Source organism: Ambystoma mexicanum, chromosome 13 (assembly GCF_040938575.1).
Source record: "Ambystoma mexicanum isolate Mex_15411 chromosome 13, UKY_AmexF1_1, whole genome shotgun sequence".
Taxonomy (NCBI): Eukaryota; Metazoa; Chordata; class Amphibia; order Caudata; family Ambystomatidae; genus Ambystoma; species Ambystoma mexicanum.
Window position 1 is genome coordinate 280,383,487 of NC_090938.1, and position 72,089 is coordinate 280,455,575.

Below are 72,089 nucleotides of genomic sequence, written 5' to 3' on the forward strand. Positions count from 1 at the left end.
CGCCAGGCCTATCACATGTGAAACTCCACGCGCACCACTGGAATACATGTACCTCGCTCGCGCCAGGCCTATTGCGTGTGAATCTCCACGCGCAACCCCGGAATACACGTACCCTGCTCGCAGCAGGGAAATCACTTGTGAAACTCCACGCGCACCCCCGGAATACACGTACCCCGCTCGTGCCAGGCCTATCACATGTGAAACTCCACACACACCCCCGGAATACATGTACCACTCGCGCCAGCGAAATCGCGTGTGAAACTCCACACGCACCCCGGAATACACGTACCCTGCCCGTGCCAGCAAAATCGTGTATAAAACTCCATACGCACCTGTGGAATACACGTACCCCGCTAACGCCAGGCCTATCGCGTGTGAAACTCCACGCTCACCCCGGGAATATGCGCAGGCAGCCCATCCACCCTCCTCATGCCCCGCAGGCAGCCCATCCACCATGACCCGCCAGCAGCCCATCACCCCAGACCATGCCCCACAGGCAGCCCATCCACCATGACCATGACCCGCAGGCAGCCCATCACCCCAGACCATGCCCCACAGGTAGCCCATCCACCATGACCCGCAGGCAGCCCATCACCCCAGACCATGCCCCACAGGCAGCCCATCCACCATGACCATGACCCGCAGGCAGCCCATCCACCCTCCCCATGCCCCACAGGCAGCCCATCCACCATGACCATGACCCGCAGGCAGCCCATCACCCCAGACCATGCCCCGCAGGCAGCCCATCACCCCAGACCATGGCCTGCAGGCAGCCCATCACCCCAGACCATGCCGACCCGCAGGCAGCCCATCACTGCTGGGCATGCCCCGCAGGCAGCCCATCACCCCAGACCATGCCCCGCACCAAGCCCATCACCCCAGACCATGGCCCGCAGGCAGCCCATCACCCCAGACCATGCTGACCCGCAGGCAGCCCATCACCCCTGGGCATGTCCCGCAGGCAACCCATCACCCCAATTCATGCCCCGCAGGCAGCCCATGACCGCAGTCCATGCCCCGCAGGCAGCCCATCACCCCAGTCCATGACCCACAGCAGCCTATCCACCCTCCCCATGCCCACAGGCAGCCCACACCACAGGGGGGACTTTTCCCACGCATTTTACCTGACGCGAGTGGGATACACGTATTTGGAGGGGTGTGCAGGGAGTTTTACACGCGGTTTTGCTGGCGTGAGCGGGGTACACGTATTTGGAGGGGTGCACATGCAGTTTTACATGCAATTTCGCTGGCGTGAGCGGAGTAAGTGTATTCCGAGGGGTGCACGAAGAGTTTTACATGCGATTTCGCTAGCGTGAGTGAGGTACGTGTATTCAGAGGGGTGCGCAGGAATCTTACACTCGATTTTGCTGTCACGAGCGGGGTACGCATATTCCGAGGGGTGCGCAGGGAGTTTTACACGCGATTTCACTGGCGCGAGCAGGCTACGCATATTCCGAGGGGTGTGCGGGGAGTTTTACACGCGATTTCACTGGCGCGAACGTGGTACGCATATTCGGAGGGGTGTGCAGGGAGTTTACACACGATTTTGCTGGCACAAGGATTTCTGCGATGTTTTTGGTGCACACGTCGGGGTTGGGGGCGTAACTGGCGCTGCTGCAGGGTTGCTGCACCACTCTGTGCCACGGCTGGTTATGGATGTAAGAATCCATGAATACGCTGTGCGTCAAAATGCATTTTGGTGAAGGCATCTGGCGCAAGCTGCCGCATGTGCACTCTGTGCGCCTGCCGCGTGCGCCACTTCTGCACTTGATTCCATTAATTACCTCCCATATTTGGTCTAAAAAATGAACTCCTTACTTAGAATGTTGCCTTTATAATTAGAGACATGAACCCAAACAAGATCTCACTAATGAGGAGCTCAATGGTGTTAAGATTTCTATATTTTAGTTTCTCATTGGGTAATATGTTGGGCTCTATGTTCTTAGATAGGCAAATATTTGTATGCAGAGGTTTCTGCCGAATATTTTCAGCCGAAAAACCACATTCTTTTTTTTTTTGCAGCCAAAATGTTTGGCAAAAAACTCCATGAAAAAAAGCCTGCTGATGTAACAACATTATACCAATATGCTAATCAGATTCCCCTTTCATAGGCTCCATGCCAAAATCATAGTGTGTACCTGTGCCCTGATCCATCAGTATCCTGATCTGCAGCACCCACTCTATTTAATCGCACAGACCAGGTTCAGATGTCACATGTGCCCTCTTGACAGCTGCAGTAACAGCTGCAGTAACAGCCAAGTTACTGCAGCGCTGTGGCTCTATTTAAGGTAGGTGCCCCAGTTCCATAATATTTTGATTATGAGTATCCCATGCTGCTGGCAGGGTAAACTCTTAAAATAAGCCAAGCCTGAGTTAACGACATTGTGCTTGGCACTGCTTATAATCATTCAGCCACATCCAATTGATGTCACACATGTCAGCTCCTGGGAGCCAGGTCAGCTGTGGAAGGTGATGTGTACTCTGGCCAGACAAGCTGGTCCTGCCAAGTTACAGGATAGGAATCAGAATGGCCATGTCTCTTCTTTGATCTCTTTGTGAGGTGGGTGATGCCCTCCCCAGAGATGGCCAACCAACAGGAAGCTGTCCTGGGCCCAGTAATCAAGGGAGCACACCCATTCAAAAGGAGCCACCTCACACCAGGGTGCTGCATACCTAAGATGCCTTTGATCCTATTGACAAGGGAAGGGGGCCGGGTTAGTGTAGACAGGGAGAGCTCTGTACCGGGAAGGTTCCAACATCTTGTTTCTCCCTGCCTCTCCTTCCAGTCCCCTCCACTTTTGCTAGCATGAAACACTTTTGGTGTGATGTCAGAAGGGCAAAGCCCACTTCTTTCAAGAAGGCACGTTATAAATGACATATCATATCATAACAGGGATTGGAACCCTAAAGCATGCTAGTTTTAGTCCAATCACCTGCAGACTTCTACATTTAAAGAAAGGTTCTCACACCACTTCTTTGAATCATGTTTTTCACTTCAACACTTGAAGGTTTTCGTAGGACCCTGTTTAGAGAACATTCCTTTCTAAAGTCCTCCAGTTGTGTGCTGAAGACAGGTGGTTCAAGGAGGCAAGATATGTCATCTAAATATTCCCAGGAACCATCAAGTTGAACTTGCTTCTGGAACAAGACCTGCCTCAGTGAGTCACAGCGGTGGACCCCTGCAGTTGTGAGCCATCCTCCACTGTGCTTGGAGCCTGAGAACAAGCCCCCATCATGTCCCTGAGTCACTGAAGTGAGACTCAGATCAACCTGAGGAGTGAACTGCTTCTCAAGCAAGACCAGTCTCTCTGCCAGCCACAGTGATACCCATGATCTCACTGTGTTGACTGTCCCCACCCTGTGTTTGGGAGCATGAGAAAAGGACTCATCTTTTACGTAAGCCCCTGGATTGGGATCCAAGAGCCAAGACAGCTGGCACTCTAGTGTTTTTGCCATTTAATGGCTTGAAGCAGTGTTTCAAGAACTGTCTGACACCTTCAAATCACCATGACCCTTGAGTGCTGCCTTGTGCACTCTCCCGATCTTTGAATCACTTGCAGAGGGCCAAGAAGTCTGGTTCAGCGCTGCACGAACACCAAGAACCACAAAAGGTCCTAGTGACTGCCAATGCCCCTATGGGTGACAGGAGGATAGCTCAGCGGCAACGTCCTCGCCTTGAAAACTAGACGACATGAAGCAACACAGGTTTGATCCTCGGGTACGTGCTTAGAAACATCTGGGTATTAAGCGCGTTATAAATACGCAACCAAATAAGACATATTCCTGTAACAGCGCCTCGATGCCCCCGGGCTGTGTGAGCACTTTAAAAATGCAAATAAATAAATACAAATAAATATGGTCCATTCTTGTTGCTTAGAGAATAACTAGGTAACTTGTATCCCTTTTGCACGTAAGAACATATCCTTTTAAAGAACATTGTGGTAATTACTTGCCTTACACCCCTGATTCATTACTCAGAGTGCTGCATTTTGCTATCTTTGCTTTTTGGGCTCTTTAATCAGGTCTGGGTTTTGTGCAATGTCTTTCTTGTTAGTTATTATTATACTGGGTGTGTTTAATTAAAGTACATATATTTTTCAATCAATATAACTTTTATTTTGCACAAAGCCATACAAGTAGAAACAACAGAGAAAATATAATTTCACAAATGTTACATTATAAAACATTATAGTACATGATCAATATACATAAGATGTTTTGTCACGTTATGTTTATATCCCACGCGGCTAGCACCCGTGGGCAGTCTCCAGTTGCTCACGTGTCTCTGCAAGAGAAGATGGCGTGGTATGTTAGTGAGGATAGGATGAAAGGATAGGTTCTGAACCAGGAGGAACTGTGTCTTTGTGCCTTGTTTTGTGTGTGGGAGTTGGTTTGACTCAATTCAAGGGGCCCGCCTGTTTTAACCGAAAGGGTAGGACTCATTGCTATGGATGTGTGGTAGTGTTTGTGTTGGCTGTGTGGGTCATATGAGGATTGGAGTAGAGTTGTAGTGGAGCGCACTGGTTAGTTGTATCCATAGGGAGAGTGTGGCAGGAGAGTGTGCTGCAGTCAGTGCAGTCTGTGTGAGTCTTCATGTTTAAATCTGCATCTCTTTCTTTTTACATTTTTGTATTAGTGTTTTCGTATTTTTGGCTCTGCAAAGGCAGACTGAGGTGAAATAAGCGCCTATCGGACGTCTAAGTTAAGCCTCCTAAACTACAGCAAATCATGTAAAATGTCTAAATCTGATTTCCTGAGAAGTACGACTTCTGGGGAGGATTCTAGTCCTAATGATTTTTACCATAAAATGGGCCTCAACACAAGTACTACAACTGCGGAAGGAATCACCTTCAGACCTTATAAATCTGGGAGAGGTAGAGTATATCCTCCATTGAGTGTGCTTCCGTCAGATAACTTAAAACCGACTGGCTCAGGGATGGACTGTGCTTCTTTTCTGTCTTTAAAAGAAAATGGGGTGTCAACTCCAGCTTATCACCTCTTAAGAGATACCCTAAATACAAATTTAAATTACACACTAACAGCTACCACAATGAAGAATACCATTTTGAACCACTTCCCTCTGGGGCCAACAAGTCAAGCTGATGAAATTGAGTTTGGGGTGGAAAATAATGAAAAGTCTAGCTTGCAAACTATGGAACCTCACAGAGTTCATAAGCGACACATTGATATCCTAGATGAAGACATCTTGGAAGTGGAGAATTGTATAACTGTAAACTCATTGTATGAGCTTAATGCAATTTCGGCTCTATTGGAGGACTCAAATATTCTTAAAAGTATTCAAACAAACTCCCCACAGAGAGTGGTGGATGCACCTTCAAAAGGCACCATATCAGGGTTAACTCAAGGGCAAGAACTGTGTGCTCCAACTATACTAGCGCTAAACCTTGTCCTGAGCTCTCTGGTGAAAGTTTTTGAAAATCTGTAACTAGAGGTGCAACAGCACACCTGGATTCTTTTGGAGATCACTAAAGACTTGGAAATGAATTAGTCAAATATGGTGGCTGTAAAATCAGCAGTTAACGAGTCAGCGGGGGAAATACTGTCTGAATATCGAGCAATCTCGAAGTCTGAAATGGACAAAATGAATACTCTCGTGGATCAGTGGACTGGAGTAAAGGAGGAATTAATCATACTGAACTCTAATCTTGGAGAAGACAGAAATGTGATTTTGTCAGGCAGGTTCCCTCGCTGCACACAATTGGCCCTACTCAATCCTGTGAACAGCCACATGGGTGATACTCCACTATCAGAATCAGTTTTGGAAGAGTATGTGCGATTGGCCAAAATGGTAGAGCAGGAAGATATTCCAGCAATAATCGCTGAATGTCCTACCCTTCACGAATCTCCAGCAGTGAATGGAAAGGGGGAGATATAGCGAAAAAAGCAGAATGGGAGAGCAAAAAAGTGTAGGAAAAGACTAAATGATAATACCTCATTAAAAGAATCTCACAAACCATCCAAACAAAAGAAAAATAATCAGAGTCTAGACACTAATCGATTTATTAAAAACCTGAAAGGCTTGCAGGCTGAAGAACTCAGGAAAAACAGAAAGAAGGGCCCCAAAGCAGATCGGGCAAAACATCTACCAACTATTGATACATTTAAGGAGAAAACTGCTGAAACTCCAACTACCCCAATAAAAATAACAAGGGTCACAGTGGGGATCCAAACAGAATTGATCCAACCACCTCGAAAGATAGCACCTATCTTCCTCACAACTAAACAAAAAGAAAAACTGAGGACCCCACCTTGAAAAATCACGCCAATCTTCTTGAGTGCCAAATAAAAAATGGAGAGGAAGACTGGCCAGACCAACGGGCCGACAAATGAGGAGAGAGTGAGTAATCGGCAAGTCGATCTGCAAAGGCACGCCCGAATGAACAAAATAAGATACTAGGTTGGGATAAACTGTCTCCTCAGAAGGAGATATATAGTGGTCCAAATTAAGACAATCAAAAAAGTGACCTAAATTCTTACCCAGCGTCAATGAGAAAGGATCATGGACAGACTCAAATAAATAAGAATCCCCAGGAGCACACCTTGGGATGGAAAATCTTCATGTCAAGAATAAGTCTGCCTAAGAATGGAATAACACCTCTAAATCGCTCAAAAATCATTTCAGAAATTAATTCTATTCCTGATTTAAAATTCTTCTCATCGTCAGATATAGATTGCTTGAGTTTCCCACACTTACCTAACACAAATATTGCGGAATTCATTCTCAAGTCAAGACTAGGATGGGAATCGATTTCGGGAACTAAAGAAGAATGAGCAAAGAAGGATATTCAGGTCTTAAGAGACTGCCCACAATTGGAGGAAACACCTCAACTAAACTATACAAATGAGAACTTTAGTCATGTTCAACGGAGGACTGAAACTGTTTTGCTACTTCTACTAATGTGTGGAAATGGTACCAGAAACTAACTCCCAAATATTTTGTAAATTGGGGGTACTGGAACAGAAACCCTAGTAACAGAGGCGATTCGGGTGTTATCCTGGAACAGAAGGGGCCATAACTCTTTCTGTGAGAACACCAAAAAGCGATGCAAATTTCAGAATTTGGATTCAACAGAAATGGCTATATGTGGGTTAACTTTATGCAAGAATGGAAGCAGTGGATGTTAAATCAAGGGAGATATTCCTTGTGCTCCAACTTGGAGGAGGAGCTAATCCTACTCGACTATTGACTACATCTTTGCTTCTAAATATCTTCTTGAGAGTTGTGTAAAATTTAACATCACGGATGGTAATTCTGATGATCATGACATGCTGGAATCTATTTTTAGCTTTGGTAATGACCATCACACATCCATCTATGCATAACAATTGTCGGTAAATAATGCAGGGAATCAAATAATAAGGTTTGATAGAGGGGGACAAACCCTTGTGACCAACTTAGATAATGCATTTAAGATCTTGACCGATGAACAACTGGAAAAATATTGTGAACCTAGCTGTTTCGTGGAATTCCTTTGGGATATTAATCCCCCCAGTAATCAAACTGCAAAGAAGCGAGTGATCCACAAACACTATTTTGATACGCAAATTCAAGAAAGGAAGAGACAGAAAAGACAGCAAAAGGCCTTGATTAAGAAAACAATAGATGTGGCAGAATATGAAGAAGAAATATGGAGAGTGGACAATATCTATAGAAATTGGATTAGATCTCACAGATCTATTATGCTACAAAGAGATGGGTAGGGAATGTTGACAGGTATCTGTTCGAAAAACTCTCGAAATTTCTGGACTATCGTAGATTCTGTGAATCCCTCGCCCAATATCTCCCAAAACATAATTATCCAGCAACATATCTGGATCGACCATTTTTCGAGAGTTTATGGGGCGGTAGATAGCCTGGAACCAAAATTAAAGATCAACTCAAACTGGGCATTGAACTATTCAAGTGAAGATATCTCAATTTTGATAAAGAAATCGTCTGCCTCAAGAGCCCTGGGCCAAAATGGTTTGAGTAAAGTAATACTGAAGAAGAATCCAACTTTATGGACAAGGGTTCTAAAAATCTTATCTAATAATATAATCAAATCCAAAGAAATCCCTGAGTCCTGGAGACACTCCATTATTATTCTGATCTATAAAAAAGGCGATCAACTGGCAGCATCCAACTATCGCCCTATCTCCCTATTAGATGTGGATGTAAAAATCTTTGCAGGTCTGGTACTAGGTAAGCTAGAAAAATTGGCTAAATCTAAAGAGATTATTAAAAAAAAAACAGACAAGGTTTATGAGGGGGTTATCTACCTCATTGAATGGTCTTATTTTGAGGTGCTGTAGCTCTGGGTCATCCGTAAAAGGAGGCCTACCTCTTTTTGAAGCCTGGGTTGACTTAACCCAGGACTTCGACACCATTAATAGACAGCGTCTATGGATGAAATTAAAAAATGGGGGCCTCCCAGAGAGTTTATTATCCATCATTATAGAATTACATCATAATTCCTCACTTAGAGTGAGAATGAATAAAGCGGGCAACTTGACTTGGCCGGTTCGTATTGAGAGAGTAGTGCGGCAAGGTTGCCTGACTGCTCCTTTTCTGTTTATTCTATACATGTCAGATCTGTCTGAGTGGCTTGAAGGGATTGGTTTAGGAAGCCTGAAAATCAACAGTACAAAGATTAATTGGTTGGTGTATGGTGACATTGTAGTGCTAGATTACACTCAAATTGGCCTAAAGCGTCTGTTGTCCACTTTAACAGATTATGCAATACAAAACGACTTAGAAATCAATCCAAATAAATCTAAAACAGTTGTTTTTAAACATCCAAATAGGATCTTAAAGCGATTTAATTGGCACATGGGTGAACAAATAGTCTCAGTGGCAGATGATATCACATATTCGGGTTCAGAGATTAAACCCTTCCCTACTAGAAAACAGCTTCTTTTGACTCTAGATCTAAAGGTATTTAATTTAGGCTCCCATATTAAGAGGATTTACCTGAAATGTTGTAGATGTTCCATTTTGCTGCTTATACAATTCTATATCGGCAAAGTAGTGCTGGTTATCCTTTTTGGTTTGGACTCAAACCTTCAGGCCTTTGAGATAGATTGGGATAAAATAGAGTCAAAAATCTGGAAACGAACATTAGCTCTACCAGATAGCGTTTCAATAACATGTGTTACATATGAATTGGGACTTGTATCTGGATGGGTGGATGGAATGGAAATGGAATGGAAATGGCTATGTATGTACAGACTAATTCTTGATCTTCCTGTGTTGTCTTTATATGAAGATGTGGCGACACTAATGAATAAAACTGATAATATCTTTTTGCGCACACTTCAATCAAAGTGCAATGAAATCTTAAGTGAATCAGATAGTACAGTTGACATACTAATCCAAAACCCTGTGAAAGTGAAAGTGTCCACCAAGACTATGGACTGGATTAGGACCATAGAAAAGATGAGATTAGCAAAAATATCTTGCTCATTTACACCTACTGACAAACCTAGATCCTTTCTACCAATTTACTTTGAAAAAATGTCATATTCAGGCACTGGAATGGAATTTCTGAGGTTCAGATTAAATATTCTTCCTACATTAGAGATTCTTCACATGAGGGATAAGGAGACATTTCCCACAGACATCTGTGATAAATGTGACGAAAAAAAAAACAATCAATTCGTCATTTACTCTCAGAGTGCTCAGGAACTTGGGATCGTAGAGTTGCAAGATTTTAAGGATTTGTACACGATGGCTGATCTGTAGATACTGTCACCTTTTGGGAAAGATTGGCTTCAGGAAATGACATCTTTCTTATGGCTGAAGTGGTCAATCTACTGAATGAGTTGAATCTGATTGTTATGTTATGTTAAGTAATTTGTAATGCGCACCTGGTACCCAAAGGCTGATGGGCGCAGACTAACAAACACAAAACAGAAACTACATATACATCAGAACTAAAAGCTGTCCATGGTTAATACTGACACGGCTCTAAGTGAAGAGCAGTGTTTTCAGCTTTTTTAAAAAAAAGTTCTGTTGAAACCAGGGTTCTTATGGGAGTAGGGAGGGCATTCCAGGCGGTAGGAGCCGCAACTTCAATGGACCCTTGTCTTGTCTTATTGGTCTTGTGCCGAGGAACAACAAGTATATTCGAGTTGTCTGATCTCAGTGACCTTCCCTTGTCTTTCACGATTATGACTTCCTTCAGATACGATGGCATTGGACCTACAATGCATTTTTGAGTTATCAGAAGGAGCCTGACTGAATTCTTGCTCCAACTGGTAACCAATGGAGGCTCTTTCTGGCCTGAGAGACGTGATCTCTTTTTCTCAGGCCCTTTACTACTCTTACTGCCCCATTTTGGATTACCTGAAGGCGATGAATCTCCGACTGCGGGATGCCCACCAAGAGACTACAACCATAGTCTAATTTAGAGCCAATAATGGCTCTAGCCAGAGTTTCTGAATTTTTTTCAGAAATAAATGGGCGAAGATGGCGGAAAAGTTTAAGAAAATAGGAGGCTGATAAGACAAGATTGTTCACCTGCGCCTTCATATTTAAGTGTCTATCCAGACAAACGCCCAGCGTCTTAACCTTGGACAGTGTATTAATAACACAATTGTCCAGGTTGATATTCTCATATTCCTCTCCTAATTTGTCCAATTTGCTTGGCGAGCCTACCAGAAGGAGCTCGGTTTTGGCACTATTCAGGGCCAACCCGTTAGCTACCATCCAATTTTGGATCTTCGCATAGATTCCATTAATGGAGGCTTCGTCCTTTTGATGTATTCCTGAGATAGGAAGGATGCATTGCGTGTCATCCGCGTAGTTTGCAAACACGATCCCTTCCTCTTCCAGCATCTGGAAGAAGGGGATCATGAATATGTTATAGAAACACAGAGACACACATGCTCCCTGTGGAACTCCATATAATAGGAGCACGGGATCGGCATCTCCTACTTCACTAGCAGCTCTGATTTGCATATCCTTTAGGAAGGATGATATCCATTGGATGGCCTCTTCAGAAAAAAAATGCATTCTCTTTTAACCTGGTGGACAGAATCGAATGGTCCTCCAGGTCAAAGGCTGCTGAGAGGTCCAGAATCATCAATAAGGCAATCTGACCCTTATCCATACCCTGAATAAGATGGGATTTAAGTGCGAGGAGCGCTGTTTCCGTGCCATGATTGGCACGGAACCCAGATTGATAATTATGTAGAATTTGGTTCTGTTCCTGGAATAAAGAGATCTGATTGTACGCCACCTGATCTAGTATCTTAAGGAGAAAGGCAGTATTGGTAATTGGAAAGAAAGCTGACTAAAAGAGTAATATCTTAAATAACCATCTACTTTCTCTGGAATGAACTTGTATTTTTTGACAAAATTGAATGTTAGATATCATTCTTTGGGTTCTTTATTTGGATTTGAATTATGCAGTTTTCTCGCTTAATTCTTCCTTTTTATTTTGTTTTTTGTTTTACTTGGGCAGCATTTTTCTTTTTCTTCTTTTAGTATTTTAAAATGATTTATATGATTGAAATTAGAGATTGGTTTTTATTTAATTAAGGCATCATTTTGTTGAATGTAGTAATATCTTTCATTATTCTTCTCTTATTCTTATGAGATTTTATGGTTTTGTTCTATGTGATGTGGAAAAAGTCAAGATTTTGTTTTTGACTTATGCAAAATAAATAATAATAAAAAAATAGGAGGTTCAGAGTCACAGATGACTGTCAGGTGTTTTATTGTATTGTGTTGATGTTCCTGTAGTGCCATTGGTTATGTAGGAGGAGCAGGAATGGGGAATTGGTTAGTACATCGGTAAGTTTGACAGTGTCTCTGAAGTGCATCTTTGGTTGTCACTTGATGGAACCTTCCCACATTCTTCATTGTGGTCCATTGATCCGCCCCACCTGCTCTCCAAGTATGGAGGCTGACTGCCCCTAAGGCTTTGAGGGCAGGGGTTGGTTGCACCCAGTGTCTCCCTAGTTCTTCGGCAGGGATTAGTCGGGGCAGTTACTTTTTGGCCTGTTGTACAGTGGATTGCTAAATAGGTGCACAGCTGGTATTATAGTAAATTTGAGGAGGTGGTGAACTACTGGGCTACTCTAGTTATGTGCTGAGTAATAGTTAGGGTAATGCTTCGATTTAATGTGTTACCTTTCTGGGCTTTCCTGAGTGCATGAATTGCGCGTGGGGTGTGTTTCCCTGAGTCTGTCTGGTTATTGGGCGGACTACTCCTCGCAGATCTCTCTAGTTGTACAGCATGACTGGGGGGTGGGGAAGGTGGGAGGTGGGGTATTCTGGTCCTCCTTGGTTTTGCCACTTTAATCTGTGTCCAAGTCCCTTGGTGTGTTTCTTTTGGTATGCGTTGTCCTTTAGCGCTTGTCATTGTCTGCTGAGTAACCAGGTATTTAGTCATTTCGTGAAGGTGATGCAGTCTTCTGTGGTTCTGATTCCTTTAGGCATGGTTCCATCGGTTAGCAATTAGGCATGAGAATGGTGTTTCTCTGAATTTCCTCTTTTCACATCGTTTTGTCTCTATGTGTAGGTTGTTGTTTCATTTTAGGTCCCTTCTTGGCTGGTAGTGGCAGATCTTGGCCTGGTGGAATTTGGCTCCTGGTCTGTGTAGGGATCTGTGGGCAATGCAGAGCGCTTTGAATATGATGCGTTTTTTTACTGGTAGCTAATGGAGGCTTCTCAAAGCTGGAGTGATGTGGTCTTGTCTGTTTAATATTAGGAGAATCATGGCTGCAGCGTTTTGGACCTATTGGAGTTTCTTGGTGAGTCTTTCTGGTATTCCTAGGTAGAGGCTGTTTGCATAGTCAATTCTTGTTTTTATCAAGAGGATAGAGATCTACCCCCCACCCACTCTCTGCTTGGAGAAGCGTCTGACCCTCAGAGAGTTAGAGGTAGCTAAGCAAAGGGCTCTAGAAGGAAGGTTTTTATGCAGAGTGAGTTGGATATAGTGAGGACCCCGGCTCCAGAATGCCTTGTGGATGATGCAGAGGGTCATTAACTTGATCCTTGCAGCCACCAGGATCCAGTGGAGAGATTTCAGGGCGGAAGAGATGCGATCCCTGGGATTGAAGCCAAGGATAAGTCTTGCAGTCCTGTTCTGGTTTAGTTATATGGGCGAAGAGTAGAGTAGAGGCAGATTGAGAAAGAGGCTATTGCAGTAGACCAGCCTTGAGAGAACCAGGGCTCTGGAGACAGTTCGCTTCTGGGGGAAGGTGAGAAAATGTAGAATAGGTTTTAGGAGGTGCACCTGGAAGTTGGTCTTCTTAGCAAGGATTGTGATGTGAGGAGAGAAGGAAAGAGTGGAGTCAAAGATGACACCAAGGTTTTTTGCTCACAGGAAGGCATGGGGAGAGGGCCCAAGGAGGGCAGCCAGAGTGAGAGAGGGAAAGCAGGAGCAGGGGTCCCAATGAGAAGCATCTCAGTCTTACTGGCATTAAGCCAGAGATCGTTCGAGGTGCACCAATCCTAAATCGCATATAGACAGTCAGGGATTAGCGAGGAAGGAGAGGAGGCTGAGGGAAGCCTGAAACAGACGTGAGTGTCATCTGCATAGCAATGTTAGAAGAAAAGTGGACAAGAGGGGCCAGATAGACATTGAAGAGCCAGGGTGAGAGGATAGAGCCTTAGGGGACACCACACGTGGAAAGAGAGGTGGTGGAGAGAAGGACCCAAGTTGGACTTGGGAGAGTCGGTCCAGGAGGAAGGAAGTCAGCCACACCTAGGCCTAATCCGTGATGCCCAGGTTTTCGCAAAGAGTCAATTGATCAGGGTCTAGTGATTAACCATATTAAAAGCAGAGGAGATGTCAAGGAGGACGAGGACAGAGGACGAGCTAGAATCAAGATTAGAGAGCAGATCTTCACAAGTGTTCAGGAGAGCAGTTTCCATGCCTCTGGCTGCTCTGAAGGCAGTCTGATGTTCATGGAGACAACTACCCGATTCAGTGTGCAGAATAAGCTGGGAGATGGCCAGCTTTTCCAGAACTTTGCCCAAGAAAGGTGTGATACAAATCTGGTGATAGTTTGCAGGACAGGTAGGATCAGCAGAAGGCTTTTTTAGGAGAGGGTTTACAAGGGAATCATTGCAGAGAGAGGGGAAAGATCCAGTGGAATAAGAGTGATTACAGAAATTGGCCAAGGCTGGAGCGAGGGTGGCAATGTGGTCCTTAATAGTTCTGGAAGAGCAGGTGAGCACCTGTTTGGATGACACTTTCATAGATCAGACTTGTCTCGAAACTTTGTCAGGTGTTGTCAGAGAGAAGGAGGGAAAAGGAAGCCAGAGGGAGAGATAGAGGGAGGCGATCTGTGATAGGGAGTGGAAGAGGAAAAGTATGTGCTGAGTTTTAGTGGTGACATGAGAAGCCAGAGCTGTACAGAGGGCCTGCGAGGGAACCAGAGAGGTGGAAACTGCAGTTGGATTTGCCAGCCTCTTGCAGATTTTAAAATGTTTAGCCATGTTGTTAGAGGACGCAGAGATGTGGGCTTCAATATGAACCCTCTTCTTGGAGAAGACAGAAAGTCTGTATTGCCCTTGGAGCAGGTGGCAGGCCAGTTTGTCAGAGGAAGCGCCCAAAGTCATCCACTTCCCCTCAGCCACCCTGCACTTGCGTTTAAGGGGGGCAAGGTTGGAGTCATACCAATAGTTGCACTTGGAGGTAGGCTTCAGACGGATTCTCATGACAGGGGCAAGGATGTCCAAGGTGTTCGAGATAGAAAGATGCAAGTTAGAGAGGGCTGTGTCAGAGTGGGAGTCAGTCACAGGAGTAGGATGAGCAGAGAAAGTTGAGGCAAAGGCAGCAACTGATGCTCGCTTCATGGGCCAAATGACTGAGAAGGAAGGTGGCAGTGATGGAGAGGGCTTTGTCTGGGGTACACAAAATGTTTTAGCTACGAGGAGAGCAGAAAGTGGTCAGTCCAAGAGAGAGAGGTTACAGAGGGGGATGTCTGCGGAGATGAGGACATCCAAGGTGTGGCCGGGAGAGTATGTCCGACCAGAGGGTAAAATGGAAAGGGAGACCCGTGGCAAATGTTGTGGAAGAGCTCAGTTGAGGGATTAGAAGCATCCAGGTGAATGTTGAGGTCTCTGAGGAGGAGAGTTGAGAGGTAGAGGCAAGAAGAGAAGAGGAGATCAGGAAAGATCAGTGCCACTCCACCTCTGGGCCAGTGGATTCGGGGCTCAGAGAGGATCTTGTAGCCATCAGGGAGGAGAGTGTCAAAACCTGTGACAGAGCTGGCAGTGAACCATGTCTCTGTGAGAGAGAGGACATCCAGGTCAAGGTCTTTGTGGAGGTGGCAGATGTCAGAGGAATGTTTGACAGCAGAGAGAATGTTGAGAATAGCAATGTGGAACAGGTTGCCACATTTGAAAGACTTCCGGCGTGGGATACAGTATTCCTAGGTTATTTACCATGTTGGAAGTCTTCAGTTGTGTTCCTAAGTCAGCTGGCCACTCCAGTTGTGGTTTGGTTGTGTTTCTTTCTGTGGGTGAGATCATTATTTCCGTTTTGGCCGGGCTTCAGGTTAAGGTTGTTCATTGTCATTCAGTTGTAGTTGTCTGAGAGAAAGTTGTTGATGCTGTTATTTGGTTCCTAGGTCGCGATCATCTTCACAATGAGTTGTGTGTCATCTCGATAGATGTAGGCAGTTAGTCTGTGGGTTCAAATGATTTTCATCAGGGGGACATGTAGATGTTGAAAATTGATTATAAAAACAGATAAGGTTAAACAATTGATTAAGACCCATGTTTACAGTTACATCTTAAAAAATCATGACCGCAATACTTAGCAGGCAGAACGAGGGAGAGAAGATACTCGCAGCCCTCACAGCTAAACTTTCCATTATAATACAATATTTGTCCCACAGAATATATGACATCACTGCCTTTATGCACATGAATCCTGTTTTACACTGTATGCCTCATTAACCAAGCACAATGAATACATTTGGCCACTCTATACATACTATATCTGCATCATCGGATCTTTTGCATAGATCTAGGGCATCAGAAATGGTACGTGTTCCTGCTGTTCTTAACAGAGGATTTAGATAGAGCACTCTCAAACCCTGTGTCTTGGGACAGAAGAACAGAAAGCGTGTAACTGTCTCTTCACAAATGCTACACAGGCCTGAGCTCCCTTCCCCACCCATGACAATGTGAACTTTGCCAACATAAGTGTGCCCAGTTGAAATTAATAAACAGGGTATAGGGGAATGGGCAGTTGGGGGGGGGTTATAACGGTTATAACATCCAGATATTTTTTAAACCAAAGTCCAATTCAGTCCTAAGGGACAACTCTTCAGGTTTCTACATGCTTCCACCATGCTCTCCCTGTAGTGTTCTATGCATAGGTTGCTTTTAATTCTGGTGGACATGCCTTTATTTATTTGCGTAGAGCATAGCCATATGTCCTGCTCATTCAGAGAAAACAGGCCTTTTTTTAACATGAGAAACCCAGGGCAAGTTCATGCTGCCCTCTAGACTCATCAGATGTGTTAAGACATTCCTGAAGGCCACGAGATATGGAGTCTGCCATAACCGTAGCCAATATACAATTGGTATTGTTGCAGCAATAACATCTATAGGGCACACATTAATTTCTAAATGCAATAAGGCATTAGGTGTACCCTGTGAAAGCAAAAGAAGACACTTTAAGGATGTGTTTTCTGAAGTGGCCAAAGACTTAGCATCAGCATATCTCCAAAGTTCTTCCCCTTAAGAGGCCAGCATCTGAGGCCTGTTTCATATGCAGATCCAGGGCTCATCTTATTGCTCCTCCCCCATGCCTATTAAAAAAAGCATGGGTCCCACCACTGTATTTTTCCAATGTAGCTGAAGACTTTGCCAACTGGCTTGTACAGTATCCGTTCCCATGAAAATGTATTCCAAGATAATCATATGAATTAACTTCTCCAAAATTTCACCATCAACCCTGATGTCCAGTTTCTGATGTTTTCCAAATTTGGGCTTGAAAACCAGGGTCTTGGTTTTGTCAGTATTCAAACTCAACTTTAGTTCCCCACAAAAGAGGTCAAAGATGATCTCAGCCCCTGTGGGATAGTGGACACAATCACAGTGTTGTCTGCAAAAAAGAGGGTGGATATTTATTTAAACCCAATTTGGGGGATCTTTGTCTTCCACAAGCAAGGTTTTAATGACCTCCTCTATGTATATACAGAACAAGAGAGGGGCCAAGACACAACCCTGTCTTACCCCTTTGGTAACATCAAATTTTGTGGTAACCCGTCCACCTAACCCCACTCAGACTACTGCCTCAATGTTCCTGTTCAATGATTGATCAATGGAAATTAAACATTGAGGCATATATATATTTTTTTTTAATTTGAATTTTTATTAATTTTTCTTTTTCAACAAGTGCCAAACAGTAAATGTCACTTTCACATTTCCATACATCATGTAATGCTTGTAATAACCTTGAAATGAACAGGAAGTGGAAAAAAAAGACAGCAATGAAGCTAACAATTGCATAAATGATCAACTGACACTTGTCCCCTGCCCCCCTCCCCCTCCCATTCACTCCCCCCGCCCTCCCCTAAAACCGCTCAAATGAAAATATAACTAAACCTAATGGAACAGAGTATAAGGTGCTTCCTTGTGCACCATTCAGGTTAAATATTTGTGCAAGGCTTGGATCACTTTTTTGTACCAATTCTTCTCTCTAGTGTGTGCTAACAGACCGCTAGGGGCGATTGTCTGTATAATCCTTGATGTTCACAGTGGCATGCTTTTATCACTTGGTCTTTCGGTGTCCCAGTATGTTGAGTAAAATTCAAGGAAGGGCAGCCATATCATATTTATGTTCCTTTTAGTTTCTTGGACAGCTGCTGTGAGACTTTCCATTTCGTAGATGGCATGCGCTTTGGTTACTCACTCACTTTTTGTGGGCAGGGAGGGGGATTTCCACTTTATCGTTAGGCAGACCCTTGCTGCCAGCATTTGATTGCGGGGCATGTGTGTGAGAGTAACATAGGAGTCTTCTTCATCTGATTCGACTCCGAACAGGACCGAAATTGGGGTTAGGTTTCTGGGTATCCCATCTATAGCTGTATCCACCCCAGAACCTCCTTCCAATACATCTGCACCTCCCGACAGTCCCACCACTGATGCCAGTAATCACATATTTTACCGCAACCTCTACAGCCGAGGGGAGATGTGCCGGGAAACATCTTGGAAAACCTTTGGTGGGTGTAGTGCCACCTAACAAGCAGACGTGCATTGTGCATTTTATATTGTACTGAAATCGATGACGCCCATACTGCTTTTTGAATGGCGTCCCAGACTTCTGGCTGATCTGCGAGTCCCAGCTTTGATTCCCACTTGGTTTCGGACTGGGGGCGTTTCAGGTGACTTTTCTTGAGCAGGGCTTTATACATCCGTGCAATAAGACCCTGCGTTGTTTGGGGGGTGCTGAGTATCTGCTCGAATGGAGTGAGGGGGCGTTTTAACAATGTGCCCCACCTAGCATCATTCAGGGTACTTTGCAGCTGTAAGTACAACATGGGGGTCACTTTGTTGCCTCTCATTGCTTCTCGTGTTTCTGCAAAAGTAATAAATATACCCTCCCTCCACATCTGACCCGCTCGTGTTAGACCCACTTCGAGCCACGGTTGGAAGTACTGCACTTCAGTTATGAGATTTCGGATGGGGGGGTAAATGAAACTAAGAGGAGAAGGCCATGTAGTAACCCCTTCATTGCCCTAGAAGGACGCCACAGGGACCACAGAACTTTCAGAATTGGGTACTCTCGTATTCTGAGGGTCATTGCCGATGGAGGGACCCACATCCATTCCCCCAAAGTGACCGGCGTAAAGATGTCATTTTCTATGGCCACCCATTGTTTGTCGGGGTTTTCCCAGAGGTGATCTGATAGGACTCGGAGCTGAGATGCCCTGTAATACTCCTCTAAATCTGGATATCCCATACCGCCTGATTCTTTGGGTTGAATCATCGTGGAGTATGGGATTCTGGGCTTCTTGTCGCCCCATAGGTATTTCAGGAGCGTGCGTTTGACGTCAGTCATAAACAACTCCGGGACGATTATGGGGAGGGATTGAAACAGAAATAGAAATCGCGGTAGGACATTCATTTTTATGGAGGTGAAACGGGCCGCCCAGGTCAATGGTAACTTGGTCTATCTGTGTACGTCTGCTTGGATAGCCTTCCTGTCATGGGGACTGTTATGTTGACACCTAAATATCTCACAGAGTGGGGTTGCACCAGGAATCCCCAGTCCATCTTTAATTGGTCCAGCGAGTCGGTGTTAGGCTTTAGGGGGACTGATATAGTTTTTTGTAGATTGGCTCGGAAGCCCGAGAGGGCCCCATATCGAAGTAATTCCTGGAATAAGGCAGGTATCGATTCTGTTGAATGGGTGAGGTATAATAAAATGTCGTCTGCAAACATGGCTAGTTTGTATTCCTTGCCCCCTCGCGGAATACCGTGAATCGAGGGGCTTGATCTTATGGCTTGGGCAAATGGTTCAATCACTAAGGCGTATATCAGGGGAGACAGCGGGCAACCCTGCCTTGTGCCTCGCGTGAGTGTAAATGATGATGAGGCGATTCCGTTGATTGATACTTTTGCTTTGGCTGTGTGATAGCGTGCTCCTGCCCCCTGGGTCCATGTGCTTCCTAGCCCAGCCCACTTCAATACTGCCCGCAGGAAAGGCCATTCAACACGGTCAAACGCCTTCTCAGCATCGATTGATAACAGAAGAGGGCCCTCTCCGGCCTCTCGAAGTGTCACCATGAGATCTAGGGTCTTCCTGATGTTATCTGCCCCTTGTCTCCCCCTTATGTACCCAACCTTATCAGAGTGAATCTGTTGGGCTAGGACTATGGCGAAACGTGCCGCCAAAATGCTAGAGTAAATTTTTGCATCAACATTTATGAGGGAAATTGGGCGATATGATGAGCATTCTAGGGGGTCTTTGCTTTCCTTGGGAATAACGACAATTGTGGATTCGGTGAATGATTTGGGAGCTTGACCCATTTTCAAGATTGAGTTAAATAATTTGGTGAGAAAGGGGGTTAGGGTGCTGCTGTTGGCTTTATAGAAGGCAGGTGTGTAGCCGCCTTGTCCCGGCGCTGAGCCTGCTTTTAGGTTGGAAATTTCTCCCTGTACTTCTAAGGTGGTAATTGGGTCATTTAGCACTCCAAGGTGTTCTTCCGATATTGACGGTCGAGGGAGAGCAGATAGATATCCCTCTATAGATGAGGAATGCTCATCCCCGTCCGTTGTGTACAGATCAGAGTAGAACCTTGCGAACCGGCACACTATTTCTTGCGGGCATGTGATTATCTTGTGGACTGCTCTATCTGCCCTTTGTTTCCTTAGACGATTTGCCAGCATTGTGTGGGCCTTGTCCTCTTTCTCAAAGAACTTCTGCTTAAGGTACTTAAGCTGGGTGAGCGCTTTGCCCTGCCATATGTCTCTCAATTCTCCCCTAAGCCCCTTACTTTGAGTTATCAGGTCTTCATTGTGGGTTGGGTGGTTCCTCAGGGTCCTCTCTAGGGAGGATATCTCTGATCTCAATTCTCCCTCTCTGAGTTGCCTGAACCTCTTCTTCGCTGCACCCTCTGCTATTAGGAGCCCCCTGATCGTAGCTTTTCCTGCCTCCCAGACTGTGTTAAGTGACATTCCGTCAACATCATTGATTTCCAAGTAACTGGCATTGACTTCTGCAAGAGTCTCTTTGAATATTGGGTCTCTACACAAGAAATCATTACAAATCCACCTGCGCTTGGGTCTGGGCAAAGGGCCTAAGTCTAGGTCCACTGTGCATAGGTCGTGGTCTGACCAAGCAACCACTTCTATGGTAGATCCCAGGATGGCGCTTTCCTCTTCGGCCCCCAGCAACAAATAATCTATTCTTGAGAAGGTTTGATGTGGGGAGAGAAAAAGGTAAAGGATCTACCCTCTGGATGTGCTATTTGCCAAGAGTCAATCAGATGGTGTTCTTTTAGCTGGCTCAGAAATCTATTACCTTGGAAATGGCTGGGGGGGTTGCTATTCCGCACCACTGAGTGCCAATCCTTTTCTCGTTCTGCTACCAAATTGAAATCCCCACCGCAAATCAGGGTACCCTCCCGCCATTCCTCTAAGAAGTCAAACAAATGGTTTGAGAAAGGTGGATTGGGCTTGGTTTGGGGCGTAAGCAGAACAGAGAGCTACCATGCGCGTTCTCAACCTGCCTTTTAAGGCTAAGAATCTGCCTTGTGCATCTCTGTGTACATGCTCTATTTGTAGACCCAAGGATTTTCTATACACGATTCCCATCCCCCTTTCTTCTGGGGGCCTGATGCCCACACTGTATTCCCCATATCTTTGCCCACAATTTTGCGCTCTTCCCCCTGGGTATACTTCGTCTCCTGAACAAATAATACATCTACCCTGGACTGCTTGAACTGTCGCGCCAACATGGATCTTTTTTGCAGTGAGTTGAGGCCCTTCACGTTTAGGGATCCGAAGACCACTCCGTAAGATCTAGCCATAATGATCAATTTGGATCTCTTGTCCTGCCCCACTTCTCCGCGGTCCGTAGAGGGGCATTACTTTCCACCCTTGTTGTAGAGTATTACCATGCTTTAGTGATCCCCACCTTTGCGAAGTGGTAAAGTGTATCAACCTTTCTGTTCTGTAGGATTGCTTGTTTCCCCCCTCACCCCATCCCTCCTCCCCCTACGAGATGCTACCAGGAGAATCTCTTTTATCAAAGAATGAGACGCCCTTAACAAAGAAGGGCCACGCTAATGGGGCCCCTCTCCAGTGCCATTGCATTGTTCAACATATATATTTTGCGGAAACAACTCATGCGATGTGCTTAGTGCTGCCGTCGCTTTCTATTGCATCACATCCTTAATTCCGATAAAACATTTAACCATTCACGTGGTGTGCCTAAACTGAAGCCGGTGTGCCATCGAGTGGCCTCGGGAGATACTGTGCCTGCGAGTTCAGTGTGTGTCTCTCAGGGAGTTTTTAGTTTCTTATATTTCCATTTAGATTGAGCTCGTCCGCGTCTTGGTGGTTTTGGTGCTGAATCGCGTATCGGGCCCATAGGCTCTCTCTGGGACTCAGAGTTCACGCCCACCCCTGATTTCTGTAAGTGCTTTAAGGCTCGTTCCACTTCCTCAATTGAAGTTAACCTGAACTCCTCACCGTCATACTCAAAGGAAAGTGAAAAAGGGTGCCCCCAGCGATAGCGCACTCCCATTTCTTGCAACCAACCCATGAGGGGTCGGCATCCTCTTCTTTTAGCCAGGCTCATTGCGGATAAATCTTGAAACAGTTTTACCTTTGAGCCCTCAAAGTCTATTGTGTCCTTGTTTCTTGCTTTCAATAAAATGTCTTGCCTCTGCGTATAATAGTGGCATTTTATGAGGACTGAGCGGGGGCCTCACGGTGGGCCGCCGGCTCTGTGCACCCTGTCAAATTACAATGCGGGGGGCTTTCACTGTCATACAGAGATAGAATTAGGGATTGAATTTTACCTTCCAGAGGTCGGGGTTTCCCCCTGTGCTTCTTCTAGGCCCATGATCCTTATGTTAGATCTCCGCTTCCGGTTTTCCAGGTCGTCCATCTTGGACTCCATATCCCTTTCTTTTTGCTCCAGGAGCCGAGCCTCATACTGCATAGTGGTGATGTTCCCGGATTGCTGAACACTTTCCAGGGCATCCAGCCGGTCCTCGACTTTGGCCATCTTCGACTGGAGGTCAGTAACAGTTTCTGTTAGACTTGTTTTAATTGACCTAATCTCTCCAAGAAGGAGGCGAATATCAGATTTTGTGGCACTGTCGAGATCGTTGCCTGGTATCTCCGAGGTGCTCTGTACTTCATTTTGTTCCAACGCCCCGTTCGTGTGGCTGAACTTACGCAGAGTTGCTAGGGTGCCTGGATCCAGCTTGCACACGGGTGGGGGGCAGGCGTCTGTCGTTACCTTGTGAGGAGTCACGTACCGGACAGCGATGGGCAGTTGGCTCAATTCAATGTAAACGGATTGCTTAAGGCTGTGGTAGCATAACCGGCGCCTTGCTCTTTGGAAGTCTGGGTGCACTCCTTCCCCCTATTTGGGTGTCTGCGCGTTCCGATATATGCCCTCAAAGTGGGATTCTGCCGTACGTGCGCGATCCCCTTCGGTACCACTGAAAGGGGGCTGGGGAGAGGGTGCTGCTGTGGTTTATGGCTCTCTTTGGATTGGTCTGCTGTGGGGGCAAGCATAGTAGTAAGGCAGTAGTTACCACCAATGTTTGTTTCAGGCCCCGGTGTAAAAATCTCATGCAAGCCCACACTTTTGCCTCTCTGATCCCCCACTAGATAAGAAGAAATGAAAGAGGCCCCTAGGTCACGTGACTTCCTGGACTCCTGTATTTCACTGCATGCTCTCAGCAGGTTGCTTTCCGTGTGCCTTTACTCATAAAAAATTGTCCATCTAAGTGCTGATTCCTCTGGTCCTATTTAGAGCGAGTTACTTGCTGTGGTTGCGGCCACTGGGATTTCTGCCGGGGGGCTCCTCTCTTATGCATGAGAGGGCCCGCGTCTCCAGCTGTAATCGGGCTTCGGCTCAGTAGGTGGGAGCTCGAGAGAGACCTTGTGCAGGCCGGAGGGGGAGGGGCAGGGGGGCTGCCGGCAATTCCTTTCATAACAGGGTTTATCTGATGCCCACGATCCCCGCTCCTTACCGAGAGCACCCGCGCACCTTTGCGGTGCAGCCACTGCGCTGCACTCGTCCCACGAGTCTGCCGCTGGTCCCAGCTCAAACGGGGCGGGACGTCTGCTCCGCGGCTCCGTTCACTTTAGGAGTCCGCCATCTTGGAGGCGGTGAAGCGGCTCTCGGTGTTCCCCGTTCCAGCTGTATTTCTGTCCAAAATAGCCCTCGATTTCACTCCAGACTCCGTCTATGTCATCTGGAGACGTCTACATTCAGTATTCTTCATTATGGATTACAATTGCTTTCCTTTTTTCCGTTGTATTCCTCGATTCGTGCCCACTGGAGAGGGAGACACTGGCTTAGGCTGCCGTCATGTCTGCACCCCCTGGTGGTCTCCCGAGGCATATTTATTTTGACCAACACTTGCCAGAGGAGATCCCGTGGGACACAGTCAAACGTTTCCCTAAGGTCCACAAAAGTGCCATACAATCTAATATTCTTTAGGACAGTGTACTTTGAATAGGGATAAAAAGGTAAAAGCTCTGACCCACAGTACCTTTACCACAATGAAAACCTACCTGAAGTGTGCTAATTATCTCATTTTCTGTAACCCAAGACTGAATGTGCTTTAGGACCACTTTAGCGAAAACTTTGCTTGAGCTACACAGCAAGGATTTAGGCTGATCATTTTCCAGATGCTCCTTTCCACCATTTTTAGTTTGGGATTTTAGGTGTTACTTTGCGACACCTATAAAGCCCAAACTATTGCATTCAAATACTGATTTGTATACATAGGGACAAGGGCTACTGAGAAGAGGCACACACAAATAATATTTGAGGAGAGATACATTCTTGTTTGGTCCTTGCCCATTGCTTTGCTACTCCCTATGGCTAGTTCCACCCCTTCCTGCCTTTCCCCGCCCACAAGTTCTCTGCATGGGAAGTCTTTGAGGTCAGAGCTCTTCCATGTTGGCGGCCATATCAGAGATGCACCTAATTGTTAGGTCATGAGGAAAATCCTTGATTCACCAAAACCAAATAATTTGTTTTGAAATGTAGGGCTTAAAAATAATGTTGGTTTTTCATTATGTGTTACGAGAACATTTTGCTCATATTTTGAAAACATTTAACTTTTTTTAAAAGAATCAGTATTCATGAAAACATGTTTCAGAATTGTAAGCTTTGACAGCTCCAAATGTGTTTGTGTTCATTATCAACATTTTGGTTTCTTTTGTAACTGACCCATAAGTCACAAACATTCCTTTCAGGACGACTGTTGCATTCACTGTTGAGCCCATGTAAACATCGTGCTGCACTGCCCTTGGTTACTCGTGGAATGGATGGTGGGTGTGTCGCAGGTCACTGTTGTGGGACTTCCAAGCTCACATGATGCCTCCTCCCCTCCAACCCACTGCATACATGGAGTAGGCTGCAGCAGTCTGCAGTCTCCAAAGTCTCCCCTGCAGGGCAACGCCCTTTCTCTTCCTCAGAAGAAAACAACAGCAGTAAGACCTGCAACTGTGCTCAGTGCTGCCTGAATCCGACCCTTCTACCAGTTGTTAAGAATTCAGACAGTTTAGCAGCCTCTGGACTATTCTGTCCTAAGTGGGCATTATTTATCACAGGGTTTCATTCGAATTGAGGCAATTCCCTTCTGAACAAGAGTACCAACAGCAACCCCATACATGTGTTTCAGCCTTGGTGGGCCTCATCAGTGAGGCCGAGCTGTGCCTCTCTGAGCACAGTGAGCAAGGAGTCGACGTCTGGATGACCCTAGGAAACATAGGGTGACTAAACCTAAGTCCCTTACGCAATCAGAAAATAGTCCATAGGCGCCCCTCTGCGAGAACGAACACGGCCCATTGACCTGTTCTTTGGGAAGGTACCCACTCGAGAATCCGCAGCCATGCTTTAGCATTTCGGTGCTGGACTGCCCATGTGGGTGGGACAAAGACTGATATGCAAATGGATATTTTCCATCTAGGCTACATCAGGTATACAGATAGGTAAGTGCATAGACTGGCAAAGCCACGCCTGATGGTACGGGGATACATTAGGTATACAGATAAGTAAGAGACAGAATCAGGTAAGTGCATAGACAGGCAAATGCACGCCTCATGGTACGAGAGGCTACATCAGGTATACAGATAAGTAAGAGACAAAATTAGGTAAGTGCATAGACTGGCAAAGCCACGCCTCATGGTACGGGGCTACATCAGGTATACTGACACACAAGGGCAGAGTCAGGTAGGTTGCACACAAGTTAGATACAAATTCAGCGCTCAGGGTCAGGTAGGATAAGATGCAGACATGTTGGGAAGCATATACATGCATATATATATGGCACGATAAGTGAGAATACACAGACTGGCGGGGCCTCATCTCATGGTACAGGGGGCAACTACAAGCGTGCAAACGAGTATAAGTGACAAAAATAGGTGTGAATACATGACAAAGTAGGCGGGCCATATGGCAAGATGGTCCCATTTGAGTGATGCATCGCCTGGTAAAGCCTAACCTTAAGGTGTGGGGGTCTACGTCAGGTGTACAATAGGTATTACAGTTGCAAGTCAGTTACATGTTAGGAAGTACAAGAGGTTGAGATACTCTAGCCCTCCCACCAGGCTAAACACTTTTCTGACATGACAGACCCATTGCAAAAGGAGGGTGCATTGTCCTGATAGTTACAGAATCCCTTTCAGCTAGACAAACACACTCACCACTACAAGAGAATGAAGATGCGTTGTCGGTGAAACTTTCCCTCTCACCTAACTTTACAATTGCTATACACATCATCTACTGGCCTCCAGGCCGACTACTTGATTTCCAATCAAATCTACTCCACTGCCTAGCAGATAACCTAAAAAACACCACAAAAGCCATCCTCCTAAGCGATTTTAACTTGGGCTTCAATGATCCTAAAGATAAAGCAAGCAAGTCCCTGGCCAAAGCACTCCAGGATATGGGCTTTCATCAAAGAGTCATGAACCCTACACACACCAAAGGACGTATTTTAGATTGGGTAGCTGAACACAACTGCGCTGCAGACATCAGCTCTAACAACCCCTGCCCCTGGACGGACCATCACCTTATACACTTGCACTTCACCACCCGTACTAACAACTCCAAATCCCACAGGCCCGCACCTTCAGCACTAGCCAGATGCTCACATCTCCTTACTAGAGACAGGATCCTTCCCTTCCTAGAAGTTCCAGAGAAGGAAAGCTAAAGGGAAGAAGCACTCAAATTCCTGGTTCACTAAACAGTTACTAGAACTATGTTCTCGCAAACGTATAGCTCTAACCAAATGGCAAGCCAACCCTCAGATTTCTTTGTTAGAGGCTTACAAAATACTTGCCTCACAAAATAAGTAGGCCATCACTCTAGCAAAATCAACAGCCTATAACGCAAGAATTTCAAATGCCAAATCTCAATCTTATTTTCAAGGAAATGGCCACCCTTGCCACAAGCACTCCAGAACTCATCAAAGATGAAGTTTGGTGCTCCAATGTCCAAACAGCCATGCTCAGTAAAATAAACCTCCTGCAGGACAAAAAAGACTCACATTTCAACGCTTTGACCAAAGCCAACCTTCCTAATGCAACTATCACTAACCCAGACAACAAAGACAAATCGTCTGAAGTTTTAGACATCATGAAACACATCAAACCCTCTATCTGCAAGGGTGATATCTGCCCGCCAACCTTATTAAAGACTGTGCAGAAACGTTTCTGACAGCCTTCATCAACTTTTTGTTTGCCTCTCGCATTGGCCCCTTGTGTTTCAAAGAGGCATGGGTTTGCCCTCTGCTGAAAAAAACATCCCTGGACCCGGAGTCACCTAAAAACTATAGACCCATCACTACTGTGCCATTTCTGCTAAAAAAATACTTGACTAAGTGGCATATCTACAAATCTAACATTTTCTTGAAGCCAATAGTATCCTTGGCAAAAGGCAATCAGGATTCCGTCCAGGTCACAGCACAGAGTTGGCCTTATTGATGTGAAGAACCTAAAAGGGGAAACTATGGATGAAGGCAAGTCAGCGCTGCTCCTTGATTTGTCTGCAGCATTTGATCTTGTTGATCACAAGAGTTTCTGCAGACATCTCAGGAATGCAGCCACAACCTGGAACAGTTCATTCCTAGAAAGGAGATTTATGAGAGTGTTCTCTGACCAGGCCTGCGCTTCACCTACTACTATCCACTGTGGAGTCCCACAAAGCTCCTGCACCTCACCCACATTATACAACCTGTTCACTTTACCACTCTTCAATGACTTGGACATTCACGGTATAGCTTACACAAACTATGCCGATGGCACTCAAGTCCTCCTTCCACTGTCGGGCTGCTATGAACAGGGCTCTATTACTCTCTGCAAAACGTATGCCCTCTTCCAGACCTGGATGGCGGCTAATGGTCTGCGTCTCAACAGGGATAAAACAGAAATCCTCTTGGTAGGCTCAAAGGAAATCCTCAACAAGCTGGACAGGCAGTATGTTGTGATGTCTTAAGTGTTGAGTGTAGTGACATCACTATTGGAAGTGGAATGTGTTTGCATGGGGTTCTGGGAAGGACCGTTAGAGTTGGTAGTTGAGAGTGCTGGATGGGTGTGGGGATTCCTGGTGTCTTTCTTCATATGTACTTGGTGTCTTCGTGTTCCCTACCATCCCGTGTGTTCCTAAGGTGTACAGGACTGGACATTAAAGAACATTAACTTACCTTACTTGTTGTACGACAAACGTTACTTCACTGGCAACGAGGATGGGATGATAGGTGGATGAGCTGGAACATCCAAGCTGCTGGGGGGGTGCAGCAGGTTAAAGACACTGCCCCAAACGTGTTTCCCCACACCCAGGAGGATATTTGTGGCCCAGTGAGGCGGTGCCATTTGTGTGAGCTGGTCCAGCATGCAGCTCAGGGATCTGAGAGTGGTTAGGGGACCAGGTCCCAGTGAGTTTTGGCGCTGTTTGGGTTGCCAATGGTACAGCTACCAGGAGAATTCTGCACAGCAGAGCAGATGTTTGTTTTCCTGCCGAGTTACTCTCCAGGTTGGGGTTGGACATGGAGAAAGGTTTGCCGGAGGAACGGACCGTGCCCCAATGCGGGACGTGGTTGGTGAGAGCGTTCTCGGTTCGGGGAGGTGTCATCCCGGAAAGCTGCACTCTGAATGCCCGGACCAGGACAATGAAGTGGGCAAGGTGCACACCGCATCCAGGTCGGAGGGGAAGAGAGGGAAGGCGCCTCTTTTTCCGGCTGGTTTTATGGCTGGGTGTTGCAGCGCCAACAGGGTCGGCAAGAGTATGTGTGTGCTCCAACCGTGGCACCAAGAAAGGAAGTCACCAATGACAGCAAACAGTGTGTGCAGTGAGCAGCATGCAAAGAAACTGTGTACTGGCCTGGGTGGAACTGTGTGGCTGCTGGTTCACGGGAAGTGCTTGCATCTTGGTTTCCTGGTATACTGGTGATGTCAGGGGCCAATGCAAGACTGAGACGCAGTCATGAGGACGGCAGTTGGTGCGCCTGCAGGTTGTGTCCTGCCCATGGCGCAATAGAAGTTGCCAAGCACGTGGCCATGAAGGGGTCATCAGAAGTTCACAGTAGTGGTAGCGAATCCCAGCTAGGCATTCGAAGAATGGAGTGTGTCGGCGAAAGTCCTGGAGGAGGACGGATCAGCTCAGAGAGCTGGACGAGGAATATGGGGAGTCCTGGACATGCCAAGGAGTGTCATGAGAGGATGGTGGAACCCCCGTTGAGGCAAGGTATGTTCTTGGCCCATGTTAGGTGTGTAGGATGTTATCCCGGGTTGGTGAGTAGTGGGTGATGTTGTTTGAGGCTGTTGTCCGTATTGCGTGGTGTGTTTTGTTGTGGCCTACGTTCCCTTATAGGTCCTTTTCAGTTTAGTGTGTAATGTTAAGGTGCAGGTAGCAGGTTTTCTTCTGAATTTAAATGGGGATGGCACTGTTTAAGTTTCTACAGTTTTTATAGTGTTTGTTGACATTGGAAATGTGATGGGGGTTTGGACATTTCCCGGGAGTGTTCGCAGAAGAAATGCAGAGATTTGCATCTTTCTATGAACATGAGGGTGCAGGGAAGGGGAGTTGATAGCTGGCTTGATGGGACATGCCAGTGTTGCTGACTACGGTTTTCCTGAAATGTACTAGACACAAAATAAACCTTACAGTAAACTTACCTTCTGACTCAGGTTGATGATTACTGCCAGAACCGCGTTACTTCATTTGGCGACGAGGATGTTTCTGCTGCGGAGAGTGCCGCGATAGGAGTCAGGACACCCCCCTCCATCATTTACATCCCATTCTGGAGGTGCCAGCATACCCTGAAACCAGGAAGTAGGTTCAGGGTACGTGCTTCAGCAGGCCGGGCGGTGCTGGAGCAAGGGGATTTCATTTTGCGGTGTTGAAGCCGGCGCTGTACGGAGCAGAGCCCAGTGGGCAGCACAGCAGCCGGTCCAGGCACAGCGGCCAAGTTGGGCGGCAGCTGTAATGGCCGCGGTGCACAGCACAAGGAGCCGTGCAGAGAGGATCGGGCAAGTGGGCAGTTCAGGAATGTGTGAGGCGGCGTTCCCCACTAGGGGTGGTGGTGACCCTGTCCGGGTTGTCAGCAGAGTTTAGCCAGCGCCTGGGTGGCGCTAGGTAAATAAGGAGGAGTTCAAGGCACAATGGGAGAATTTTGTTTGAGGTCGGGCCCGAGTGCTCGAGGGGCGGTCTGATGTGGTGCAGAGTTTCAGGAGTACGTTCTGCACTAATGGATGGCACCGAAGTGGGGGCCGTGCGGTACCAAGGACACCAGAGAGGCTGCTGGAGTGAGTGTTGGGGTGGAGATATTAGCCACGCGCAGCCGGTGATGAGTGTGATAACGTCGCCAGCTCCGGAGGAAGCATCCCAGCGTGATCAGCTGGAACGCGAAGTGGCTCTGGAACGTGGTGCACCCTCTACGGTTAAGGGTCAGAGTTGCGTTTACCTTCTGGTCCGGGAGGGGAGTGTCGCGGAAATGGACTGTGATAAGGTAACAGTCAAGACCGCAATGTCTGATGTGGCACTCGTGGGAAAATCAGCTGGAAAAGGGTGGAAGTTCCCAGTAACTGTTCATCCGGTAGATGTGAACTTCCGTTGGGATCACGTAAAGTGGACATTCCGGCAAACGTATTTCATCGCTCATGCGGATGTAAGCATCATAAAAATATAAGGAAAAACCTTGACAGGACAACCAGACCACCCCAAAATGCCAGTAGCCCCAGCGATACTCCACAACCATCCAACCTCACGCGGAATACGTCCCAAGCATACTTCAATCATTCACCAATCGCACAACAGCAATATACAGCGACGTGGAAAAAGGACATCCCCAATCACTACAAAAATCAACAACCGGCAACAACTGAGAACTAAAAACAACAAAACAAGCACTACTACCTGTCCCGAGCTGCAACCTTGGGACCTCAGGCCTGCCACAACCAAGCGTACCTGAGCATTTCAGTAATGCTCAACAAACTAACCACCCAAACCATTGATATCCCTCACTCCTTCCACTCCAAGCTGCCCCCCAGAGCTTCAGATCTGCCACATCTGAGCATGAACCAGCTCAACCTTGAGTGACAACATTGCCCTACAGACCGTTATAGGAACCACATACCAACACCAATCCTACATATAACGTCCACTGACACTCACTGTCAACCAACACTAACTGCTACACCTGACCCTACCACACTCCTGGCATCTTGCACTCATAGACACTCCTATTCCACCAATATCACCCACCTTCAATACATGGAAAGTAAATAACTGAGGAATACACACCCGACTCTGGACCAACACACCAAGAAAAGGAAAAATCACTACGCACCTAGATGGAGCTTAACCACCGCTCTGCGCATAACCCCTGCTGAGCATAACCCCTGCTCACTCCACAACCCTGGAGAATATCATGCATGCCATGAACTGGCTCAATAGAGCTTAACCATTGCTCCGAGCATAAACCTGCTCACTCCACAACCCTGGAGAATACCACATATGCCATGAACTGGCTCTGAGCATAACCCCTGCTCACTCCACAGCTCTGGAGAATACCACACATGCCATGAACTGGCTCCGAGCAAAACCCCTGCTCAATCCACAACCCTGGAGAACATCACACACGCCATGAACTGGCTCAATAGAGCTTAACCCTTGCTACGAGCATAACCCCTACTCACTCCACAACCCTGGAGAATGCCACACATGCCAACAAAACACCCCACTTGATCCTCAAATGCACAACTCTGGAATCGGAAACAACTGATGTGCACTATGTTCATACTGGACTATTGACAATACTGTAAAACATATAACAACATTTCATCAACTTTTTCAGAATTGCAGGAACTCCCTGTTAGGCAGAATTATATGCAGTACCCTTTGGGAACGCCACCCACAATTAAGACTACAAGTGACAGTACAAATTCACCTTTGGTACACGCCTGTACTACACAGTAAAAATGGTAGCGATGGCTGAGCAGCCAGACTTATCTCAAGAGCAAGTGAGCTGTATCAATAGTTACACAAAGGAAAGCAATTACTATGATTCAAACAAACACGGACTCAAGGTTTCTGAGTAAAAGAATATACATTTATTTACACATCAGTTATATAACATTTCACTAAAGTAAAGCAGTCCAAAAATCACACACTTAATACACCACACCACTCCCAATAGTTTCCAGACAAGTTAAGCTCACAAAATGAAGTGGGAGCAAAATGGCACTCTAGTAATTTAAAAGGGAGGGAAAAGACAAGGTTAGGCAGAAACCGAGAAGCACCCACAGGTAAGTGAGCAGGGCAATCTAGAAAGAACAACTGCAGTGATGGAATCAAATCAAAAAGGCTTAGGGCCAAAGTAAATAGGACAAAAGTCTTTTGCTCAAGATCACACAGTTCAGGGTAGTTCACGGTTAAGTCTTTGCCAAGAGTTCCGGATGAAGTTGGTCGGCGGAAAATTAAGTTTAAAGAGTAGGGAAGGACAAGCCCTCTGATTGGAGAAAGATTTCACACACTTCCACCGCGGCTGAACGAAACGAACAACCGGATTTGCACAGTACCTTTAAATGGAGAAGAAGCTGTAGCTTAGGCGGATGTTCCGGCAGTTCCAGCAGGCTCACGGTTCCAGTAGTGACTTTCGTACTGACATGAAGTAGGAAGACTGGAGGGTCCTGCACTACCCAGGGAAGAAACCAGCAGCAGAGCAAAGCAACAAATAAAAGGTATGCTCCCTAAAACCGAAAGCAGGGTCCGACCTTCCTGGCTATCCACTGTAGCTCTGTACAGCGAAATCGACCAGAGGAGGGAGTCCTGGCTTGTAGTTTGGGTGAACTGATTGGTCCCACCAGCTCAGGGGAAGAAGATTCCTGGTGGATCCTCTCTGTCGTTGGAGTTTGAAGATTCGGACCTGCAGCAAGGCTTCACCCGGCAGTTCAGTTATGGTAGGGGTCCTCTTCCGTCAGCTCATCATCGGTTCTTTCGTTCCAGTGGCGACTCTGCCTTTCCAGACCCAGAGACCTGCTTTTTATGCAGTTTTCCCCCATTCACACAGCCTGGCTGTCAATCACACAGCAGGGTGGCTGTCCCGGCCAATCGGTTCAGAGTGCGACATGGGTCTCCAAGGAGACCCTGTGCCGGGAGTCCTAAACTCCTCCCTCGCATCCTGTCCCCCCAGACATACAGGCACTCAAGGAAGTCTTCTACGTAGAAGCCCACGAAAAGACGTGAACAAAGGAACCAAACCTGGTTTGGCACGCAGAGTAAAACACGAGAAAGATTTTTACAAAAAGAAATGGCGACTAAACCCAGCCGGAACCGAAATAAAACATATATGCTCTAGCGGGTTTAAGTTCGAGGCTACCAAGATAGCCTAAACCAATACCAAGGTTATTTAAGATAACTGTGGTTGGAAAAATAGGGTAGTTACTACTGCCACCAGCCAAGTCTTGATCAAAAGGGAGTGAAACAATGCTCCAAGAGAAACAGACAAAAAAGGGATAAGTATTAACCCATTCCAGTACTCTATGTAAGATAGGGTGTACAGGGTCTGTGGTTTTACAGAGGCTAATAAAGTTAATGGCAACTTTATATGTTCTGGGAGACAGTAGTCAGTCCCAGAAAATGGAGTCTGAGTTTGGGAAGTCTAAAAGACAACCCTGTGTCACTGCACTGAAGGTGCTGTGTAACACACAGTAAAAAGATGATGCGTGTGGAGTAGGTGAGGCTCCACAATCTATGAACACAAAAATGTTAAACACACAGCATAACACATCTAAGAGTGGGAAAAAAAGACTCACACTCTTACCAGGTGAAAAAAATAAATCCTAGAAATCCAGCAAAGCTGCTGAGGGACCCAGTAGGTAAGGGAAATTAGCCATTCTGGAGAATTCTCCCTAACACTCCCCTTCTCAGAGTCCAAAATATTCACATCCCCGTGCCTGACAGTGGGGAAAAACGGCAATTGTGGGCAGGACATAGACTGATATGCAAATGGATATTTCCCATCTGTGAAAGGTACAGTGAGCAAAAAGCGCGTGCTGCAAACTCTCATCTTAGAACAGGTTATCATGCCATGTTCTTTCTGGAGCGGAGCGCCTTCTACCTTTTTTGAAATATTTGCAAGGAACTTGGTGTTGGTCACCCTAAATTACCTGGGGGCAACCAGACATGGACTCCCGCTCACTGTGCTCAGAGAGGCACAGCTTCACCTCACTGATGAGGCACAACAAGGCTGAAACATGTGTATGGGGTTGCTGTTAGTACTCTTGTTCAGACAGGAATTGCCATAGCATTTCGGTGCTGGACTGCCCATGTTGGCGGGACAAAGCCTGATATGCAAATGGGCATGTTCCATCTGTGAAAGGTACAGTGAAAAAAAAGTGTGTGCTGAAAACTCTCATCTCAGAACAGGTTATCATGCCATGTTCTTTCTGGAGAGGAGCGCCTGCTACCTATTTTTTAAATATTTGCAAGGAACTTGGGGTTTGTCGACCTAAGTTACCTGTGGCAACCAGATGTGGACTCCCTGCACACTGTGCTCAGAGAGGCACAGCCTCACCTCACTGATGAGGCCCAAAAAGGCTGAAACACGTGTATGGGGTTGCTGTTGGTACTCTTGTTCAGAGAGGAATTGCCATTGCATTTCGGTGCTGGACTGCCCATGTGGGCAGGACAAAGACTGATATGCAAATTGATATTTCCCATCTGTGAAAGGTACAGTGAGCAAAAAGCGTGTGCTGCAAACTCTCATCTCAGAGCAGGTTATCATGCCATGTTCTTTCTGGAGAGGAGCGCCTGCTACCTTTTTTGAAATGTCACCCACTACTCACCAATCCGGGGACAACATACTACACCCATAACATGTGCCATGAACATTTACACAGCCTACAGGCCCATTAACACTTACCTGCATCTTGTACACCACCCAGTATCACGGTCCATTGGGTCTCGAAAGACCCTAACACAGCGTCCAAAAATTCATACACACTGGCAACTCCTTGCCTCAACAGGGGTTCCACCATCCTCTAATGACACTCCTTGCCGTGTCCAGGACTCCCAATATTCCTCGTCCAACGCTGATCCGTCCTCCTCCAGGACTTTTGCTGAAACACATCCCATCCTCGTCCCAGTGAAGTAATGTGGGCCATACACCAAGTAAGGTAAGTTACCGTTCTTTAATGTCAAGTCCTGTACACGTTAGGAACACACGGGATGGTAGGGAACACAAAGACACCAAGTACATATGAAGAAAGACGCCGGTAATCCCCACACCCATCCATCTCTCTCAACTACCAACTCTAATGGTCCTTCCCAGAACCCCATGAAAACACATTCCACTTCCAATAGTGATGTCACTACACTCCACACTTAAGACATCACTGCACAGTACAGCATTGAGAACACCCCAATCAATGTGTCATTAGTAGTCAAAACATTGGTAGTCTACTTTGACTCCTCCATCTCCATGACATGTCAAGTCAGCACCATCTCTTCCTCTGCAGCACTCACCACCAAAATCATCAATGCTGTCAACCGATAGCTCTCACCCAAAAACTGCCTCACCATTGCGAGACCCACCTTTGGGGCCAAACTGGACTTTTGCAACGTTCTGCTTTTGGGCACAGTGGCAAATAATCTCAATAGATTGCAAATCACTGAAAATAATGCCCTAAGAGCGGCATTAAGCATCACCAAAAGGGAACACATATCCCAGGCCAGCCGTGATGCATACTGGCTCCCAGTCAAAAAGCGCATTCTGTTAAAACACTTGCCATTACACACATGTGCCTCTCACGTACATCAACTCCATACCTTGTAGAGAAAATCATGCAAGCCACCTCATCGAGACCCAAGCGATCACACCACGCCAATCAGCTCCTCATCGTCACTTTTAAAAGAGCCAAAGCGGGAGGCTCTAGGTTCCTATATTTAGCTCCTAAAAGTTGGAACGCCCTACCCACCTCAATCAGAAACGAGACCTCTCATGCAGCTCTTCTCTAAGCTCTTCTGTTAGTCCCACCATTGAAAATAAAACAAAATCTGTTTCGTTCCAGACCCCTAAACCAATCCTGACTGGGAGGCTGGGTTTGCAAGGAGAGAGAAGGGCAACTGTTGAATCCTAGTGGCAGGGATTATTGCAGGGTACTTCCCCAAGATAGTAAAATTGGTGGTGTCATCGCTGATACATCAGGGGGACTGCACTAGGACAGGGTGACAGAAAAAGGAGAGGAACGACAGGAGACAGACAATCAGGAAGGCTGCTGAAACCCACCATTTGACCGCTGTAAGGAGACACCAGAGGAGATTGCTGAGAGTGCATCTGGGTGGAGCTGTCTATTCCTGGGAAGGCCTCAAAGGTGAAGAGCAGGAGGCCATCTTTCAGAGTGGATTGACCAAACCCCTGCCCTATCTTTCCAGAGTGTCCTGAGATGCGGCTGGCTTTCCTGAACCTTAAACAGAGGCTTGTTATATAAGTAGAACCGAGCCCTGGGAAACCAAAAGGTTGGGGAGTCTGCTTCCCTTGAATCCTTTCCCGTTATAGTGGGTGGGAGGGGAAAACTGTGTAGATCCTTAGCCTATTTAACCAAAAATATTTATTTAATTCATTCCCCATTTGGAAGAAAACTACGGGGTGAATTTTGTTAAAATTTGAAATTAACAAAGCTCACTTCCCAATGTGTGCTGAAAACTGTAGCCTATACATTAACTGGGTAATCATTGTCCAGCTGGCCCGACTTCTTTAGGGAACAGGGGTGTCTTTGTTCTTAAATCAGTAAAACCTTTTTATCCAGCTTCCCCAACACAGGTCTTTCTGTAAGGGGGTCTGAATTTCAGAATTCCCCAAAGCATTCCAATGTTTCTTTCTGACTTCCCAACATAGACCAAAGCAAGGGGGGTCTGAAAAACAAAGTGATAAATCACCCTGTGTTCATTTTAAACCAAATGTGTGGGCGAAATTAAAAAATCGCACAACATTACATAAGTGCCTTTGTTCTTGATCAGTGTAATTATTTTGTCAAGTGAAATTTGCAGAAAGTGAAGAATTGTGATTGTGTTCTTTTTAACTTACTTTTGTGATTTATTTATGCTGAGAGAAGTGTTGTGCCACGGATAAAGTGGTTTTTGACATGTTTGTGCTCATTTCTATTACTTTATATTTAAATAAATACCAATATCTTTCCTGTACACTGGCCTGGTTCTTGGCTCATTGTTAGCTCAGGAGAGAGGAATCCAAGGGGCATGAGATGTGTCTGAGATAGGGCTAACAAAAAAAAGAATATTTAAAACAATTTGTTGCATAACCATGAAGGAACTCCCCGTGTTGAGGGTGACTTCTCAATAAACTGTCACAAATTGGGAGTTCATCCGGGATTTGGCTTCCTATTCCTGACCCATGACAAGTACAATGTGACAGTCTGTTCATTTTGATGCAATTGCATTAAGGTAGTGGAAAATTGCTCTTCGTTTTGTCAAAGTGCCACTAGGACTTGATCCCTGAGTTGCAGGGAGGTGTATAGGTAAAACAATTAATAGTGTGTAAGAATTTATTTGCGTGCGGAAATCAAGCACGAACAGGGTTATTTGCCCTGCATAAAGAACGTTTTTTATTAAAGTGCAAAAATCCAATTGTGAAAATGACTACTGTACAAATTGGGGAAGCCAGGAAGCATCTTGTAACTAACTTATTTCTTAAAGGAGAATGGGTTGCGGACGATGCTGGAAACTGGCAAACCAGAATTGTGTGGGAGGTTACCTCAGTAAGCAATGATATTTAGCATGAAGCTGGGATATTGCACAAAGCACATGAAGCATTTTATGTGACCACAACTGCTTTTGATGAACAGATAGAAATGGCTCAGCTAACCGCTCAGTTAAATGTTAATTTGCTTTTAGTAGCAGACCATTGGCAAAATAGCGAGGCTAGTAGGATGAATTAGGACGGAGATCTGTCACAGGCGCAGGATCGTGTTCAGCAACTCAAAACTGAGTTGAAATCGCTGTAGCAAGAGAGTGCAGAGCCTGAAACACAGTTTTCTGCACTGAAAAATGCATAAAAGAGTGTGTAGAAAATCTGAGCACACTGCAACACAAGCTAAATGACCAGGCTGCTCATAATAGAGTCATTTTTTAGGACATTATCGCATTCCAATCAGAAATAAAACAATTGAAAACTGAAAATAGTCAATTATTTTCATAGGGGTTGATTCCCAAAATGACTTTGATCAGATATAGCAGCAAGTGTACTATGAAACAACAGAGGACACAGCTGGCTCAGCAAACAGACCTCTTTCATCAGGATAACATCATCCTATTACAGAGGATAAATCCATTGGAAATGGAGGTAGACAAGGGATAGTCAGGTTCTCAAGAACTGACCAGAATTAGACAAGAAAGGAACGAGATTGTAGAGCGAGTGAGGCAAATAGAAGCTGAACTATTAGAGGCAGCAACATTTAGGGATGAACAAGAGAAAGAGATGAGTCTCTTGAAGGAGCAGCACCTTGAATATGCACGCAGCATACACGGTTTACAAAGGGAAAATGAATCACTTCAGAACAAGGTGAAGCAAGCAAATGATCTGTTGGTAGCTCAGAGCAGAGTGCATGAGATTAATCAGGCCATAGTGTCAGAATTAAAAAGCTAGCTCTCTGACGACCAACAGCAAATAAATAAAGAAAGACACAGATGTGAGAGCCTCACCAAGTAAATCGAAAATTATAAACAGGACCTGAGACACCATGAACAATCAGGCTGTGGAACAAGACCCACTGATCAAGGTGAGGCGCCCTTCCCAACAGAGGCCTCATTCCAGTCATTTACAACCTTGCGTGCACATATGGGGACCAACCTCATGCATGCCACCTATCAAGAACAGGGTGTCATGAGGCAGTTAGACTTACCCCGGCCTAGCCCAATCCCTGTCTGAAATTGATGAGTATTCATCACTACCACACAGAAGGGAAAGTGGCTGTACCAGTGTGTCCTGGGAAGTAAGGAATAATATGGCAAGTACTTCAGACCATGAAAACTCTTATGAGGAGAAAGTCAGGGAGTTATATTGGCTGCAGATGCAATTACAAAGAGACCACATTGCCCACTTTGCTGAAGGAGAAATGCCAGACCCTCAGCCTAGGAAGGGCATTCTACAAACCTCCATATATTCAGGGGAAGGGAGAATTCTCCAGAATCCCTGGAAGGAGGGATGAGAAAACTGGGTTCTATCTTGAGCCTAACAGGAACTCGAGGGAGAGTGACCCTGAGAGTTCACTTTGGTCCAGGCAAGAGGAGGCCAGACCCCGTGGTTTTGGGAGATATTCCCAGTTTCATACAGATAGGGAGCGCCTAGAAGACAGGGAAGGGAATACTGGTAGCAGATCTGAGTCAGAAGGTGAATGGACTCAGTTGCGTAGGAAGAAAAAGACAGTGAAGCAGAGAAAGGGTTTTGAGAAAGACCCAATAAGACACATCAAGGCCATAAAGAGCTTCCTTAACCCATACCACAAGAATGCCAAGTATTCACCTGGAACATTATGTGCAGATGATGGCATCATTCCAGATCAGGAATGAGGTGAATTGTATAGCATTTGCTAAATGGACGTTCTCACCTGAGTACTCCAGTTTCTTTGCAGGACTGCAGGACCAGAATCATCATAATTGGTCCACTTATAAGGCAGCCATATTGAAAACATTTTCCACCCATAGGAACCCAGAAGAGGCCTGTAAGGCTGCATATAACTTGCAGTGTGGGGAAGATCAGGCGCCTACGGAGTTTGTGCAGGAGGTAAAGCAGGCATTTGCTCAGACTCCCTCTGTTGGATCTGGCCCCCCTGCTAACAAGCAAAATGGAAAGCAGAAGGGACCCCCCAACCTGGCCCAATCGAATGGTAGTCAGGTGGGGCCCAGAACATTAATCCCTCTGACCCTGCCACCTATATAAGTCCTAGGTACAAGGGTACTAAACCTATCCTGGTGTATGTATACAATTCACCGACCCAAGGGGGGGACTAATGAAGTAAGTACTCACCTGGAAAACTTCCCTCAAGAGTGAAGCATCACTCCACCTCCCAATCTGAATGTTTCCTCCGGTAATCCTCCAAACCAGATCTTCCAAAACAATCCTCCTCTCTCTCCCCGGTTCCAGGACAATAGATCCCTGAACCCAGTAGAAGGGAGATTCAGGATTGAAAATTATGCGGGGAATTTCCAGTAACCGAGCTACTTCAGGAGAAGGGACAGTTACCCCTTTCAGGAGCAGCAGAGGTATGATTTGAGACCTCCCTATGATCCAGACAAGGTCTTGCAACTGGAGCGACAGGTCCAGCAACTGACCAATGATCTGGGACACATGCTGAGGGCTCGGTCCAACTCTCAACCTTTCCATGCTTCCCAGAATTCCCCAACACCCAGGCCTGATGCACCAGGGGGGAAATGACAGGAGGAAACCTCCGACAAACCACAGTTTATGGAGGAGGGGACCCAGATGGAGGGGAGATGCCAAGCCCTTGAGGAAGCTTCCTTTCTCATCCAAACAGAAACCCTAAAAACCAATCTTCCTGAAAGAGTCTCTTCTATCCCCAACATTTTAGAACCCAAAGAGCAAAGGGTAAGTAGGTGAGGCCAAAAAATAACCCACTGTGTGGAGTAACTCCGGATTATCACCTTTGAAAGAGAAAAATCCCTGCAGAATTCTGGTAAGCAGGCCTTCTCTTTCAAAAAAGGGGGGATTCCTCCCAAAGAAAAATGGGTCACAAAAGACCCTGAGTGGGACAGGTATGGAGACCGACCCAGAACCAGAAACTATTCAACCTCAAACATGTGAGCCAAACAGAAGTGAAACAGAGGCGGTGTCCTTTCTCCAAACAGGTTCTGAGAACTGTTGCCAGGTAACGGGTAGAGCCAAGGAGCTGGGGAAAAGGAGAATTCCACAACAACTCCCATTGCAAGTTGCAACATTTTTTTACAGATTCCCGAACACTGACACAGAAAACTGCCCAAAATTCAATATTAAGAATATGACCACCGGGCTATCAAATAACTCACACTTTCTTTGCAGCTTAGAAGAGAAAGAAGGCTGATTTTATGCACCGGTTAAGGTGCAGGGTCAGTGTGAATTAACAGCTGTGTTGGATACTGGATCCCAAGCCACCCTCCCGTCAAAAAGAGCCTTTGACCAACTGAACTCTGGACGGGGGGAGGACCACCAAATTCGCCTCACCCCACTTCCCAGATAACTCCAGAATTTCTACAGGAATAATATTTCTGTCGAAGGGACTGCACATCTGGACATAAAAGTTGGACAGCATCAGCTGAAACACGCGGTGATCATTGTGACTCCGGAGGGCACACCTTGTTTACTGGGGAACAATTTCCTGAGTAGGTTATCACCTCTGATCGACTGTGTAAACAAGGTCCTCTGAACTCAAGCTAACCGCCCTATAAAATTAAAAATGAGTACCAATTATGTAAGCCTGATTGGTACCTGTCACGTAATTTATCAACACTCTGATAATGTAGAATTCCATTTAAAAAATAACCAAGTACCATACATCATTATCATCTCTGTAGGAGAACAAACTGGTGACGGGAACCCTTCTCCATTCTTGAAAATCAACCTTCCTCCCAGGTTTAAGCGGCAATCCACACTGGAAGGGAACACCCTTAAATTTTACACCAGTCCAAAATCAGAAGAAACCTTGAGTCCTGTGAAACCAGACAAGGAAGAATCCGCTCAAAGTCTGACATTCAGAAAAAGGGCGAGCAGTTGTTCTTCTTCATTCAGTTAAATGACGGGAGGAACGAGTGCTCACCAGAGTATGCCTGATTAATGGAAGGAGCTTCATCAGCGAATAATTATTCAGGAAACTCCCAAAAGATCAGACCATTCCCACATTTAAATTGATTGACAAATGAGAAGTAGGTCTGGAAACCCCAAATTCCAAACATCTCCTGCCTAGCAGGTATATGCTAAAAATGTCCATTGGCAACAAAAGTATAGACCTTAATTGTAGGGCTGTGAGAGCTGTCCCTGCTGCCTTTTATCTGGGAAGTGACATTCTCAACCGATTCACAATCAATTTGGACCTAACTAATAATGCTTGCTCTTGCGAGCAATGCCGAGGATTATACACTCTTTAGAGTAGACAGAACAAAATCTCGAGGAGTAGGTCTCACCAAAATCGCCAAAAACAGCCTAGCCCTGAGACTCGCCCCCCACAAAACTTCATTTCCTGCGAATCCCTCACAGCCAAGCTATGCATCTCCGGCACCCAAACCTTGACTATGCACCTTATATACAGACCTGCAAGCCCCCTAGGATCATTACAAGAAGACCTAACAACAATTCTCTCCGGCAATCTAAAAAATCACCTCTCAATGCTTTCTCCTAGGTAATCTAAACTTGGGGTTCAACGACCCACTTGACCCCAACGCTACGCAAAGCAACGCTTCGCTTGCACATCTTGGGTTCACCCAAAAAGTGACCCTACCTACACACATCAAAGGAAGGACTCTCGATTGGATCGCATACTACAACTGCCAGACTTCCATGACCTCCATAATACCCCAACCGTGGTCTGATCACCATGTCAGAAAATTTTTTAAAAGTACATTGGAGAAAAATCCCAGGACGTCTAAGAAGGTGAGAACAAGGAGGGGAATAACAAAGCAGATCAATTAGCCAAAATTGGAGCTGTAATGGGAGAGTTGATTCCCATTGAACATCTACTTGGTGAAGTACAGGTAGATGCGATCAAATCTCCAAAAGAAGTTGGACAGCCTGTCATGCAATTGAGTTATGATACACCAGATCACGACCTGATCAAAGCGAAAAAAGAAGACCCAATTTTAGGCATATTTTATAATCACTAGGTAGATGCAGAACAAAATCTTTTGTCTGAAAACGATTGTAAAGGGAAGGAAGAATTGAGAGTACTGCTGAAGAACAAAAGGAGAATTAGGTTACAAGATGGATTCATGATAAGAGAATCTGTAACAGGTCAAATCCAATGGGTGGTGCCCTTGTCATTTTGGGGATTAATGTTACATCATGCACATTATGCAATACTGCGGGGAACAGGGGTTCACAAAAATCTTTGGACATTTTAAAAGATTACGCTTATTGGCCACATATGTCCCAAGATGTTTAACTATACACCAGAGGGTGTATAGTATGTGCACAATTTCAGCCTGCCCCACCTACGCATAGAGCTCCATTAATGAAAAGAGGTGAGACCCTCCCATGGTCTGATTTGCAAATTGACTATGTCAGGCCTGTAAAAAGATCAGTGAGGGGAAATAAATATTTATTAACGGTCGTTTGTCTTATGTCCAAATAGGTGGAATGCATTCCCGCACCAGATTGCAGTACACTAACAGCAGCCATGCTACTGGTAAATCATATTTTTTCAAGATTTGGTTTACCTCAAAGGATAGAGTCAGACCGGGGGTGTCATTTCACCAGTGCCTTGATGACCAACGTTTGGCAAATATTGGGTGTGAAAAGGAAATTGCACATCTCATTTCAGCCTTCTTCTTCATGTGGGGTGGAAAGGAACAATAGGTCTATTGTAGAGATGTTAAAGACATTTGTGGATGAAGGAGAAAGATGGCGTTGCCACAACACTTATTGTGCAGAACCCATGAGCAAACACTTATAAATGCCTCCACAATTCACGAATATGTAGAAGAGTTGAGGAAGCACTTAAAACACGCATTTGCATTTGTGCAGCAGAATTTGGAGAGGGCTGCTGATAGTGCAAAAACATATTATGATCGGAAAACATCTACAAGAGAATATAAGGTGGGAGATCAAGTCTATAAATTAAATTTTTGGAAAAGTAAGTATAAAAACTCCAAGTTTCTTGCAGCATGGCAAGGTCCATTTAGAATCATAGACAAGATCTCCTCTGTAGTTTACAGAATGGTTCAAGAGGAGGGTGAGATGACAATGCAGCAGTTTGTCCATGTACATCAAATCAAGCCTTTCCACCCGAAGCATGAGGTGAGAAGGTTGGAGCAAATTGAGACTAGTTGAATGAAAATAAGGAGTGCAGAGTAAAAACTGAGCTAACAGGGGAATCATGGTAAACACACCTGCCTTTCATTGAAATTAATGGGAAATGTTGAAGGTTTTTTTATAAACAGATCTATGTTCTATATGTTGCTGAAAGTGTTTTAGTTATGTTTTTAGATTATATAATGCTAAACTTATTTTCAGGTGTTCCAGTGTGGCACCTTAACATCCATGGAGCCACCATATTAATTATGACAACCCAATTTTATTTTAAGATGTTGCAGCAGAAGAGGGATAAAACAATATGTTGTGCTAGGCACTTAATTAGTTTTATTTCTTTTTACTTTAGATGACTAATTCATTGGCCTAGCAGAGCTGTATCCTTGGACCGCTGGAACCCTGGAGGATGCCATGGGATTGGAGGCCCCAGGAAAGCCCACGGATCGAGAGAAGGGGGTCAAGTTAAGGAGCCTGAGAGGCCATAAAGATGACACTTGTGGTGGAGATTCCACGGAGTGCCAGACTAGAGGAGTTCTGCTGATGACAGCATTCTGTTGTCATGCCTGCCGGACATACCTCTGGACCAGGAACAACTTCTCCATACAAGATGAGTTACGCCCATAGAACCATTAGACCTCTTTACTCAAAATGGAGGTTGTTTGTCAGGGGCAGGTCTGGCCAAAGACCATATTCTGTTGGAACTGTAGGGCCTGGGATCATGAAGACATCTAGACCCAGAAGGCTGTTGTACTTAAAAAGGCTGTTATGCCCTTTCTGTAGACATATTGCAGCCCAAGACTACAAATCCCAGCATTTGACACACCAGGACTACATTTCCCAGCATGCTCGGCGGACTCGCGAGCCAATGGGAAGCCGCGCTGGGTGTGGCGCGCGAATGCGCATGCGCGAGCCCCAAGGCACGGGGCTTGTGCACGAGACATCGAGGAGAGCGGACGTGTGCCCAGCAGCTCCTCGGAATTCACACGCGAGGGGCCCAGAGCCTCCGGAGGAACCATCCGGCCCCTCGCTTCACAAAGATAAGTGCCGCTCAGCTCACGGAAAGTCTGGGTTATACGGGGGAAGCGCAGGGGGCATTTCCCAATCCCTCCAGAGCCCCTGCGCCGCCACATAGAAGCTAAGTGGGCGGGCTTCGGGGAGAGAGTTCTGATCAGTGATTGTGTGCAGACGACTTTATATGTGGATGTTTTCACCTGTTTTCGTCTCGTGAAACATACGCCGGAACGGCGTACGAGGCGGGAGCGCATTACTGTGCAAAAGGCACTCGGTCTGAAGGAAGATCGAATATTGGCAAAATATAGATCCTGGGGATTTAAGGCCACGTGCGGCAACGCACCCCAAGGGAACCTGAATCCTTGAATGCACGGAATGCGGAATGCTGAATGCGTGCAGAGTGTGTTTGGGAAAGTGAGAGTGAGAGACTAACACAACCAGAAGGCACACGCTAATGCTTGTCCTTGTTTTTTCCTTTCAGTGAGCATCAGATCACCTGACCGCAAGGACGTGGCACAGGACTCGACAGCCTTTGCAGGACAGGACTTAAAGACAGAAGTTTAAGCTAAGTGTGCTTGTGCAAAGACGTTTGTTTATGAAAATTGTAACTGGACTCATATCATGTTTGCCAATTCAAGTTTGTTTAAACTTCATGTTCAGGGGAGAATGTACATGATATGTTGAAAGGGCAATCTAGTGTGAAGGGAAAACATCTTTACATGTAAAGGTGTTACAAACACTGGCAGCAACCAGTTCAGGAAAAGTGTGCAGTCATCGTTTATCCTAAAAGTCCCCAGTCCCATCCATAACCTCTTCCTATCCCTCAATCCGGTTACCCTAAAATCCCTCTACCTATCCACTCATCGAGTCCCTAACCCTCCTTCCCCGCTCTGGTTACGGAGGTCTGTGTAAGCCTTGACTTGCAGACACTGAGACCATTGAGGGGGTGGTTGGTACTGCTTCGCTCCTGCGCCTTGGACCTGGGTACCACGACAGAAGCACAAGCCCACGTAATATTCAGGCGCCCGAGTGGTGTAGCCAGCCCCCATACCGTCATGGAGGAGATCGCCAAGGTCCTGCAAGACTTGCAGGGTGAGTTGGCTGCGTCCAGACAGGACTATGCCACCTTATCTGCGCAGGTGCGTAGTTTGACAGCCCAAACCGCACCTTTACCAGGACATACCCCAGTACAGGTGCAAGTCACCCCGGAACCCGTAGTTCCTCTAGCACCACCTGAGCGATATGGTGGCGATCCGCAGACATTTTCCACTTTCATCACGCAGTGTCGCCTCCATTTCCTTACTAAACCGGCAGCATTCCGATCAAATCAATCTAGGACTGCTTTTGTTATCTCCTACCTTACAGGAGATGCTGCAGCATGGGCAAATCCCTTAGTACAAAAAGATAATACAATCCTATATGACTGGGACGAGTTCCTTAGTGACTTTGAGAAAATATTCAACCGAAGGGCTTCCACCTTGTGTAAGGATCGGGAGTTGCTGACTTTGAGGCAGGGGAATAAGGAGCTGGTGACGTATGTAACCCAGTTTAATCGATTGGTAGCGGAAGCCGAGTGGCCACGCGACAAATGTATGTCCCTATTTTATCAGGGGCTAAGGGATGATATTAAAGACCTAATTGCCCAGGTTGACCCCCAACCCCGAGAACGCTCAGATATGATCGATCTGGCCATGCGGTTGGATCACCGTCAGGCAGAACGACGGGGGGATAGGAAAAAAGGGGAGTCACGTTCAGTAGCAGGGTTCGATCAGTCTAAAGGGACACGAGGGACAATGGACAAGTCGGACGGAGATGAGCCAATGCAAATTGGGTCAATCCGAGGTCCCCTATCCAAAGAAGAAAAAGAACGGAGGAGAAAGGATGGTGTTTGTATGTATTGTGGGAAGTCGGGACATTTTGTTCGTGAATGTCCCACCAAGCCCAAGACTCAGGGAAACGCTTCGGCTCGCCGGTAGTGGGGGTTACCCGGCCGAGCCTGACCAATAGCAGGGCCCCAATTACAGGTTCTCCCAATTTCGCCCCACATGTCTCGTTAAGGGGGTGTCTTGGGTTTCAGGGACTATTTAAAGAGGTCACTATGTTGATTGACTCGGGGGCAACAGGTAATTTTATAGACACTCAGTTTGCAGTCAAGCTGGGTATCCCTACGCAGCGAAAGGCGAAACCTGAACCCGTGGGTGCTGTAGATGGTACGCCTCTATGTTCCGGACCCATTACACATAACACTATTTCAGTGTCCCTAAGTAGCGGAAAAGGGCATTGGGAACATATTGCTTTTGACTTAATTGCCGCCCCGCAATTCGGCCTTATTTTAGGATTACCTTGGCTGAGAAAACATGACCCTCAGATTCAATGGACCGCCGGATTGGTAGAATTTAATTCTTCCTATTGTCAGGAGCATTGTAAGCGGCCGATATCTTCGACCCCTCAAGTTGCAAGCGTTACGGGTGGTCAACCCGAGGTACGCCCGGAGGACCTGCCCGCAGAATACTCCGATTACTTAGACGTCTTTAACAAGAAGGCCGCAGAAACCTTACCCCCACATCGGGCATTCGACTGCCGTATAGACCTAGAACCTGGGGCTACTTTACCATGCAGTCGTATATATGCCTTGACCGAGGCTGAAAACGAGCACCTCCGAGAGTATATAACAGCCAATTTGCAAAATGGCTTTATTAGACACTCTAACTCACCGGTATCCTCCCCTTTGTTCTTCGTACCGAAGAAGTCCGGGGAACTTCGGACTTGCATAGATTACCGCGGGGTGAATCGGATAACCATCAAAAACCGTTACCCACTTCCACTCATCCCAGTCCTTCTAGATCAGGTTAGGGACGCGGTCATCTATACTAAGCTGGATCTTCGTGGCGCATACCATCTAGTGCGAGTGCGCGAAGGTGACGAATGGAAAACCGCCTTCCGAACAAAATTCGGATTATATGAATATCAGGTTATGCCGTTCGGTCTATGTAACGCACCCGCTGCTTTCCAACATTTTCTAGATGAGGTTCTTAGAGAATATCTGGACGTATGTGCCGTCGTGTACATTGATGACATCCTCATCTATTCCCATAGTCTTCAAGAACATATCCAGCATGTACGTGCTGTCCTACAAAAATTAAGGGAACACCAACTCTATGCCAAACTAGAAAAATGTGAATTCCATCGGACCACAGTGGAATTCCTGGGTTATTACCTTACTCCGACAGGCGTGCAAATGGATCGCAAAAAGGTACAGGCCGTTCTAGATTGGGCCCCACCAGCCAATGTAAAGGACGTGCAATCCTTCTTGGGATTTGCGAACTTCTATAGAAGGTTTGTCAAGAATTTCTCTGAGCTGGTTACCCCAATCACGAGACTTCTACGCAAAGGCTGCCCATTTGTTTGGGACGCCTTGGCTGAACAGGGATTTCAACGACTCAAGAAGGCCTTTACTGATGCTCCGGTACTAAAACATCCCGACTTGTCCCAACCATTTGTGGTGGAAACGGACGCTTCCAGCTATGCTTTAGGGGCTGTATTGTCCCAACGAGATCCTCAGACGGGCCTATTGCATCCTGTGGCCTATTACTCGAGGAAACTGCTCCCTGCTGAGGTTAACTACATCATAGCAGATAGGGAGCTGTTGGCCATAAAGGCAGCGTTTAGCGAGTGGCGACATTATTTAATGGGGGCACGTCACACTGTGACGGTTATTACCGACCACCGCAATCTTCAATTCATTAGAACGGCCAAGACCTTGAGTCCACGTCAGCTACGCTGGGCCCAATATTTTGCTGAGTTTGATTTTATCATCACTTACAGACCCGGAACTAACAATCGGAAAGCTGACATCCTGTCTCGCTATCCAGAAAAAGTCCTTAAGGAAACAGAAACAGTGTCCCGGCCAATAGTTTCTCTGGAGCGAATAGTGGGCTTAACCACTAATCTTTTCGAGAGTATCCAACAAGGACTCTCCATACACGATCTGCATCAATGGTGCAAACAAGACTCCCAAAATACCATTAAAGATGGACTTCCGTATCATGGACAAGCCTTGTACTTGCCCACAACCCATTTACAAGGAAAGGCCATGTCCTGGTGCCATGATTCATCGCTAGCAGGTCACCCTGGTAAGGCAAAAACATTAGAATTAGTAGCAAGACATTTCTGGTGGCCAAAGTGGCGACTTGATGTTCAACAATACGTGCGACAATGTGCGGTTTGCGCTCAAAACAAGGCTGATCACCAGAAACCCGCAGGTCTTCTTCGTCCTTTGCCGACTCCTACTATACCATGGCACACAGTCACCATGGACCTCATAGTTGAGTTCCCACAAGTGCAGGGCTATACCTCAATACTGGTGGTGGTGGATGCCTTTTCAAAAATGGCTCACTTCATCCCTTGTAAAGGGGTCCCGACAGCCAAGGAAATTGCCGAATTATTCCTTCAGAATGTGGTTCGCCTTCATGGCCTCCCGTGCCGTGTGATAACAGATAGGGGTCCGCAGTTTACTTCTAGGTTCTGGCGTGAGTTTTGTAACATCATCGGTATGGAAATCCGACTGTCCTCGGGTTATCATCCTGAGACAGATGGCCAAACCGAACGCGTGAACCAGGGGCTGGAACAGTTTCTACGCTGCTTGGCCGCAGGACGAGAGACAACCTGGGTTCAACACACTTGGCTAGCGGAATTGGCATATAACAATGCTGTTCACTCCTCCACAAAACGGTCCCCGTTCTTCTGCTTGTATGGAAGACATCCACGGATCTTACCCTTATCCGTACCAACAGCAGAAGCTGTGCTGCCTACACTGGCAGGACAACGGATCGGAATAGAGCAGGTTTGGAAGGAGGTGCAGGATAATCTCATAAGAGCCAAAAAGACTTATAAAATCTATGCAGATAAACATCGACGTGCCAGCCCAGTGTATCACAAGAATGATTTAGTTTGGTTGTCCACCCGCAATTTGCGGCTAGAGGGGCCCAAAAAATTACAACCCCGCTATTTGGGCCCGTTTAGCGTACAAAAGGTAATTAACCCAGTAGCGGTTCGATTGACTCTACCATCCCAGATGAAGATCCATCCTACTTTCCATACATCGCTGTTAAAACCAGCACCCCATGGCACACGTACCCAAAAAACACCCCCCGTACTCGTACAAGGGGAACCTGAATACGAAGTACGAGCCATTTTGAACTCCAAGAAATTAAAGAACGGACAACTTTATTATTTGATTGATTGGGTGGGGTACGGGCCCGAAGACCGCTCCTGGGAACCCTCACATCATGTGCATGCACCACGATTACTGCGCACTTTTCATAGAAACTACCCTGATAAACCCGGGGGCTCTGCCTTCTGTGGGAGGGGGAGTGCTGTCAGGGGCAGGTCTGGCCAAAGACCATATTCTGTTGGAACTGTAGGGCCTGGGATCATGAAGACATCTAGACCCAGAAGGCTGTTGTACTTAAAAAGGCTGTTATGCCCTTTCTGTAGACATATTGCAGCCCAAGACTACAAATCCCAGCATTTGACACACCAGGACTACATTTCCCAGCATGCTCGGCGGACTCGCGAGCCAATGGGAAGCCGCGCTGGGTGTGGCGCGCGAATGCGCATGCGCGAGCCCCAAGGCACGGGGCTTGTGCACGAGACATCGAGGAGAGCGGACGTGTGCCCAGCAGCTCCTCGGAATTCACACGCGAGGGGCCCAGAGCCTCCGGAGGAACCATCCGGCCCCTCGCTTCACAAAGATAAGTGCCGCTCAGCTCACGGAAAGTCTGGGTTATACGGGGGAAGCGCAGGGGGCATTTCCCAATCCCTCCAGAGCCCCTGCGCCGCCACATAGAAGCTAAGTGGGCGGGCTTCGGGGAGAGAGTTCTGATCAGTGATTGTGTGCAGACGACTTTATATGTGGATGTTTTCACCTGTTTTCGTCTCGTGAAACATACGCCGGAACGGCGTACGAGGCGGGAGCGCATTACTGTGCAAAAGGCACTCGGTCTGAAGGAAGATCGAATATTGGCAAAATATAGATCCTGGGGATTTAAGGCCACGTGCGGCAACGCACCCCAAGGGAACCTGAATCCTTGAATGCACGGAATGCGGAATGCTGAATGCGTGCAGAGTGTGTTTGGGAAAGTGAGAGTGAGAGACTAACACAACCAGAAGGCACACGCTAATGCTTGTCCTTGTTTTTTCCTTTCAGTGAGCATCAGATCACCTGACCGCAAGGACGTGGCACAGGACTCGACAGCCTTTGCAGGACAGGACTTAAAGACAGAAGTTTAAGCTAAGTGTGCTTGTGCAAAGACGTTTGTTTATGAAAATTGTAACTGGACTCATATCATGTTTGCCAATTCAAGTTTGTTTAAACTTCATGTTCAGGGGAGAATGTACATGATATGTTGAAAGGGCAATCTAGTGTGAAGGGAAAACATCTTTACATGTAAAGGTGTTACAAACACTGGCAGCAACCAGTTCAGGAAAAGTGTGCAGTCATCGTTTATCCTAAAAGTCCCCAGTCCCATCCATAACCTCTTCCTATCCCTCAATCCGGTTACCCTAAAATCCCTCTACCTATCCACTCATCGAGTCCCTAACCCTCCTTCCCCGCTCTGGTTACGGAGGTCTGTGTAAGCCTTGACTTGCAGACACTGAGACCATTGAGGGGGTGGTTGGTACTGCTTCGCTCCTGCGCCTTGGACCTGGGTACCACGACATTGTTCGATGCATTGCCCGGAAAACGACGTCTGCATTTTCCACGTCGTTAATTTCCACGTGACTTAGGTCCGTCACGTGTATCACGGCAGTGCGTACATAAGCAGCGTGGAAACTCCATTCGCTGCTTCTGATTAAATCAATTGTGGCGTTTTGTAGCTGAACTCCGGACCTGCGTTCTCGCATTCTTTTCAGCAAAACTTCTTTGGCCTAATTTGAGTGTGCTTTCCTCCACACGCAAATTCCTGGGCTGCGTGTATCCAGTTTGCGTGCCAAATCTCCACGCGGACGCTGTCTGCAAACGTGGCGGTCCTGAGCTGCGTGAATCCTGTTCGCGTGCCAATTATCCACGCGGACGTTGTCTGCAAGCGCGGCTGTCCTGAGCTGCGTGAATCCTGTTCGCGTGCCAATTCTCCACACAGACGCTGTCTGCAAGCGCGGCTGTCCTGAGCTGCGTGAAACCAGTTTGCGTGCCAAATCTCCACGCGGACGCTGTCTGCAAGCACGGCTGTCTTGAGCTGCGTGGATCCAGTTCGCGTGCCAAATCTCCACGCGGACGCTGTTTGCAAGCGCGGCTGTCCTGAGCTGCGTGAATCCAGTTTGCGTGCCAAATCTCCACGCGGACGCTGTCTTCAAGCGCGGCCGTCCTGAGATGCGTGAATCCAGTTCGCGTGCCAAATCTCCACGCGGACGCTGTCTGCAAGCGCTGCTGTCCTGAGCTGCGTGAATCCTGTTCGCGTGTCAAAATCTTCACGCGGAAACACTGTCTCCAAGCGCGGCTGGCCTGGCTGCGTGTATGCTGTCGCGTGCAATCCCGCACGTGGTTTTCTGAACTACTTCGAACTTTTGGTACCTGTGACAGTCAACAGGTGAGATTCTTATTTTGTTCTTCGTGGGAAAGGAAGTATTTCATGAACTATTGGAAGGTGATTGTGCACAGTACATTGGACGCTATCCTGTGGTGCACCAACCCGGTATCTTAGCGAGAGCCTCGTGCCGTTCGGGATAAGTCTCCCTTACTAATCTTCCCTTCCTTTGTCGTTTGTTCTACTATTGGGATTCTTCAAGAAACTGTCCTGGAATTCTTCAGTTTAGCCTTAAGGTCAGTGTCTGAATTAATACCAATTCTGTGTTTCCTAGTATTTGACTTGGGACAGTGTCTTATGATACTTATTTATTCTAGGCATACTCCCTATACAATTCCCACGCCCTTTCCAGTGATCCATCTCTCTGCCTGTTTTATTCAGTCAGAGAGTTGTATCATTTGGAAGGTCTAATTTGACCTGCCTACAATCAAGTCGCGTGAAGATAGGATCCGGAAAAGCCCTACCAAATTGTATCCTTTTTTGGTTACCGTATCCTTTTCAGTTGATACTTTGGTGATTTATGACAGAATCAGAAGCCATGGAGGGTACGGATCCTATAACTGTTTTGACTCAGTTAATCTCTGACTTGAGAAATGAAATGATTACGGCACAGGATATGCTACGGCATCGAATGGATGTTATGCAAGATGCCATGCATGTCACTCCTCAGGGAGTACAGGTTCCAGTAGCCATTGCATCTGGATCTGGGACTATGACACCATCATTATCACAGGAAACTCTTAAAGTGGTTATGCCCACACAGTTTCCCTTGGCTCCTCCGGAAAGGTTCACAGGTGATCCTAAAACCTATAGAACCTTTGTTAATCAGTGCCGACTTCATTTCCTTTGCCGGCCTAATTCATTTCCTGATCTTACTACTAAAGCAGCATTCGCGCTTTCCCATTTGGGGGGTACAGCTGCTGCTTGGGCAAATCCTTTATTGGAATCAAATAGCCCCTTGTTGTACGATTGCGATGATCTTCTGGCGGCTATGAACAAAGTCTTTGATATGCGCTATGCTACTCAAGCCACAGATCTGGAGTTGTTGAATTTACAACAAGGTACTCAGCCTCTGTTGGCTTACATTGCACGATTTAACCAATTAACAGCCAAAACCCAATGGCCGGAAGACAAGAAGACGGGTGTTTTCTACAAGGGTCTTTCAGAAGAACTCAAAGACGCCTTGTCCACGGTTCCAGTGGTTCCTAAGGTTTTTCAGAATTTCTTGATTTCATTTTACAAATTGATGCCCGAAGAAATGCCCGCAAAGGAGAGAAAAAACCTTTTCTTCCGGCACCAGCTCGTTCTGATACACCAGCACATTCTTCGAATGATCCTGAACCAATGCAAATTGGCGCGGTGAGAGGCCGGTTGTCTAAAGCCGAAAGAGAGAACCGAAAGAGAAATAACTTATGTATGTATTGCGGTTCATCCAAGCATTTATTGGCGGCATGTCCTAAAAGGCCAAATAAGCGTTCGGGAAACGCAAAAACTCGACAGTAGCAGGAGTCCCTGTGTCGAGTGTTACATCGGACTCCATTACATTTCCAGCTCATGCACCGATAGCTGTTGAGATGATTTTACGTTTCAATGATCAAGAATTGTCTTCCAAGGCTATGGTTGACTCTGGAGCCACTAATAATTACATTGATATCACATATGCCAAGACATGTTCTATACCCCTTATAGACAAGAACAAACCTAAAACTGTTAATACAGTGGATGGATCAATCTTGATTTCCGGTATGGTAACTCAGGAGACTGTACCTATTCAGATGACTTTATCAAATGGTCATTCGGAGGAAATAGTCTTCGATGTCATTGTGGCTCCTCAATACCAAATAATACTTGGACTTAATTGGTTGACTCTTCATAATCCCGCCATAGACTGGGTTACGGGATTGATCCAATATCCCTCCGTTTTTTGTAACGAACATTGCTTTACCAGCCAGGTGGTGTCAAATAAATCACATATGTTGGCCTCTATTGAGGGAACTTCCGCTATCAATGCGGTACATCAGAACGGTACGCATATACCAAGTGAATATGCAGATTTTGCCGATGTGTTTGACAAAGGTCAGGCGGAACAGCTTCCTCCACATAGGCAATATGATTGTCCAATTGAATTAATTCCTGGAGCTAAAATTCCTACTGGTCGAGTTTATTCTTTGACTCTCAAAGAAGATGTTGTCTTGAAAGAATATATCGATGAAGCTCTGGATATGGGATTTATACGGCCATCTCAATCGCCAGCTGCCTCTCCTTTATTCTTTGTTCCAAAGAAGGAAGGAGACATAAGGCCTTGCATTGATTACAGGGCTATTAACGACATCACCATAAAGAATCATTATCCTTTACCATTGATTAATGTTCTGTTAGACCAATTAGGAACTTCCAAGTATTTCTCTAAATTGGATTTACGCGGCGCTTACAATCTGGTTCGCATTCACGAAGGAGACGAATGGAAGACCGCTTTTAAGACGCGGTACGGCCTTTACGAATATTTAGTGATGCCTTTTGGTCTTTGTAAAGCTCCCGCCACATTTCAGTTCTTCATGAACGATATCTTCAAAGATATGATGGATCAATTCGTGGTGATTTACTTGGATGACATTTTGATATATTCATCATCTTTTCCAGAACATGTTAAACACGTCTCAGCTGTCTTACAAAGACTGAGAGAGAATAAACTTTTTGTTAAAGTCGAGAAATGTGTTTTTCATACACAAGAAGTGGAATTTCTGGGTTACGACATTACCAATCATGGTGTTCGAATGAGTCGTTCTAAAGTGAAAGCCATATTGAATTGGCCTATCCCACACAATGTCAAGTCATTACAGTCATTTCTAGGATTTGCGAATTTTTATCGCAGATTTATTAGTTCTTTCTCCAAAACAGTGGCCCCAATGACAGCTTTAACTAGCTCTAAAATTCCATTCTGTTGGAACCAGAATGCTCAAGCTTCCTTTGAGAAGTTAAAAGAAGCATTTACAACTGCACCTGTACTTCTGCATCCTGATCCGGATGGTCAGTTTATCGTTGAAGCAGACGCATCCAGTGTCGCTACAGGAGCTGTACTCTCGCAGGTTTGTGCAGAAACTAAGGAGGAGCATCCAGTTGCTTTCTTCTCACGCAAACTTACCCCTTATGAATGTTAGGAAAGATTTCGTAATTGTAGGGAATTTTCCTTCCATGTGGCAACCCCTAAACTTTTTGCTATTGTTTTTAACCTTGTTCTTGACTTTGCCAGAGAAGTACAGCCTTCTGCCGCACTTCTCTGGGCTTTCGCTCCTTTTCTTATGGGGAAACTGACATGCCCTTAAGACAGTCAGTACCGGGGAACGCTGTTTCCCGTAGTTTCTTTTATCGTGTTGCGGCTTTAGTGCAACATGACACAAGAGGGCACTGTAAGCTAAGTTACAGCTCTCTTGGGTCTCTAGCCTTCTACAGACCCTAGATACTCTTTTAGGATGGTATTTGATCGGTGCAAGTCATTCAGGGACTCGAATGGTGGCAGCGATCGTTTTGTTTATTTTGAGCTCCTTTTGGCGTTCTGAGCACGTTTTTCGCACTGAACCCAAAATGGTGGCCTGGCTCCCAAAATGGCCAGACCACGAGGCTCCTTTGTCTTGTCCACTGACCGTCTTGCTCCCTTCACCTTCCCCAGGTCGGGCGACCCGGGACCTTCCTTATTTGGGCATGTACTTTCCCGCGAAACGTGGTTGCTTTCGCGGGCTTCTACATGTCGTTTGTGTGCCTCCAGGGTGTGGGCTGGGATGTCTGGTCCCAATACACATCCTGGGTGCCAGAGAGTCTGGGGTGGTGTGAATGCCTGGGACCACCGTGGTCCGTGATTGGTCCACGTATGGTATGTGTGTTGATGAGCGGATCTCCCATTGGCTCCCCTCCGTTTTGGCGCGAAGGGAACCGTGGATAAGAGGGAGCTGGAAACACCACTACCATGTCGATCTCCTGAGTTCTCACGAACGAAAGAATACAGGAGCCAAGTATCCTGCAACCAAGAGGCTGGACCGAGGAATCGCTGGTGACCCGCTGAGGGAATCCTCCTTTGCACTGCTGTCGTCCTGTGAAACCCTTTCCTCCTTGGATCGAACCAGAAGGCCTGTACTGGTGCTTCGACCTTTGGAATAGCAGGAACAGCTATTCCCGGCGACTTCATCATCTCCTGCCAAGTAAGCCTTCGGAAGTGTCTCTGGGCCATCCAGTTGACTGACCAGCTTACAAGGGAGTCCTGCTCTGTAACTGCCGCCAGGTTGTGTTGTATTTCGAGTCCTTGTCACTCTCCCACGCTTCGTACACTTGGCGTTCCCAAGTCTGAAGGGAGGAGTGTACATTTGGCTTGAATACACACGGCCGCTCCGTTTTCCTGCTGCGGCAACAAAACTGTGCTGGTTTCGTCGATTGGGACGTCTTTTTGCTCTACACGACTACGAGGCGTTCCCTGCTCTTCTGAACCTGCCAGCTGCTGAAACTAACGTGGAGAAGCCTGGGTCTGCTTGCTTCGGGGACCGGTGAGTAGTTTAGCTAGGATCTGGTCGCCCTCCTGCAGTATCCCATTGCTTTTCCCTGCTGTGTAAAAACAGCACCCTTTTGCCGTACTCGCGCTCTGCTTCTGCTCGCTGTGGAGGCTGCGCTTGAGTTGCGGAACCTGTTCTCCTTCTGCTGTGCACTAACCCGAACTGCCTGACTTCCTCCGAAGAGCTTCCCCTTTTGCCCGTTGGCACCGGCGTGGCAGGTACTTTGAGCACAAGGCTCCACTCTTCGCAGGGCTCGGACTTCCATCTAGTTAGGTGCCTCTAAAGGCGAACTGAGTCTAAAGCGTTATCGCACTGCCTGTTTTCCTTTCCTTTCAGGTGGACTACATATTTCGTGCTTTAAACGCTTGCGACTGTGTATTTGTATATATATTGTGTTGATATGGTATGTGTTGGTTTAATATTGTGATATTGTGATTTTCTCGCTACGGTCGTTGTTTTAAAGGCCTTAAAATAAATGTGTTTATATTTTTGATATAACAACTGTTTGGAGTAGTTTGTAAGCGCTCTTGCTTTGTGTGCTCATTGCGGGCTTTCAGTCACCCTCACCCCTCTTGAGACCTAGTCTTGACCGCCGCGATCGCTACCTTGATTGGTCTGGCTTGTCCAGAGGTTACCCTGTTCCAAGTAATTAGGTTGGCCTTCTGAACTTCTGCGCCACCAGGACAGAGTTCAGAAATCCGTCTTAACAAATTGGTGTACAGCGGTGGGATACGACTGAAGGTATCCAGTGTTGCGCTCGAACTAAGGCATTTCAGGTTATTCCAAACAGTACACGTAGTGAATTGTTGTAATATAACTTTAAAAAGGCCATTGTCCTATCAAACAGTATGGAAACAAATACGTTGTTAACTTTAAATGCTTCCAAATCAGAAACGCTGAAAAAGATGTGTGCGGAGAGAGGTGTTTCCTCTCAAGGCACAAAATTGGAAATGATCCAGAGAATCGTGGCGTGGCAAGAAGCGCAGCTTGACGCTATAACTTCCGAGGACAGTGCAGAAGGTGGTGGGGCTGCTCTCACTGGTAGAACCGACGGTTCTGCCGCTGCACTGATCCATCGCGACCACGAGGACAGGGAGGATGTAATGTCTAATGTTTCCTCTGCCAGTGCTGATGGGGAGGCTATGCTTGAATTCAAGAAGCAAGAGCTGCGGTTTAGGCAGCAGGAGCTTGAATTCAGCATAGCCAAACTAAAAATCGAACAGGCAGAAAAACAGAAAGACAGGGATCACCAGTTGGAACTGGCCAAGCTTCAGGTTGCAAATGGATCCAAGGGTCCTAGACATGGGTCTGGGGCTTCCTCTCATCCACGATTTCCAAAAGATCTGCTCAGTGTGTATGAAGAAAGGAATGACATTATGGACTGGCTGAATGCGTTTGAGTATGCATGCGAGGTTCAAGAAGTTGACAATGCTGATAAGATTGCGTGGTTGCTCAGTAGACTGCCCCATTCTGGCTGCAGTGCCATTATGGAAATGTCGAAGGCTGAGCGGGCTGATTTCGCAATGTTAAAGCAAACTCTCATTTTAAAGTTTGGGAAGACTCCGGCCCAATATTTAAAGCGTTTTCGAGAGTATAAGAAAAAGGAAGGTGGTACTTGGGTATCTTATGTCGCTGAATCTTTGAAAAACTTAACTGGCTGGGTTGAAGGTTATAAGGTTTCTACCTTCGAAGGCATGATAAATCTTGTCATGCTGGAACATATTTTTGCTTCTTCTTCCCCGGAGCTTAAGCAGCATTTGGCCGATTCGAAGGAGATAGATCCTAAGAAGCTGGCCATTGCAGCAGACTTATGGGTGTCACATCGAGTGTCCCATAAGGACAAAACTAATCCTGGTAAGCAGGAGGAAGGGAAAAAGTCCAAAGATATGGAGGGTGGGGAATCTGCTAAATCGTCTTCCCATAAGGGCCACAAAAAGAAAAACAAGGGTAAGACACAAGAGAACTCACAGGGTAGTGGAGGTTCACCTCCGAAACAGAACTCTGGTTACAATAAGCCTCCCTACGTAAACAGACCCAACGGGGCTTGTTTTTCTTGTGGAGCAACTGACCATGTGAAGGGGGATCCCCGTTGTAAGGTTAGACCTTTGGGGGTCCACTCCGCTAATCTGGCCTTCTCCTCCTACGAGGAAGAAGAGATTACAGGAGCATCCTTCTCCTCAGACTCATTTCCCAGCGGGATAGAGGCTGAGGTAGTTTTAGTGTCCCTGGGTTCCTGGGAGCCTAAAGTCGCAGAGGCTTATGCTAGGATTCCGGATAATACCAAGCACTACTTTAAAGACAGTGTGCTGATCAATGGAGTGGATACTCCAGCTCTTAGGGATAGTGGGTGCAGTCGAACTGTAGTGAATTCTACCTTGGTAGACTCAGAGGAAGTTGCCAGAGCTACTCTGATGCCCACTAAATTGGCTGACGGCCCCCTCCGTATGTTTCCCGTGATCCCTGTAAATCTTACTTTAAATGGTACAGCAGTCAGGATTCCAGTGAGCATTCAGAGAAACGTCCCGGGAAAGGTCTTGTTGGGCAATGATCTCAGAGCTTTAGGGCTCGTAGGAGACACTGCCGAAAGACCCTACACACGGTCTCAAGCACGGGCAGCATTGGCCAAGTCCAATACGCCGCCCCAGCCGAAGGGGAAACCCAAGGCGAAAGGAGACTACAAGTCAAGACGAGGGAAAGAGAATATTCCCCCGAGCTCACCTACCACTGCGGTGGAGGAAGTTGGTCAATCGCCCGGGCCTGACGAGGAGGTGGCGATGCCTGAAGTATTCGACCCCAACGATCATCCTGAACTAAAAGACTTGTTAGTTGAAGGAGGTCCTGATAGGGACGAATTCAGTAAAGGCCAACGAGAGTGCCCATCTCTTGAAGGCCTAAGGAGACAGGCCTGCTCCCAGCTTGAGGGTGAACCTCCTGGGAAGCATAGGATTTATTGGGAAGGTGGACTCCTGTATAGTGAGCCCACAGAGTCTACAGAAGGAGACCATAGGAGGTTGGTGGTTCCCCTTGCTGTTAGGCCCTTCCTCCTGCAGTTGGCGCATGAAGTTCCCCTTGCTGGTCACCTTGGTATGAAGAGGACCAAGCAAAGGTTATCCATGCACTTCTACTGGCCCAAGATGGGGGTGCAAGTAGAAAGTCACTGTAGGAGTTGTGCCTCCTGCCAGTTGTCTGGTAAGGTTGGCGCGACAATCCAAGCTCCGTTGGTACCGCTCCCAGTTGTGGGGGTACCATTTGAAAGGGTAGGGATCGACATCGTTGGTCCCCTTGACCCGCAAACATCCTCGGGCAATAGGTTTATCCTGGTGCTGGTCGACCATGCAACCAGGTATCCTGAGGCCATCCCATTGAAAACTGTAACTGCCAAGTCAGTTGCAAAAGCTTTACTCGGCATATTTACTAGGGTTGGCTTCCCTAAAGAAGTTGTGTCAGATCGTGGCAGCAACTTTATGTCGAAGTATATGCAGGCTATGTGGAAAGAATGTGGGGTCACCTACAAGTTCTCTTCTGCATACCACCCCCAGACCAATGGTCTGGTGGAACGTTTCAACAGAACATTAAAGAGCATGATTGGGGCTCTGGAGGAGCCCCAGAGAAGAAAATGGGATCTTCTTTTACCATGCCTACTGTTTGCCTACCGAGAGGTACCACAGGAGGGTGTTGGCTTCAGCCCCTTCGAACTTCTGTTCGGTCATCCCGTACGGGGACCCTTAGCCATCGTCAAAGAGGGATGGGAGATGCCCACTCCCCCTGTTACTACCAATGTAGTTGATTATGTGCTAGGGCTCAGAAAACGGATGGTACTTCTGATGGGCTTGGCTAGTGATAAATTGAAGGCAGGGCAAGCGCTGGTGAAACATTGGTACGACCAGAAAGCTTCCCTCATCAACTTTACACCTGGTCAGCAAGTCCTGATCATGAATCCAATAAGGCCTCGAGCTTTACAGGACAAATGGTCAGGCCCTTACACAGTGGTGGAGCCCCTGGGTGAGGTGAACTATTTAGTGGACCTTGGAAGGCCTGGACAGGCTCCAAAAGTGTTCCACGTGAATAGGCTGAAGGCTTTCGTCCCAAGAGTCGAAATCGCAGCACTGCTACTGGCTTCAGATGTTGAGGAAGAGGAGTCAGAACCTCTCCCCGACCTGTTCCAAAGCGGTCCTTCAGATAGCTCCGTTGAGGGTGTCCGACGGCCCCTCACCTGACTTCTGATCAGCAGGCTGAGGTGAAAAGTTTGCTTAGGCAGTTTTCCCCCCTGTTTTCACAGTCGCCTGGTTTAACACCTTGGTGCAAACATAACATTGACACAGGAGACAGTGTACCTACCAAAAGTAGGGGATACAGGATGTCAGATAAAGTACGGTCTTATATTAAGACCGAGGTCAACAAGATGTTAGACCTTGGGGTGATTGAACCCTCTAGTAGTCCTTGGTCCAGTCCTGTGGTTTTGGTTCCAAAAGCAGGCACTTCTGAATTGAGGTTCTGCGTGGATTACAGGGCTCTGAATGCTGTCACCAAGACAGATGCACACCCCTTGCCTCGAATGGATGAGCTGGTGGATACTTTGGGTGCCTCCAAGTACCTCAGCACGTTTGACCTCACTGCTGGCTATTGGCAAATAGCTTTAGCAGAACATGCCAAGGAGAAGACAGCATTTTCTACTCCAGACGGCCTTTACCAATTCCGGGTAATGCCGTTCGGGTTGAAGAATGCACCTGCCACTTTCCAGAGGCTTGTGAATCATGTGTTGAATGGGTTGGACGAATTCTGTCTTGCATATCTAGACGATATAGCAGTTTTCAGTGCCACCTGGGAAGACCATGTGATACACCTCAGGATTGTGCTCCAGGCTCTTCAGAAAGCCCACTTGACCATAAAGGCTAGTAAATGCCAGATTGGACAAGGCTCAGTGGTTTACCTTGGACATGAAGTAGGTGGAGGGAGGATACAGCCTCTACCCAGTAAAGTACAAGCAGTACAAGACTGGCCTACCCCCACTACGCAAACCCAAGTGAGAGCCTTCTTAGGACTCACGGGTTATTATCGCAATTTTGTGGCAGACTATGGCACCATAGCTGCTCCTCTGACTGCCCTCACAACTCCGAAGAAACCCAAGAAGGTAACTTGGACCGACGAGTGTGAGAAGGCCTTCAATGGCTTAAAAGACTCCTTGTGCCAGGCCCCTGTGCTCAGGGCCCCTGATTATCAAAGACCTTTTATCGTGCAGACGGATGCCTCTGACACTGGGATAGGAGCTGTACTATCACAAGTAGATGAGAAGGGTAAGGAACACCCTATCAGTTTTATTAGTCGCCAGCTTAAGGACAGAGAGCTCAGATGGTCCACGGTAGAGAAAGAATGTTTCTCTGTTGTGTGGGCCCTAAGGAAGCTGAGGCCCTACCTCTATGGGACCCACTTCACTGTGCAGACTGACCATAAGCCGTTAAAGTGGCTAATGAACATGAAGGGGGAGAATCCAAAGTTGCTTAGGTGGTCCATAAGTCTACAAGGCTTCGACTTCACTATTGAGCATAGGCCAGGTGTCCAACATAGCAATGCTGATGGGTTGTCCAGAATGTTTAACCGACCTGAACAAGAGACTCATCCAGGGGTGGATTAGTTCCCCCTGTCCATAGTCTGGGAGGGGCGAGTGTTAGGAAAGATTTCGTAATTGTAGGGAATTTTCCTTCCATGTGGCAACCCCTAAACTTTTTGCTATTGTTTTTAACCTTGTTCTTGACTTTGCCAGAGAAGTACAGCCTTCTGCCGCACTTCTCTGGGCTTTCGCTCCTTTTCTTATGGGGAAACTGACATGCCCTTAAGACAGTCAGTACCGGGGAACGCTGTTTCCCGTAGTTTCTTTTATCGTGTTGCGGCTTTAGTGCAACATGACACAAGAGGGCACTGTAAGCTAAGTTACAGCTCTCTTGGGTCTCTAGCCTTCTACAGACCCTAGATACTCTTTTAGGATGGTATTTGATCGGTGCAAGTCATTCAGGGACTCGAATGGTGGCAGCGATCGTTTTGTTTATTTTGAGCTCCTTTTGGCGTTCTGAGCACGTTTTTCGCACTGAACCCAAAATGGTGGCCTGGCTCCCAAAATGGCCAGACCACGAGGCTCCTTTGTCTTGTCCACTGACCGTCTTGCTCCCTTCACCTTCCCCAGGTCGGGCGACCCGGGGCCTTCCTTATTTGGGCATGTACTTTCCCGCGAAACGTGGTTGCTTTCGCGGGCTTCTACATGTCGTTTGTGTGCCTCCAGGGTGTGGGCTGGGATGTCTGGTCCCAATACACATCCTGGGTGCCAGAGAGTCTGGGGTGGTGTGAATGCCTGGGACCACCGTGGTCCGTGATTGGTCCACGTATGGTATGTGTGTTGATGAGCGGATCTCCCATTGGCTCCCCTCCGTTTTGGCGCGAAGGGAACCGTGGATAAGAGGGAGCTGGAAACACCACTACCATGTCGATCTCCTGAGTTCTCATGAACGAAGGAATACAGGAGCCAAGTATCCTGCAACCAAGAGGCTGGACCGAGGAATCGCTGGTGACCCGCTGAGGGAATCCTCCTTTGCACTGCTGTCGTCCTGTGAAACCCTTTCCTCCTTGGATCGAACCAGAAGGCCTGTACTGGTGCTTCGACCTTTGGAATAGCAGGAACAGCTATTCCCGGCGACTTCATCATCTCCTGCCAAGTAAGCCTTCGGAAGTGTCTCTGGGCCATCCAGTTGACTGACCAGCTTACAAGGGAGTCCTGCTCTGTAACTGCCGCCAGGTTGTGTTGTATTTCGAGTCCTTGTCACTCTCCCACGCTTCGTACACTTGGCGTTCCCAAGTCTGAAGGGAGGAGTGTACATTTGGCTTGAATACACACGGCCGCTCCGTTGTCCTGCTGCGGCAACAAAACTGTGCTGGTTTCGTCGATTGGGACGTCTTTTTGCTCTACACGACTACGAGGCGTTCCCTGCTCTTCTGAACCTGCCAGCTGCTGAAACTAACGTGGAGAAGCCTGGGTCTGCTTGCTTCGGGGACCGGTGAGTAGTTTAGCTAGGATCTGGTCGCCCTCCTGCAGTATCCCATTGCTTTTCCCTGCTGTGTAAAAACAGCACCCTTTTGCCGTACTCGCGCTCTGCTTCTGCTCGCTGTGGAGGCTGCGCTTGAGTTGCGGAACCTGTTCTCCTTCTGCTGTGCACTAACCCGAACTGCCTGACTTCCTCCGAAGAGCTTCCCCTTTTGCCCGTTGGCACCGGCGTGGCAGGTACTTTGAGCACAAGGCTCCACTCTTCGCAGGGCTCGGACTTCCATCTAGTTAGGTGCCTCTAAAGGCGAACTGAGTCTAAAGCGTTATCGCACTGCCTGTTTTCCTTTCCTTTCAGGTGGACTACATATTTCGTGCTTTAAACGCTTGCGACTGTGTATTTGTATATATATTGTGTTGATATGGTATGTGTTGGTTTAATATTGTGATATTGTGATTTTCTCGCTACGGTCGTTGTTTTAAAGGCCTTAAAATAAATGTGTTTATATTTTTGATATAACAACTGTTTGGAGTAGTTTGTAAGCGCTCTTGCTTTGTGTGCTCATTGCGGGCTTTCAGTCACCCTCACCCCTCTTGAGACCTAGTCTTGACCGCCGCGATCGCTACCTTGATTGGTCTGGCTTGTCCAGAGGTTACCCTGTTCCAAGTAATTAGGTTGGCCTTCTGAACTTCTGCGCCACCAGGACAGAGTTCAGAAATCCGTCTTAACAATGAACAGAACTATACTGTCACTGAGCGTGAATTACTTGCAATCAAAGATGTTTTTCGAGAGTGGAGACATCATCTTCTTGGGGCCAAACATCAGGTGGTGGTGTATTCGGATCATAGAAATCTTCAGTCATTTAAAACTATGAAATGTCTTACAGCTAGACAGGCCAGATGGCATGTTTTTTTTGTTCAATACGATTTTCAAATTACTTATCGCCCTGCCAGACAACATGTCAAATCTGATGCTTTGTCTCGCATCGGTGAAGAGGTGAAAGAAGAATCATCGGTACAAAATAAGTTGTTGGCAGATCACGTGATATGTAGTTGTTCTGCACAACTTTCTCTAAAAAACGACTTACAGGAGTGGGTGAAACTAAATCCACAATTGATTCAGGAATTGAACATTGATTTATACAATGGTTTGCCTTTTAAACAAGGAGTACTCTATCTACCAACTGATACCACTCAGAAAAAAGCCCTCAGTTGGGGTCATGATTCTTTGATTGCCGCCCATCCTGGACAGAAGAAGACTCTAGAGCTATTTAAAAGATGGTGTTGGTGGCCGTCTATAACACAAGATGTTATAAATTATGTTTCAACATGTTCGGTATGCAGTCAATGCAAGAATACTCCTGCCAAACCAGCGGGTTTACTCCAGTCTCTACCAGTTCCCAAAAAACCATGGGACATGATATCAATGGATTTTGTGGTTGAACTTCCAAGAAATAAAGGCTACGATACCATATGGGTGGTGGTGGACTACTTTACAAAATTGGCACTTTTCATTCCCTTTATTGGTGTACCAACAGCTGCTGGTCTGGCTGATCTATTCATCCGGCATATATTCCGGTTTTTTGGTCTACCTTCAGTGATCATCACTGACAGGGGCTCACAATTTACGTCACGTTTTTGGAAAGCACTAAATTTGGCATTATTAATTGATGACAGGTTGTCTAGTGCTTATCACCCTCAAACGGATGGACAGACGGAGAGAGTCAATAGAACTATGGAACAATATCTGCGATGTTTGTGCTTACAGTTTCAGTCAGATTGGCTCCATGTTAGGCCGGCAGCAGAGTTCGCCTATAACAATTCCTATCATAGTGCTATAGGTACTTCACCTTTCTATGCTTTGTATGGGCAACACCCACGTTCCATTCCTTTTGACTCCAGTTTGTCTTTGGATACTCCTGCAGCAGGACGTACTTTTAGGGATCTTAAAAGTCTACAGAAGAAAGTTGAGCAGCAATTGGAGCAAGCTAAAAAACGAGACAAGTACTATGCCGATGCTCATAGAATCCCTGCACCTGTCTACAAAGCAGGAATGAAGGTATGGCTGTCCACAAAAAACTTGAGAATACCCGGCAAAAGGAAATTGTTGCTTAAATACATTGGGCCATATGAAGTGCTCCAAGTTATAAATCCGGCTGCTGTCCATCTGGCTTTGCCACAACGGTGGCGAGTGCATACCGTTTTCCACGTATCACTCATCAAACCGTGTTCGGATGCTACTAGATTACCTATACGGCCTGTTGCTATTTCAGTGAAAGGGTCAGACGAATATGAAGTGCATGACATTCTGGACATGAGGTTGCGGTCTGGAAAACCATTTTATCTGGTGGATTGGAAAGGTTATGGTCCCGAGGATAGATCCTGGGAACCTCTGTCTAACATTCATGCTCCAGCTTTATTAAGGCGATTCCACTCGAAAAGGGGAGAAGCTGCTCCTTTGGGGGGTGGCACTGTCATGCCTGCCGGACATACCTCTGGACCAGGAACAACTTCTCCATACAAGATGAGTTACGCCCATAGAACCATTAGACCTTTTTACTCAAAATGGAGGTTGTTCGATGCATTGCCCGGAAAACGACGTCTGCATTTTTCACGTCGTTAATTTTCACGTGACTTAGGTCCGTCACGTGTATCACGGCAGTGCGTACATAAGCAGCGTGGAAACTCCATTCGCTGCTTCTGATTAAATCAATTGTGGCGTTTTGTAGCTGAACTCCGGACCTGCGTTCTCGCATTCTTTTCAGCAAAACTTCTTTGGCCTAATTTGAGCGTGCTTTCCTCCACACGCAAATTCCTGGGCTGCGTGTATCCAGTTCACGTGCCAAATCTCCACGCGGACGCTGTCTGCAAACGCGGCGGTCCTGAGCTGCGTGAATCCTGTTCGCGTGCCAATTCTCCACGCGGACGTTGTCTGCAAGCGCGGCTGTCCTGAGCTGCGTGAATCCTGTTCGCGTGCCAATTCTCCACGCGGACGCTGTCTGCAAGCGCGGCTGTCCTTAGCTGCGTGAATCCAGTTCGCGTGCCAAATCTCCACGCGGACGCTGTCTGCAAGCACGGCTGTCCTGAGCTGCGTGAATCCAGTTCGCGTGCCAAATCTCCACGCGGACGCTGTCTGCAAGCGCGGCTGTCCTGAGCTGCGTGAATCCAGTTTGCATGCCAAATCTCCACGCGGACGCTGTCTGCAAGCACGGCTGTCCTGAGCTGCGTGAATCCAGTTCACGTGTCAAATCTCCACGCGGACGCTGTCTGCAAGCGCGGCTGTCCTGAGCTGCGTGAATCCAGTTCACGTGCCAAATTTCCAGGCGGACGCTGTCTGCAAGCGCGGCTGTTCTGAGCTGCATGAATCCTGTTCGCGTGTCAAAATCTTCACGCGGAAACACTGTCTCCAAGCGCGGCTGGCCTGGCTGCGTGAATGCTGTCGCGTGCAATCCCGCACGTGGTTTTCTGAACTACTTCGAACTTTTGGTACCTGTGACAGTCAACAGGTGAGATTCTTATTTTGTTCTTCGTGGGAAAGGAAGTATTTCATGAACTATTGGAAGGTGATTGTGCACAGTACATTGGACGCTATCCTGTGGTGCACCAACCCGGTATCTAGCGAGAGCCTCGTGCCGTTCGGGATAAGTCTCCCTTACTAATCTTCCCTTCCTTTGTCATTTGTTCTACTATTGGGATTCTTCAAGAAACTGTCCTGGAATTCTTCAGTTTAGCCTTAAGGTCAGTGTCTGAATTAATACCAATTCTGTGTTTCCTAATATTTGACTTGGGACAGTGTCTTATGATACTTATCTATTCTAGGCATACTTCCTATACAATTCCCACGCCCTTTCCAGTGATCCATCTCTCTGCCTGTTTTATTCAGTCAGAGAGTTGTATCATTTGGAAGGTCTAATTTGACCTGCCTACAATCAAGTCGCGTGAAGATAGGATCCGGAAAAGCCCTACCAAATTGTATCCTTTTTTGGTTACCGTATCCTTTTCAGTTGATACTTTGGTGATTTATGACATCTGTACAGTGGTAGTGTAAACACTAATGGACAGGACATTCTGGAGATGTGGTCCTGTATATTCTGGGTACAAGGAACTAAAAAGAGATAATCTTCACCTTTATTTTATTTTCCATTTGTTGCATATGGAGCATATTGCTTTGCTGTGCTCCACCAAGATGGAGATGAGACTATTGATACAAGATGATGACATATTTTTTTTTAATAAATTCTGAAAAATATATGCTATTTATCGATGTATTGAAACATCATTGATGTATCTGTGGTGGGAAATGTTGCTTGTTACATGAAGCTGGAGTATGTACATAATTAGTGACGCCTGTATTTTAATGTATATGGTGGGTCTTTTATTTCAAATATGGACACTTTATTTGGGAGAACACATGTTTTATTTTTAAAGGTTATTTTCTTTTCTTCAGTGATATCTCATGTGATCCCAGCAGGAGAAAAAGGAGGGAGATGTAGGAGAGAGTCGTGCTACTGTATATGAGGGGACGGAAGTGAGCCATGACATTATATTCAGAGGAGGCAGTAAACAGAATACAGACATCCAAAAGCTGGTCTACATTACAAACAGAAATGCACATTTTTGTAGTAAGCACGTTTTTAAAATGATTATCTTCAGGGTGAATAGGTCATCTGTCCAGTTTGCACTGTGTATATATATATATGTATATATATATATATATATATATATATATATATTAACACAAACTAATCAAGTAACACCTGTCCTATTAATTGATAATGTACCCTTAACAAAGCAGTGCAAAGCAGATTCAAATGAAATGCTGTTTTTCAATAGAATTAAAACGTGCAGGCACACTGGATTAGCTGTGATGTCATTACACAAGCTGAGAAGGAATCTGTGGAAAATATGCAGTTTGTAGAAGGCGCTATTTTGTACTGAGGAAGCAATTGATACAAACATCCTTGGGAGGTGGTTCTCTGAGGGAAGCAATGCCAAACAGCTCAGGTGATTGTATACGTCAGAAAAAAAGGCAGAATTTAATAAGAGTGACAGGACTAATATATAAATTCAGGAGACAGAATGGGTGTGGGGTTTTTCAGCTGGCAGAAAAGCAGAGAAGCAGACAGCTGACAGAGGGGCTTGTGACTGGCCAGGATCGTGCAGTCCAAGGTTTTTCCAGGAAGCTGAGGCATTGGCAGGTGAGCTGTGTCCTTCGTGGCAGCGAGATTTGCAGGATCCGTGATACTCCCGCATGCTGATAATCAAGGTCAGAGAAGTTTCCCTACATGATAACAGCACAGAAGTCTCACATACTGGAAGTGAGAATTTGTAAAAGTGAGGTGAATGAACGCATAATAGTGTTTATCTTTACAGTCAGTCAGGATCAAATGGTCATTTTATGAACAGTGTCTTTTTAGCATTTGAAAATTATAAATGCTTAAGTGTAAACAGAGAAAAAGATAGTTGGCATGCTGTCTTGTTTTTGTTTTTGTTTCTTGTCTTAGACTGTATTTTCTGCCAATTGTCTCGGGACCCAAGTTCTGGATAAGATAAGAAATGTGGATGTTTTGTCATGAGTACCAACTGGTCATGCAATCTAACATAGAGGTGCTATTTTGTATTAATGTTCATACCGCATAACCTGTTTTAAATAATAGTGCATATAAAGGAAAACAAAACATTTTAAATGGAATCAGTGGGGTTGTGTTTTCTGTGTCTAAGTGTATTCAATGACAAATAGGGTGTGAAATTACAGGGAAGAGACCCAGTGTATAAAAGAGGTAACATGTTTTACCATGGGTGGTAAAATAGAGGTAAAGTTTGGTATTCTTAGCAAGAAAGTTTAAAAGTGCACGATACATGTGTGATTGGTGAATCATTCATAATGAAAAATGTCTTATGAACAAATCTGTCCAAGACAGTAGTCCAGTCTCATAGATAAGTAGCTCGAGTGACAGTTAGCACTGCCGAGATTCCACGTGTGCCAGGCACATTATTCTGTGTTTAGAGTTGACCCTAAATAGAATACAGGTATTCGAGGGGAGTCTTGTCACACCATATAGGGAAATATCATAATAATGCTAGTCCATTTTACCACCATTTTACCACAGTACTAAAATGCAACTAAATTAGGTATAGCCCTCTGACAAAATCCCTAACACAGCCCCGGATTGTAAGGCAGAGACAGCTGCTGCACTAACGATCAACCACATCTCCTCTCGTTTCCACCACCTGCAAAGGATTGAGTCGGACCAAGGAAGCCATTTTACTAGTGAGGTGATGCCAAAGATCTGGGAGATTCTAGGGGTAAAAAGAAAACTCCACATCGCCTACCACCAGGCCTCAAGTGGGTGGTAGAGAGATATAACAAAACAATTGTGAGTATCTTAAAGAAGTTCATGGCAGACTCTCGACCCAATTGGGACATCCAATTGTTGCTTGTCCTGATGGCTATTAAGTCTACACTATCTTCTGCAACAAACTGTCTCCATTTGAGCTCATGACCGGATGAAAAATGGTGTTACCAGAGCATCTTCTCTATAGGACTCAGGAGCAGACACTGATAAATGCGTCCAATACTCATGTGTGCATTGAAAATGTAATGAAGCCCCTCCAGCATGCTTTTGCTTATGCTCAGCGCAATTTAGAAAAGTCGGCTGAAGGAATGAAGACCTATTAAGAACACCAAGAAAGAGTATGAAATAGGTGACAATGTTTACCTGTACAATTTTCAAAGGAATAAGGCCAAGGAGCGGGCATTTCTCCCATCTTGGCGTGGTGCCTTTGAAATTGTAGATAAAATATCACATGTTGCTTACAAGATCCACATCCCAAAATGAGAACTGACAGAGGAAAATGGGTCCACATCAACCTGTTGGAAAGCTGTCATCCCAGACATGCTTTACAACTGATTGATGAGCCAAATGAAAGTTGAGCAAAGGAACCATCTGAAGAATGAAAAGGAAGGATGGCAAATCGGATGGAAATATATATTGATATATATATTCTGGTATGAGAATAAATGCATAGCTCTCAACTCACACGCTTTGGCGGGTGTCACCCGCCTTGCAAAGGGATGACTCACCCGCCAAGCCTCATGCACACCCATTCATTCCAATGGGCGTCTCACCCGCCAAAAACAAAATCAGGTGATTTCACCCACCTTTGCAATAAAAATGGTTGAGAGCTATGTAAATGCCTCTTTTATTTTTGCACAGTGCACCTTATCTATCAACCATCTAGTTAGGGGATGCAAGACAGTTATAGTTGTATCAGAATCAGGCGCCTGAAAGGGTTAACTGCCAGGATGTTATTGCAGAAACATAGAAGTTGGTCTTCATAACCTCTGATGTATATACTATACTTCTCCCAGTGCCTACAGTCTATCTATATACATTTTATTTATGTGGCAGTTTGCTCTTTAACCCTCAATTAACCGCTTGGGATAATGTGTAAGAATTATAAATATATTAGATGCTCGCACCCGCAAGGATTAACTGCCAGTCTGCTACTGCGGACGGAACAATTGGGTATTATTTCTGCAAACTGCACATTGCACTTTATCCATTAATCACCCACTTATGTAGATGAGCAAGAATTAGCTGCAAGAGTTAACTGCCAGTCTGCTACTGCGGTTAGAAAAATATGGGTATTATTTCTGCAAATTGCACATTGCACTTTATCCATTAATCACCCACTTGGGTAGATGAGGAAGAATTATAA